General features: G+C 38.9%; 2 protein-coding genes and 1 pseudogene across 5 annotated transcripts; 2 read left to right on the top strand and 1 right to left on the bottom strand.

Moving 5' to 3' along the window:
- The first annotated feature begins 31,180 nt into the window (after positions 1 to 31,180).
- On the top strand, positions 31,181 to 32,019 carry LOC149753131 (cytochrome b561 and DOMON domain-containing protein At4g17280 pseudogene; annotated as a pseudogene).
- A 2,019-nt stretch (positions 32,020 to 34,038) lies between these two features.
- Positions 34,039 to 51,137, bottom strand: LOC120111047 (Acyl-CoA N-acyltransferases (NAT) superfamily protein). 4 transcript variants are annotated; one of them, XM_088701179.2, is made up of 7 exons: positions 50,839 to 51,137; positions 50,677 to 50,748; positions 47,893 to 47,980; positions 38,026 to 38,158; positions 37,894 to 37,932; positions 37,593 to 37,658; positions 34,039 to 34,057 (listed from the first exon to the last, which is right to left on the bottom strand). In XM_088701179.2, the coding sequence occupies exons 1-6, from the start codon at positions 51,059 to 51,061 to the stop codon at positions 37,605 to 37,607; spliced, it is 609 nt and encodes a 202-aa protein (XP_088557305.1). In that variant the 5' UTR covers positions 51,062 to 51,137; the 3' UTR covers positions 34,039 to 34,057; positions 37,593 to 37,604. The 4 variants fall into 4 exon arrangements, with proteins under 4 accessions (XP_088557305.1, XP_038983309.2, XP_089780385.1 ...); XM_039127381.3 differs by lacking the exon at positions 34,039 to 34,057 and adding an exon at positions 36,867 to 37,508; XM_089924259.1 differs by lacking the exon at positions 34,039 to 34,057 and adding an exon at positions 36,867 to 37,371.
- A 2,602-nt stretch (positions 51,138 to 53,739) lies between these two features.
- LOC103699464 (Auxin-responsive family protein) lies at positions 53,740 to 55,445 on the top strand. Its single transcript, XM_008781481.5, has one exon. The coding sequence runs from the start codon at positions 53,746 to 53,748 to the stop codon at positions 55,159 to 55,161; it is 1,416 nt and encodes a 471-aa protein (XP_008779703.3). The 5' UTR covers positions 53,740 to 53,745; the 3' UTR covers positions 55,162 to 55,445.
- The last annotated feature ends 4,822 nt before the right edge of the window (positions 55,446 to 60,267 follow it).

Below are 60,267 nucleotides of genomic sequence, written 5' to 3'. Positions count from 1 at the left end.
ATTTTGTAATCGGCCTTCGGCCTTCTGTTAATGAAAAACACTTTCATCATTATGTGTTTGCCTTTCTTTTTTGTTGCGAACGAGGCTAGAGCCTTAGCTAACTGCCTCGACGACCTCTAACTTCACATCTTAGTTTTCGGGTTGCTTAACGAAGTCGTCCCCTTTTCCCGGGCTATGTCTTAGCCTTCTCGGGTTCCAGTCATTCCGACCAAAAGGAGCTCCGAGTCTTAGGTTTTTTAGAAAATTCCTCTAAGTCCCATAGCTCGGATCTAAGAATCGTGGAAGTCATCACGTTTAGCCTTTAGAAAAATCCCAAGGCATCGAGGTCGGGCCTTAGCCCTTCAAGTAAGACCGGACTAGGTCTATGCCTGCTGCTATTCGGGGATTTTAGTCGGGTTTCCGAACTTAACTCCGAACCCCTCGTAGGGAGCGCGGGCTAATAAGTAAGTCATCGTCGAAGGTTTTCGTAGTTATCGTTCTCGGACTCTGCCGAGATCTCGGTGAGCAAGGCTGGGATTTCCAAAAATTGCCTTGGTATCCATGTTTGGCTGATACACTTGTGGTCGGGACCACTTTCTCAGCTAGATGTCGGAGTTTACGTAGAAGATCCGAGTTGGGCCCTAATTTATGAAGCCTTCGTACAGATTGCGGAGACTTGACGAACGGAGCCTGCATAATGTAGTTAGGGGTCGATCTTAAGCCGACCCATTGGAGAGGCCCGACTTTGGGGCGAGATAAGACTCCAACGTTGGGATTCCGCTCAACAATATGTAGATAAAATTTAACAAGGAGGGCGTCTAGCTGGATGTACCTCTTGCATTCTCCGAGTCACGCTTCGCATGGTGGAGTAGGTTGCCTCCTTTCCTCGTTGACCTCCGGAGTCATTTTGACTTAAAGGGGGGCTCGGGTTTCTCACGGACCCAACAGCGCCCACCGAGGTTGAGAGGATTTGGCGAGGCTTTATTGAATTGTAGCTCTCTGCGAGGTCGAGGGAGTTTCAGACCCCATGGTAGGACCTCGGGCGCCTCAACCTTGGTCGAGGGATCTTGCGTCAGGTCGGCGAGTCCGTGGACGCTTTGCTGACCTGTGGCGCCTCCCGTGGCCGAGGGAGTTTGGGACTCTACGGTCGACCCTCGGGGCATCCCGACCTTAGTCGAGGGATCGTTCGTCAGGTCGGCGGGTCTGGGCACGCTCTACCGACCTGCGACGCTTTCCGAGGTCGAGGGAGTCTGGTTCTCTACGGTCGACCCTCGGGGCATCCCGACCTTAGTCGGGGAATAGCTCGCTTCGGGGATCGGGGATCGTCGACCGCTCCCGGGGGTCCACTTCGTGGCGCCCCGGGTGGAGCCACCCTTTCCACCCCTTACGGCTTCTTTCCGAGGTCGAGGGAGTCTGGTTCTCTACGGTCGACCCTCGGGGCATCCCGACCTTAGTCGAGGGATCGTTCGTCAAGTCGGCGGGTCTGGGCACGCTCTACCGACCTGCGATGCTTCCCGAGGTCGAGGGAGTCTGGTTCTCTACGGTCGACCCTCGGGGCATCCCGACCTTAGTCGGGGAATAGCTCGCTTCGGGGATCGGGGATCGTCGACCGCTCCCGGGGGTCCACTTCGTGGCGCCTCGGGTGGAGCCACCCTTTCCACCCCTTACGGCTTCTTCCCGAGGTCGAGGGAGTCTGGTTCTCTACGGTCGACCCTCGGGGCATCCCGACCTTAGTCGGGGAATAGCTCGCTTCGGGGATCGGGGATCGTCGACCGCTCCCGGGGGTCCACTTCGTGGCGCCCCAGGTGGAGCCACCCTTTCCACCCCTTACGGCTTCTTCCCGAGGTCGAGGGAGTCTGGTTCTCTACGGTCGACCCTCGGGGCATCCCGACCTTAGTCGAGGTAGGAGAACGAGCCGAGCTCGTCTGGTCAGAGAGGACCGTGCTCATAGGGGGAAGTTGATGGAGAACGAGCCGAGCTCGTCTGGTCAGAGAGGACCGTGCTCATAGATGGAAGTTGATGGAGAACGAGCCGAGCTCGTCTGGTCAGAGAGGACCGTGCTCATAGATGGAAGTTGATGGAGAACGAGCCGAGCTCGTCTGGTCAGAGAGGACCGTACTCATATCTTGACGTCTCGAGCATCCCTATAGCCGGGGCATCCCGACGAACCGGGGCATTCTGACCTTAGTCGAGGGAATTTTGCACCAAGTCGATATTTCGTCGTCCTGCGATTCTTCCCGAGGTCGAGGGAGTTTGGGACTCTACGGTCGAGCCTCGAGGCATCCCGATTTTGGCCGGGGAATCTGAGGATCACAGACGACCCAATATTAGAAGAGAATTACAGCCATCAAGATAAGAGAATTGTTTGCGAAAAGGAAGCTGAGTCCATTGTCCTGATTGTCTTGAACCCCTAGGAGTTTTACTGGTAGTACATTCGTAGATTCTCGGAGTTCCAGCTTCGCGGGATCAGGGTCCCCTCTAGGGACTTTAATTTATACGCCCTTGGTCATTGTACCCGGGCGATCTGATACGGCCCCTCCCAATTTGGGGCGAGCTTTCCTTGCTCAGTCGGTTGAGAAGCCTCGGCTCTCCTGAGGACGAGGTCCCCCACTTTGAAGAGCTTGGGCTTGACTCTAGAGTTGTAGTATTGGGCCGTTCGCTGTTGGTATCTCGCCATGCGGACCCGGGCAACCTCTCTTGTCTCTTCGACGAGGTCCAAGTTGCTCCTCAGCTGGGAAGAATTGGTGTCGGGGTCGTAATGCTCCACCCTTGGAGAAGGCAGGCCGATCTCCAACGGGATGACGGCCTCAGTGCCGTATGCTAGGTTGAAGGGGGTCTCTCCCGTGGGCAGTCAGAATGTGGTCCGGTACGCCCAAAGGACATTGTATAAGTCCTCGACCCACTGTCCTTTAGACCGATCAAGCCTAGCCTTGAGCCCCTGCAAAATAGTGCGGTTAGTTATCTCAGTTTCCCCGTTTGTCTGGGGGTGAGCGACTGAGGTGAAACGGTGATCAATGCCGAGCTCAGAGCAAAATTCCCTGAAACGAACATTGTCAAATTGTCGACCATTGTCAGATATAAGGATACGGGGCAGTCCGAATCTGCAGATTATGGACTTCCACACGAAGTCTCGCATTTTTTGCTCGGTGATCCGGGCGACGGGTTCGGCCTCGACCCATTTGGTGAAGTAGTCGATGGAGACGACCAGGAACTTTCTCTGTCCGGTGGCCAGGAAAAAGGGCCCCAGGATGTCGATCCTCCATTGGGCAAACGGCCAGGGGGCGATGATGGAGGTCAGCAGAGCTGAAGGTCGGCGCTGGACATTGGCGTTTCGCTGGCACCGATCGCACTTCCGGACGAAATCCGTTGCATCCTTCTGGAGTGTGGGCCAATAATATCCTTGTCGCAGGACCTTATGGGCTAATGCCCGACCCCCCAGGTGATTTCCGCAGATCCCTTCATGGACCTCTCGGAGGGCATAGTCCGCCTCGGAGGGGCGGAGGCATCTGAGAAGGGGAGAAGTAAATGATCGCCGGTAGAGTCTATTCTCGTATAAGACATACCGGGGGGCCTGGCGCTTGATTCGGCGAGCTTCCGTCTCGTCGTGAGGTAGGGTTCCGTCCTGAAGGTAGCAGACGAGCCCATCGATCCAGCTTGGCTCGGAGTCGATGCACATGGTGGGCTCGGATTCCTCCGTGCTGGGGATCCGAAGATACTCGAGCACTGTTCTCTTGGGAAGCTCGCTTATGCGGGAGGTTGCCAATTTGGATAGTTGGTCTGCCCTGAGGTTTTTCGCTCTGGGGATGTATTGAATATTGAAAGAATTCAGGGCAGATATGAGTTCCCGCACCTTTTGGAGATACTTTTGCATGGATGGCTCTTTAGCTCCAAAATCTCCTTGGACCTGGTTCACCACCAGCTGGGAGTCACTGAAGGCCGTCAGGTCTTCCACTCTTAGTTCTTTCGCCAGCTTGAGCCCGGCAATGAGAGCCTCATACTCGGCCTCATTGTTCGAGGCCGAGAATTCGAGGCGCAAAGCTTGCTCGGCCACCACTCCGTCTGGACTGGTGAGGATAAGTCCGGCCCCGCTACCCCCTGAGGTCGAAGACCCGTCCGAGTGCAGGACCCATGGCTGCCTCGGGGCCTCCTCTACGGATTCGGGTGGCCTCTCGGGGTTGTCCGGAAGGGTGCACTCCACGATGAAGTCGGCGAGTATCTGAGCTTTGATAGCCGGCCTGGGCCGATATTCGAGGTCGAATTCCCCGAGCTCGACCGCCCATTTGGCGATCCTCCCCGCACGATCCGACCTTTGCAAAATCTGCTTCATAGGCTGGTCGGTCAATACAGCTATCGTGTGGGCTTGGAAGTAAGGCCTGAGTCTCCGAGCCGAGATGATGAGAGCGAAGATGGTCTTCTCAAGTTTAGAATACCGGGTCTCAGCATCCCTGAGAACCCGGCTGGTGTAATAGACCGGCTTTTGGAGCTTGTCCTCTTCCCGGACGAGAACTGAGCTCACTGCAGCTGGGGAGACGGCCAAGTATAAGTAAAGAATCTCGCCTTTCTGGGGCTTGGTGAGCAGCGGGGGAGAGGCCAGAAGGCTCCGAAGCTCCTCAAAGGCCTGCTGGCATTCTTCCGTCCACCGGAAGTCTTTCGGCCGTTTGAGGCTCTCGAAGAAGGGGAGGCATCGCTCGGCTGACCGAGAGACGAACCTTCCCAGGGCGGCAACCCGCCCCGCGAGCCGTTGCACCTCCTTAACAGTCTTTGGAGGCGACATCTCTTGCAGTGCCCGAATTTTCTCCGGGTTGGCTTCAATTCCGCGCTGGGTCACTATAAAACCCAGGAACTTGCCCGAGGTGACCCCGAACGCGCACTTCACCGGGTTGAGTTTCATTTGATATATTCTGAGCTTGGCGAATGTCTCGTTGAGATCGGCTATGTGGTGTTCCGCCGCTCGGCTCTTTACCAACATGTCGTCCACATAGACCTCCATGTTCCGGCCGATCTGGTCTTTAAAAATTTGGCTGACCAGTCTCTGATAGGTGGCCCCAGCGTTCTTCAGGCCAAAGGGCATCACCTTGTAGCAGTAGGTGCCCTTGTCGGTGATGAAGGCCGTCTTATCCTCGTCTTCTGGCGCCATTCGGATTTGATTGTACCCTGAAAAGGCGTCCATAAAAGTTAGCAGCTGGTGTCCTGAAGTGGAGTCGATGAGCTGGTCGATGCTCGGGAGGGGGAAGCTGTCTTTCGGGCAGGCCTTGTTCAGGTCGGTATAGTCCACGCACATACGCCACTTCCCGTTAGCCTTCTTTACGAGGACTACGTTGGCGAGCCAGTCCGGGTAGGAGACCTCCCGGATGAAGCCGGCCCCGAGGAGTTTGTCCACCTCCTCAGCCGCAGCTCGTTGTCGTTCCGGGGCGGAGCCTCTTTTCTTCTGCTTTACAGGCCTGCTGGTCGGTCTCATCTGGAGTCGGTGGACCATGACCTCAGGGTCAATTCCTGGCACGTCCGCGGGCGATCAGGCGAAGACGTCAGCGTTGTCCCGCAGGAAGCTGATGAGGCAATCCCTCTCGCGGGCGCCGAGGCCGGAGCCGACCTGCACAGTTAGCTCGGGAAAATTTTCTTGTAGTGGGATTTGAATAAGGAGCTCACCGGGCTCTACTTGCTTCTTCTAGAGGGTGTCCCTCGCATCGAGGGTTTCTATGGGTAGCGAAGGGCCCATCGGGTGGTCCGGCGCCTCGGCTGGTTGCTTTACTGTGTGGGCCGCCATGTAGCATTGCTTGGCGACCAGCTGGTCTCCGCGGACCTCGCCTACTCCTTGGTCGGTGGGGAACCGCATGAGCAAATGGCGAGTTGAAACCACGGCTCGAAGGGCATTTAGCCCTGGGCGCCCAAGGATGGCGTTGTAGACCGAGGGCAGACGGACCACCAGGAGGTCCATCCTCACTGTGCTCTCCCGGGGGGCGAGGCCGACTGTGACAAGGAAGCTAGCCTCACCTTCAACCGGGACTGCATCTCCGGTAAACCCAACTAACGGGGCATTGACTCTCCGGAGATGCCCTTCTGTCAATCCCATTTTTTGATAGGCATGATAATACAAAATGTTGGCTGAGCTTCCATTGTCAACTAGGACACGCTTTACATCAAACCTATTTACAATCATAGAGATGACCACAGCGTCATCATGGGGGGTTTCGACCCCTTCTAAGTCCTCGTCCGAGAACGAGATGACTTCACCAGTACGTGGGCGCTTCGAGGGTGCTCCCAGGGCGGCCGTTCCTGCCGAGGCCTGCCCGATCATGTTGATGGTGCCGGCGATGGGCCTGTTGTCGCCCGGATTTTCGGTTGGTGCGACATTCTCCGCCGGCCTCCTTCCCTCAGGTCGGTTCCTCACGAACCGGTTGAGTACTCCCCGTCGGATGAGCGCTTCTATCTCATCCCGGAGTTGGTAGCAGTCCTCCGTGTCGTGCCCACGATCTCGGTGGAAGCGGCAATACTTCCTGGGATTCCGGGGGAATCCCGTGTCTCGCATAGGAGGCGGGGGTCGGAAGAAGTCCCGACCCTCGATTTCCATCAGGATTTCGGCCCGGGGAGCGTTGACGGGTGTGTAGTTCTCGTACTTTCCCGAGTACGTCCGAGGCCGTGGTGGGGACCTCGGCCGAGGAGGGGTCCTTTGCTGAGATCGCCTCTGCTGTCGGGGCGGACTTCTCAGTCTGGGGAGGTTCTTCTCTCGGCGGGGGGATCGGCTCCTTTGTCGGCCGCGCTCCTCGCGGCGTTTCTTTTGCTTCTTGGAGGCGAGCTCAATTGCCCCCCGCCTGGATGCAACTGCCTCCTCGGCCTTGGCATACTTCCGGGCTCGGGCCAACATTTCAGTGAAGTCGGCCGGGAAGCTCTTCTCGATGGAGAAGAGGAATCGGTAGGAGCGAACCCCAGTCTTCAGAGCCGACATAGCCATCGACTGGTCTAGCTCGCGAACCTCCCATGTGGCGGCGGTGAAGCGGTCCAGGTACTCCTTGAGGGGCTCCCCCTCTTTCTGTTTGATGTCGAGGAGGGAGTCTGACGTCCGTCGCTGGCGCCGGCTGGCAGCGAAGTTGGTGGCGAACTGCCTGCCGAGCTGCTCAAAAGAGGACACCGTATTCGGCTTCAGTCCAGAAAACCAAAGCCGAGCGGTCCCTCGGAGGGTCGCTGGGAAGGCCTTGCAGAGTATGGCCTCCGAGGACCCTTGTAGGGCCATGAGGGCCCGATAGCTCTCCAGGTGGTCGAGAGGGTCGGTCGTCCCGTTGTAGGGTTCCACCTGAGGCATTTTGAACCTCGCGGGAACCGGCCCATCCTCGATCTGGCGGGAGAAGGGGGACTTGGTGGTGAACTCAAAGTCTCCCTCTTATCTTGCCTTCTTGCTGTGGAGCGCCGCAATCTGACGCTCCAGATGCTCAACTTTCCGGTCGAGCTCCTCCGCCCGTGGGATTGTCGCTGTGGTTTGCGCCGGCTCACGGTGATCTGGGGCTGACTCTGCCTCAGAAAGTTGGGGTCTCCGATCGAAACCTTCTCCCGGTAACTCCCTCCGGGGAGAAGCTCGTTCTCCGTTGTTGGCTCTAGAAGAGCCATGCAAGTTTTGGCTTGGAAAAACCGGGCCGTTGGGGAGACACTCCGGCGGGGCCTGAGCCCGTGGGGGGAGCGTAGGTAAGGCTTCCTCGCGCCGCAAACTCTGAACGGCGGCGGCCAGGGCCTGGACTTGCTGTACCAAGGCGTCGAACTGTTCCGGCTGGACCAGAGGAACTGGGTCAGCCGGAGTTGGAGAATTCTGGACAGAGTGTCCAGGGCTTTGCGGGGGACGCCGGGAGATGTTAGAGGCTCCCTTACTTCTCAACTTCATGACTGCTACTCGGGCCCTTCCTCTAGCGCCAACTGTTGCTGGAAATTGGACCCGGGGGCAGTCTTCGGTCGAGGAGAGGGAGCGGCGATGAGTTCTCATGGCGGGGCGGCGGTCCGTCGGCGAGCGGCGTCCTCCGTCTGGGGCGGTCAGAGAGAAGGGGCGGCAGGTCCTCGTGGCGAAGCGGCGATCCGTCAGTTGGCGGCGTCCTCCGTCCGGGTGCCTGCACACGAACCGGTGGCCGGGTTTTCCGGCGCCGGCCCTCCGACGCTCAAGTCAGGGAGGGGGCAAATAGTGTAGAAAGGGAGATAAATAATGTCTGTAGAGTGTATCAATCTTCCCACCCCCTCCTGAGAGGCCAAGGCTCCCTTTTATAGGCGGGGGTCGGTTTACCTGCGATGTAACAGGGCGAGGCCGTAGTACGGCTCGGCATGTTGTTCAGGTCGGCGCATGGTCAGGCGAATCATTGCTCTGATGTCGGCGGTGAGGGCGTCGTATAACCCGAACTAGCACGCTGTCAGACGAATTATTGCATTGGTGTCGGAGGTATGGCCGAGATCGGAGACTTATCATAGTTGACTAGACTCTGCTGGGCTGATTTGCCGTGGAGAGCTGAGAGTCCGTAGATGACAGGAGCCATGCGCATTTATGGTGGAGTAAGCCGGAGATCCGTATTTATTGTGGAGTAAGCCGGAGATCCGCATTTATTGTGGAGTAAGCCGGAGATCCGCATTTATTGTGGAGTAAGCCGGAGATCCGCATTTATTGTGGAGTAAGCCGGAGGGTTACAGCGACCATGCGCAATAAATGCCAGAGGGGCGTTAGGGTATGGTCCTCGGCCAGACCTCTGAGGCGCACGGCCGTAGTAGGTGGCTGACAAGAGTAGACCTCGAACATCGGGGTTTTTCTTAGGTCGGAGGTCTCGAGGTCGGGCGTTCCAAAGTCGGACGCCGACTTCGGCCGTCCGGGGTCGGAAGCATTTATGTCATTTGGGAAAAAATTTTATTCCCCCCAACACCATACATGTTGTTACGTAATCTCTAAAATTATGCTAACATCCTCTCTTAAACTCAAAATAGTACTATAGATGCTAACTTGAGTATGAAAGCTAGATCATGAATATATTCAAAAACTGACGTACTAGATCAAGAGCTAAAGTAGCAGCTCAGAAACTGATATGATAGATAAAGAACTAACATAGCAGCTCAAATACTGATGTGGTGGTAGATCAAGAGCTGACATGGTAGCATAGAGCATGATATGGCAGAACATGAGCTGTTATAATAGCGCAAAAACCGATGTAGCAGATTATGAGTTGACATAGCAACTTAGAAGCCGATATGATAGATTATTGTATCAAGCTGATATAATAATACAAAATTTAATATGGCTGAACACAAGTTGACATAGCAGCTTGAAAACTGACGCAGTACATCAGAAAGCTAATTCAACAAACTAATGTGTTTGGCAATACTGACGTAGCTAACTGACGTGGTAGACTAATGTGTCCACTGATATGGCTGACTAACATAGCAAACTAGTATGTTTGTTGATGTGTCTTACTGACGTGACAAACTGATATATCTGTAGATGTGGCTGATTAGCTTGTCAATGATATGGTAGTAAAAATACACAAAGAAGATGGCAGTTGTAGCAAGAATAGAGCTCAGAGAGAAGACAACTGAAGGTCGACGATCCTCGTAGATGAAGGTACTATAGAAAAGGAGTAAGAGACCTCGAATTAGATGCAACAAATAAACCTAGAGATAAAGAGAAAGAAGTGGAGTGACGGTGAGGAGAGATGACCAAAAATCTGAAGTTGAGAAGAAAAATAGTAGAGCAAATGTGGATCTATTACAAAATAAAGGATCTTCAAATATTAATCTACCGAAAATAAAGGATATGAAGATCTAATAAGAAAATAAGATCTTCGAATGTTGATTCATTAGTAAATAGAGAATTTGAAGAGAAACAAAAAATCTACAAATCCATCGAAAAATAGAGGATCTTCATGTATTAATTTACACAGGAGCATAGATTAACAGATCGACAATGAAGATCTGTAAAGCTTCTAGACATGGCAATGACGGCCACAGCAAAGATGGAAAAGATGATGAGAGCGAATTAGATGATCGGTGGCTATGATATCATGTTAAAATATTTGTAGAAAAAAAGAGAAAAAAATAATTTTATTTCTTTATTCCATCACATTCGGTACATCTCAGGAGTTATATATACTCATGTACAGACTTGATATAAGAAAAATAATATGATTTTTTTATATGAATACCCTCTTAAATATCGAATTTTACATGAATACCCTTCCAAAATTGATATTTGGATGTATACTCTCTGAAAATACTTGTTTTGTTATTCTATTCTTTTTTTATTCTTGTTTTTGCATATGTACCCATATCGTCTAATGCCATTAAAAAATTGACGATTTCAAATTAAAATAACTAAAATACCCTTAATGGATAGACGTGCAAATAGAAACATTTATAAGGGTATACAAGAAAATAGCAACTTTACAGGGATATTCATGCAATTTTTTATATTTAGAAGGATATATATATATATATATATATATATATATATATATATATATATATATATATATATATATATATATAACAATCATAGTAGATAGAAAAAATTTAGATACATTAATTAATGTGATAGCCTTCATAATCCTATATTTATTAGTTAATATCTTCTCTCTAGGCTTTCGGAGAAACTTCATCATGAGCCTTCTCTGCATAAAACACTTTGAAATAGGAATAATTATTCAAAACCTATTCGGCACCATCATCATTTTTTGTTTTCATTTTTGTATAAATTAGTGAAATTTTATGTGGAGCTTAACGTGGAAGGCTGCATTTTCAAGGAATGTGAAAATAATCCTCTTTATATTAAATAACCCCTTCCCCCATTTCTTTAGCTGTCCGAGCTCTTAACACTAAGGAGAATGTACTTAGTTGCCGCATATCCTGTCTTTGGTTTCGAAATAAATCCTTGCAATGTTGCAACGGCAGTTTTGCTCATATAACCATGTTACCATCCTCGTTATTTGCACTCTGATGTAGAGAATCTCAGTACTTTAGGAAGAAACTTATTTAAAATTATATAGGAACCAGCAAACCATTAAAAAATGTACTTCGGGCTCCTCTTGGTAGTTTTGATCAGAGTGGATTTGTGCTGAAAACACAGCTTATTTCAGACAAGTAGAAAGCTCAATTTAGTTGGCACCCATGAGTTATCATTAATCATCGAAATCAGTTTGGATCTAACACTCCAAATAAGGGACTCATATGTTGGATGGGCATTACTGTTCCAACTGGTTCATCAATTTGGTTGGATCCAAGACTACAATTATTGAATATAGCATGAGAGGCCAAGCTTATGAATATCGTCCTGATCATTGTAGAACAAAATATGTTGCTAGAGAAAAAAAAATCCATATTCAACATAATCTCCACTGCTCCAGCAAAATATACGAAATCTGTAATTAGCAAACAAATGAAAAAGAATAAGTATGAGAATTAACTCTATATCAACCAATAAATTATGTTTAGTAATAATACTAAAATTGATCCAAACAACTTGAAAACAAATAAGGTGCAAAAGTTGGATAAGATATATCCAATCATGTACCAATCAAGATTGTAGGTAAACATTATCTTCTCCAATTAAAGTTTCCATTCTTTTAGCTTGCTTGCGGGGTCGTCCTTTGTTTTTTTTTTTTCTCTTGGTGCTATGAACACTATATGTGTGTCTCCTGTAATTGACACTCTCCCTCTTGAACCATTTTTCTTAGGCTTGCAATATTTCAATGATAACCAAGTGATAAAGGACAAACATCATTAAGTTAGAGCAGTGCTATATGTTACCTCCCAAGTTTTTTCGGTGCAGAATAAGAGGATATTGAAGCTTGAGATCCTCCACTACTGGATTTTTGAAGGTTTTTGCATGATACCCAAGATCACCACAACGCTTACATTTGTGCATCTTCTTCGATGTATTCTCATCTGTATCCCTAATTCTCTTCCTTTTAAGCTTTCTGGAGGTCTTAGATTGAGCTTAGGAGGCAGTACCTTGTAATCCAATATCACCTTTTATCCTCGATTGCGAGCCGCATGCGGGATCGGGATCGCAATCGCGAACGCCTGCGGGCAAACATCCGTGGGATATCGATCACGATCCCAATTGCAAGAAAAAAAGATAGGGACAATAAAATAATTTCTTAACACTTTAGAACAACTATTATATTATGGGCATTTGTGTAATAACAAAGTTTTATGAAGGTATACATGCAAATATCAATTTTGGAAGGATATTCATAGAAAATTCAATATTTAAAAGGATATCCATGCAAAATTCAAAATAATATATGTTGATATAGGATCATGCTAATAAAGAAAAATATTACTCGCTAATATAAGTTATTATGTGATTCCTAAAATTACTATAACAATATCATGCTAACAAAAAAAAAAATACTAACTGATACAAGATCATGCTAACAAAGAAAAATATTATGGACCAATATAGGTTGTTACATTATTCCTAAAATTACGCTAATAATGTGCATGTGGCAGAACTTATAACATTGTTCAAGAAATATGGTTTCGCCAAAGTGAAAATAGAAGAAGTAACAGTAGCTTTTGTATAATTATCCATTTGTTGAATCAACCATGATCCTTTGCGGTGCGCAGTCGAACCACATAGTGTTGTACAATTGTGGATTAATTACTGACCATCAAATAATATGCACCATGTATGACACAGCATGTGCTTGTAGATTGTCGTATTTAATGATTATTTGTATCTTGATGGTGGCCATCCATAACTGCACAGCATTTTGCAGAACCGTGCGCGCACTGCAGAGGATGTATGCTCATGACGAATATTAGTCGGCTAGACTGTTACAGTAGTCTTTAGGCTTAGTCATCGTGCGACAAGCCCGTAGTCATTAGATCCTTAGATCGTGGCATATACAGTCGGTTCGCTGAAAGCCAATTAAAGAGAACCTCGTTTTCTTCTTCCATCAGTCGTCAGCCAAATCTGAAACCAATCTTTAGAAGTGCATAAAAGTCTTTAGTTAGCTTTTTTTCCATGGAATCATGCATCAAATTTCCTCAATAACCTTCAAATTTCTCTTTGATGACTATCCCACTCTTCCTTGTGGCCTCTTTGTTGAGGACAAATGGATGAAGTCGTTTTTGGGAAACATCAGCATTGCAGAGAGAGAGCGACGAGCAACAACTGGTGTGGAAGCTCCTCTCTATGCAACAAAAAAGAGTGATACGTGGAACAAAATTATGAACTTGGAAGTCTTCCCTATATCACCATCTCTGACATCAACCACACATTTGCCACTTGAACAAGATATGAATAAATAAATAAAAAATCCTCCACCGAAAGGTTGGGGTGGGCACACCAAGCAATTGAAAGATGGTAATAGTTGAGCTACTAATCATCACTTCGTATCTTAAGTCTTTCTTTAATAAATGAAGGAAGAAAAGAAGTGCATTAATTGCTAAAGAAAACTTCTCGTGAAATGACATAGTTAATAAAATATTAGTGAGATCAAAGCCCTCCATCTTCCACACATATCATGTATGCAAATGACTAGAAATTAAATTAGTAAAATGCTTAGAAATGTTTTATCGCGATGTGAAATAGCATAATCTCATTAGAAGTGGCATGAGTAGTCTTCCATTAGTTACTAAACCATTTTCAAATTGTTCTGTTACGTATACCCCGAAGGAGTAAAATGTTCCTGAAGCTCTATTCTCCTTGTCTCTAGGGCGTCATGCATGCCATAATCCAAGTAATATTACACTAGAAGAATTAACTTCTCAACCATATGCTTGTGAATCTAGTGTGGCCCAACTTTAGTGTTCTTTTCTTTTATAACTGAGAACCAATTAATGGGCTAATACAAGATTTGCGCCCTACCTCCCACAGCCTCAGCCACACCGGGCCAAGCATCTTGTGTGGATGAAGCCTAAACATGGAGCAGAAGCTACTTGTTGCCACAAAAATTTCCTTGTTAAGTAGAGCATACACATTTTCCCAAGGGGTTCAAAGTTGTATCTCTTGTTCAAAAGAATGATTTGCCTTCTTCCGTGAACATCAACCATTGGATCACACAATAACTACTTCAAGATCTGTATAGACGGATATCAACAAAACCTACAATCAATATATAAAAAACTAGAGTTAACAACGTTTCGGGCTAGGATGGGCACAGGCCGACCTTCAATCCCCAAGCCCGAGCTCGGCCTATTTAATACGCAAGCATATTTACCCTAAGAATATCTTGGCAAGTTCTGAATTTTTTTTATTATCCTTTTTGATCTCCAAATCTAATAGACTGCACCAATCTCTTCTTGCCATGTGACAACTCCAAATCTATATATTACTAAAAGAAGAAGAGTTCTCCTGGGTGTTTGTTACACATAAAATTCATCTAGCCCACAACTATTGCTTTGACAACTCCATAATCAACTGAACTCTATATATGGCAAAAAACCAGTAAGTTGCACTAATCTCTTCTTGCTATGTGACAAGAATTGTTCATCTACACTTAATGAGAAAAAAGCATTGGTCTAAATCTATTCGTCTTTATTCAATGGGTAACATACATTGCATTAGTCTAAAATTTTTACAATTGCATGACCCCCATCTTATCATTGGAATGGGACTTGTAGTAACTTCGAATATGAGCAATTTATGTTACTTGCATTTAAACGTGCTGAATTCTAGTGTTCTTTTTAATAAATGTGGACATCAAAAGCTTGTATCTTGCCTAAAAAGCTACCTAGGTATAAATAGTGATCCTTGGGCGCACGCTACATCCATGCTTTTGGAATTGCAGATGCATGAGAGCAACAATTCCCACCAATGATTCTCATATAGCTCCTCAAGCTTCCAAGCTGGGCTAGTCTGACAGATGCTCATCGCTTTGTCTATACGTAATGACAGCAATTGATCCAAGATTTGATTTGAGTCCTTACCAAGTGCACAACATTGCGTTTTAGAAAGCTAGATTGACACATGGATTCGGACATCCACAGCTTGAGCTAGAGAGCAATTTGATTAGGGATGGCAGATGGGGAGTGCGGATCACCTCATCGAGTGTCTGTTTGCTTGTCAGATTTGGGAGTGTGCCTTGGCCCACCCCATCCATCGGCAGGTGTGGTCGTCTATTGAGGACTTTATGGGCTTCATGGAGGACTCTGTGAGGGGTCTCGGGCGTGAAGAGACGGGGACACGGGTTGCTTACCTAGTATACCACTGTTGGCTGAATAGAAATGCCTGGATCTTCGAGGACGTTGGCTCTCACCCGAGGGCAATGATGGACAGAGCTCTATTGCATGTTGCGGAGTTTCTCGGCATTTCGGAGGTTTCGCCTGTTGGGTTAGCTAATAAAATCTAGGGCACTCATTCCGCTACTACAGCATCCAGTTCTATTCTTGTCTCTTGGGTACCCCCACCCTCTAACTTTCTTAGGATGAACTTCAACGGCAATGTGAGCAAGAGAGAGAGCTACAGAGTGTGGGTTTTGTTATCAGAAACCATGACGCAAGATTGGTGGCAGCAGGGGGCGACGGGTCTTCGACACATCCGTGGTATGCGCCGAGCTCTGTGCGGCATGGAAAGGTGTTACCTATGTGTGACGGGTACTGGACACGGACTGCATTCTCTTAGAAGGGGACTCAACTACAGTCATTGAGTGGGTCCGGGGTCGAGGATGCTCGACTGAGGAGCGGCCGCTACTTTACGACATCCGCCGCCTGCTGGGGGAGTGTGGCTCCTACCTGTTTATTGGAAGGCAAACGATGCTGCAGATTGGGTTGCCTCCTTTGCCGCTCATCATTCGGAGGGTTTAATCTAGGTGGATCATGAGTCTGTGCCGGAGCATTTTTGTAGCCTTTTGTTTTCTGATCTTATTGGCCGCATTCATATCCGTCAGGTATGAGCCGCCGTTATAGCAAAAAAAAAAAAATTAGGGATGGCAACTAGATCAGTCGGCCAAGAGACAGATTAAGTCGTGTACAGGATAGATCAAAAATCTGTCAACCTAAACTTGACGTATTTATTGAATGGGTCAAAATTTCAGATCAGAATTTGACCATTTTATTAAACAAATAATCTAACCCAATCTATAATGGATCGTAACAAGCTAAATGGGCCAAATGGTTGAACATTGCTATACGTAATTTTGTTGCATATTGTGTACCTAATATTTAGTTTGCTATTTATTTGTTTTGATATTGCTTATCAAGCATTTTTCAGTTGACATTTTTGTTCTTTCAGCATGATAACGCAAATTTCTGTTTCCAACTCCTATGTATCCAATTCAATAGCTTAAATAATACGATTTTGTTCATGTCATGTGGATGAATCTGAGACATCAACAATGCCATGCCACAATTTTTTTAATTACTTTACCAAATCTTTTTTGCTGTCGATTTAATCCTATTCATGAGGGACTTGGTGCCTATTAGATGGTTCTCCATTCCAAATTTGACCATTTGGGTTTTATGTCACATTGTTCGCTGCATTCTATTTGGTCAGAGCCGTATGCTTGATGTTACTTGCCTCGTGTTCCTAATTTTGAAAAGGAAAAATGCTAGCATTAGAATTCTTAATTTAATTTCTATTGTATAAGAAATGCTTGACACATCTGCCTCTCTTCTTAACATGATAATGTTGGAGCTTAACGGTTATTAAAAAAAGGGTGTGTAATATATTTCGAACCTTTTTTTTTCCAAAAAGGAAAAAAAGGAATATAAATATGCTGAGCAATCTTTTTCTTTTTGATAAAATGGATTTATTAAACCAATAGAGTAAAACCACATCCATGTGAATTAGAAAAGAAATATTAAAAAATCTAAAGAAAATTCCGATGAAGCAGTCCAAAAAATAGTTCTCGGATGATTAGTCATATTTGTTGCTAATAAACTGCACTATTAGCCTCTCTATAGTTATGTATCATCTTATAGAGCAAAAGAGAAGCAGTCATTCTCCAGCAATCGCATAGTAATAGATGAGAAATAATCTCAATAGTTGATAGACCGGAAAGCCATCTAGCCCTATGCTAAGCAAGTCTTAGAGCTCTCCATGCAAGCATCTTCTTTTCTAGATGTAGATGGCCGTTCTTTATTTTTATTTTTTTTTGCCCTTTAAAAGTTGTTGTCCATGCTTGCTCTACCTTGACACTCCACATGTTCTGATCTATGAAATGGTAATTAGCCGTATGCATTTGGGAAAGGTGAGAACAAGTGAAGTCTAAAGTCTTACCATGCATATAATTTCTTGGCTATATTACCTAACCCAAGCTTAATCAACTTATTGTCTAGCTTCATTTTCCCCCGATTTGGGGTTATTTAACTTCCAATGAACCCACGTCTAATAGCAGCTCAACCTGAGTTTTAGTAATATTGGTCATAGAATGAGATATGGAGAATATCATTGAAGTTGACAATGTCTTATGAGCGAGTTTCAAGGCAAACGCTAGAATCTGCCTTTAAAAAGTAATTAGGAAAACTGGCGAAAAGAGTTTCAAGGAGATGGAAAATTATGTCATCAAGGTGTAGATATATTGAAGACGATGATATGCTTCGGTAAGGTCTATGCAAGCAACCAAATTAAATTGTATTAAACATTACCATAGAGCCAAAATAGTTCTATAACTTCTAAAACTTAGATTTTTTAGGTTAATTTTCTCCATAGACATAAAAGCATGAGTACTTTCTAATTACTTAAATTATTAAAAATTTAAAACTCTAGCCAGTAAATTATAAATTTTGCAGCTATAGTGTGGGAAAATAATTTGTTGAAAGTAATGTTTAAATAATACATAAATATTTTACATACAGAGCCCATTTTTTGGAGGGTAAAACATTTATACAAAAATCTATATTTTTTTGAGTAAGTATTTCTCATGCAGCATTTAGATAGAAAAATATTTTTTTATATTTTTTTTATGCATTTGAAAATGACTCCAAAATTTGTTACCAATGTTTTTTTACATTATTGCTTTTCTTGGTAAGTTTCAAAGATCTATCCATATTTTTCATAATACCCTTTATTATTAAATATTATTATATATAATAATATTATTTAATAATATGTATTAATATTTTCTTTCATATCAAATATAAAATAATATAATGTATAATACAAATGTTATATATGTTATATTATTATCTTATTATTATAGAGTTTAAGGTATTTTAGGAATAGAATAAAAGGGATATTTTATGAAAAAATGACTTACCCACCTTATAGGTTGGTAAGATTTTTCTTCAAATTCATGGTAAATGCTACTCATGGAAAAATAACTTATCCATCTAAAAAAGTGATCACTTACCCATCTTTTAGGTGGGTAAAATATTTTCTTCATTTTCTAGGTAAATGCTATTTATGGAAAAATAACTTACCCACTCATAGAAGCATAGGAACATGGGTAAGTTAATGAGGAAGTTCGCCAACATCCCATAATATTTACCCATAGAGAATGGGCACATAGCAATATAAGATACAAATATAACATATGTAATTCGTACGCAAAAGCCTCATTAGTTTCTTTTGTTAAGCTTGAATTAAGTTTGACCGACAGTTTGCCCTAGTTATTCATCAAACAACATTTCAAAGTACTTTCACATATAACCCTTATAAACATTTCAATGTTGAATCCATCACGTCTGAGAGACACCTCCTAAATAAACACGCAACCATATATTTGCTTGATCGTTTACGCTATATGGAAGGGAGACCATATAACCTTCAAGCCTTCTAGATCATTGGTGCAGGAGATTGGTACGATTTCACGAAAAGTTGGCCGAATCACGACATACCATATGGACTCCATTTCAGCATGAGAAATTGACATGGTGATCGATCAGGAACTTGGAGGAGACTCCATGACCCATGCAACCCATGCAACCCACTAGAGAAGCATCATGAGAAGTCCTCGTAGTCGGTGACCTTGGCTAAAGAAGAAGCTCGTAGAGAACAAAGTAAAAAACCATGGAGTCCACGTTCGCTTCCGAGACCGCGCGAGAAGCCAGGGACCGTTTCAAAGCCGGAGCGTTTGGTTTGGAACGTTTGGTTTGACCACGTGGGCCGCCCTCATTTTCTATTCACACTCTAGTATTCGAATAGAGAATCAAAAGCACTCCGGTTGGCCACGTTGCGCTGCCGGACCGACCGGGTTATCTCACGGACAAGACCGCGTCCCTGCAGCCGACTAATCGAAAAAATATTGGTTGGAATTGGTCCACCAGTTTTTTTTTTTTATTATTATTTTTTTATTTTTTTTATTTTTTTTTTTTTTTGGTACACCGGTCCACCAATTCAACATCCAAGATAAAACACCTGCAACTATACATTTATTACTTTGTTTTTCTTTTAAATTTTTATATCTATTTTTGGGTATACTGCCCTATTATTGGACTAATCCAACGCGGAGCTGGACATAATCTAACCACTAATTCATTTATTTAACCTAACTGAAGTGGTAGGGCCCGCATGAGTAGGAACTGGACTGGTTACAACTCGGTTCAGCTCGATCCTCCTCTAATAAGCATGAGTTGACAATGTTAATTTTTTACGATTTCGTCCTTAAGGTATAACAACTCGGTTCAGCTCGATCATCCTCTAATAACAATAATCGCTAGAGAGACTTGATCCGGTCAATTCGTTCAGATACCCGAAAAAAGAAAAGAATAGAAAGAAGAAAAATTTTAAAAATGGAAAAATTATGTCTGTGAAAGATACTCTCAAGAGGAGACAGAGAACTAATGAATAAGAGAGGGAAGGATCGAGATTTTTTTCTTGAAACCTGATGCTAGCTTATTTATAGACTCCGTCCGATGACCGATAAGATGCTTCATTTACGAGGTACGCAATATTTCGAAACATCATATCCTATTCGAAAACCAATGTTTTTTTTCTGAAGAGTCGCAACTCTTCTGAAAGAAGCATCTAAAGAAAAGATAAGTATTTTAAAGTTTTTAAACCCTCTAATGTTTAGAGGATAAGATTGGTTTATTTATTATTTTTTAGAATTTAAATTTTTTTATAAATTTGAAACTCCAATAATCTCTTACAAAAGATTTAAATTTAGAAAAAAATATAAATAAGAATATCTCAGCAATTTATACTGTGCAATGAGTGAGGTGCCTCGTGGATTTGAACCTCACTTAGTGTTGATAGTATATATTTGAAGAACCATAGTGGATTAGACCTTGAACTAAGTTTTTGGACTCATACTTCTACTTATCACACACACAGTACGAATCAATTAGGTTTTTATGTAGTTAGCTCCAATTAAATGCTTGGCGCTTAGTACCTTGATTTTTCATAAAAATTATGTTAGGGTTAGCCCAAACTCATAGTTATGGCCTATACGACAATTCTCACATAGGCAAGTTCGCTAAAGATATTTGTGACCTAATACCATGCAAAATTTCTATCTTGGACTCATTAAGAGTATAACTCAACCTTTCCAATATAATTTTATTACTGGTAAGAGCACTCTTCATAGGTATGGGAGGGGATGTACTCTAAAAAATATATTCTAGCATGATCACTCAATCATCTTCGTTTCTACCATATTGAACATCCTTCATGGGATCTCCAATCATAGAGGTTGGGTATCTACTGTTGGTGAACAAATAGTGGGCTTAAGCTCCATCCCCCATGATGATTCTAGGACTCTACTTTTAGACAAATCCTTGGTTAATTGATCTACTAAGCTTTTCACAGATTTAAAAAATTCTAAAAAAATGACATTACTCTTTTTGAATTGTCTTACAAATTTATGACGAATCTAGATATACTAATTCATCTTTTTGTTAGTACTCTTTTGATTTATCAGTTTTATCACGGCCTTATATCACAGTGGATTGATATAGCCAGAACTGGCTTAGGTGCTAAAGGTAGCTCTGAGATAAGATTTTTAATCCACACAGCCTCAGTATAGGTGATATCTAGAGCAATCATTGCGGCTTCTATGGTGCTCTAAGATATGACAGTTTGTCTGGATGATCTAAGCAATGGCAACATCGCTGAGACGAAAGAGATATCCAGTGATTGATTTAAGATCAAGAGAATCAGTAATCCAATTTGCATCACTGTAACCCTCAACCACCTCAAAGTATCTAATGTAAAAGAGAGATAGATTAAGGGTTCCTTTAAGATATTGGAATACTCTTTCAACAGCTGACCAATGAAATTGATTTGGATTTTGAGTATATCTACTTAGTTTTTCTACAACATAGGCAATATCAGGTTTTGTCCTATTTGCCACATAGAGGAGAGAACCTATGATTTGGAAGTATTTGATTTGATCAACTGGTTCACCTAAATTCTCTTTAAGATAAATACTTGAATCATGAAGAGTAGATATAGATTTTTGATCATAGTAACAAAATTTTTGAATCATTTTCTTGATGGAATGAGCAAGGGAGAGAGCTATCCCTTTAGGGGATCCAATCATCTTCATCCCTGAGATGATATCATCTTCAGCCAAATCTTTTGCATCAAAGTGATTTGAAAGAAATTATTTGATTTTAGATATAATTTTAAGAGAAGTTCCAAAGATTAGAACATAATCAACGTATAAACAAAAGATCACACATCATCGTCAATAATTTTGGAATACACACACTTGTAATGATTCTTAATGGAGAAACCAAAGGAAAGAATGTTTCTATCAAAATTTTTTTTTGTCATTGTTTAGGTGCCTATTTTAGACCATATGGGGACTCAATAAGTTTGCAAACTTTGTTTTCTTGTTACAAATCCTTCAAGTTGTTCCACATAGATCTCTTCATCTACACCTCTATTTAGGAATACAATCTTCACATATATTTAATGAATGATCAACTTATGGTTAGAAGCAATGGCAAGAAGGGTTTTAAGGATAAAAATTCTAGCTATGGGAGAATAGGTATCAAAATAATCTAAATCTTTTTCTAGTTATACCCCTTAGCCACTAATATGGTCTAATACTTTTCTATTTATCCATCAGGTCTAAGCTTCTTATAGAGTACCCACTTTCAACCTAATGGTTTACTACTAGGAGAAAAATCAGTTAGGATCCAAATCTGGTTTTGGATAATTGAATTGAATACAGAAAGAATAGCTTCTTTCTAGAAAGGGGCCATAGGTGAAGATATTGCCTCGGCAAATGTAAAAGCTTCAGCTTTAACTAGAAAAATAAAAAAATCTTCACCAAGATTTTTTTTCTTTCTAGTCCTTACGCCCCTTCTAAGTTTAGAAGGTTCATGATCAAAGTAAAACCTCTTCCTCTTTCTAGGATCACATGAAACATCTGATTCAACAAGGCTAGGGTTAGATGATAGATCAGATTGAATTTGATTAGTTCTTTGGTTTCCAAAAGAATTTTTTTTCAAAATAAGTAGCATCTTTAGCCTCGATGAGAGTGTTGTTTGAGATGTCACTTATTTTGAAATTTATTATGAGAAATTTATTTGTGCTACTATCTAAGGAATACTTTAAAAGTATTGCATCTGTGATTTTAGGGCTAATTTTTATTTTCTTAGGTTTAGGTATACCTACTTTAGCTAGGTACCCCCACACTTTAAGATAATTTAATCTAGGAGATCTACCCTTCCAAAGTTCACAGGATGTCTTATTATTATCCTTAAAAGGTATTCTATATAGAATGTAACAAGCTGCTAAAAGAGCTTCCTCCCCCCATAAGTTCTCGGGTTCTCCTAAACTGATTAACATTGAATTAACCATATCCATTAAGGTAAGATTCTTTTGTTCTGCTACATCATTCGGCGAGGAGTAAGGCAGAGTAACCTCATAAATGATCCCATGTTCTTGACAGAATAGGGTCATTTCATTCGAGATATATTTTCCACCTCGATCAGACCTAAGTCTTTTAAGAATTTTCTCAGTTTGGGTTTCAACTTCAGCCTTATAAATTTTAAACTTGTCTAAGACTTTATTTTTAGATTTGATTAGTTATATGCAACAATACCAGAAGAAATCATCAATGAATATTATAAAGTAATGATTTCCTCCTTGAGTTAGAATTTTGGTAGACTCACACACATCACTATGAATTAGGTCAAGAAGGTTCGAACTTCTATTAATAGATTTGAATGATTTTCAGGTACTTTTGGCTTGAACACATAATTTATATTTGATCTTTTTATCTAGATGGATCTTAGGGATCATATTTAAGTTAGTTATGTGATGGATCCGATCAAAATTAACATGACCCAGCCTGCCATGCCAAATATTAGAGAATTCAAGATTTAGAACAAAAGAATGATCTTTATTAGGATCTTTAGGAATTACACTAAATTTGAATAGGCCATTAGATACAAAGCCTTTTCTAACAAACTCATTATTACAAGTGATTACAAGCTTGTTAGATTCTCATCCAATCTTATAACCTTTAGATACAAGAAGAGATACATTGATGAGATTCCTCCAAACATTAGGGATGAACAACACTTTATGAAGGACTAGAGTTTTTCTAGATGTCATCTTTATGTTCACTCATTATTTGCCTAACGCTTGTGTTGAGGAGTCGTTCCCAAGCATTACACATCCTCTACTTGATTCCCACAAGGTGGAGAACTACGAGCAATTAAAACAAATATGTACATTAGCTCCGGAATCAAGCCACCAATCACAAGAAGAATGGACAAGGAATACCAAAGAGTTTTGACTTTCTGACTTGAAGGAAGATCCAGAACCATCTTCAATCATATTCACTTAAGGTTTAGGTGATTCTTTCTTTCAAGGTTCAGTCATCCTATATTAGCAGTCCATCGCCATATGATTTGACCACCCGCACACGAAGCAGAAGGTCTCCTTCCTTTTTGGCTTATGATCTGGACAGTTATGGCTTCTAGGAGGTTTGGAGAAAGAGACAAGGTTTGAAGGATTTGAGATTTTTCAATTTAAACAATTTTTCACGAGGTTTGAAATAGGTTTGACTTGATTCATCAAATTTATCTTGGATCCAAGATCAAGTTTAGGCTTATTTTTAAGTCGATGCTCTTCTTTGATCTTAATAGAGTTTATAATCTCTGATAGGGTTAAGTCACCTTTGTTATGACTTAACTCATAAGAAAAACTCGACCAAGATGGAGGGAGAGAATCAACCAAGGCTTGGTCTCTATAATTTTCAGAGAATTTGTAACCTATAAGTTCAGCTTTTCTAAAAAGATCTTAAAATTCATGGATTTGGACATTGATAGATTTATACTCTACCATGGCATATTTACAGAACTTGGATACAGCAAACCGATCAATACCGGCATCATCCAATCCATTTTCTGCTTCAAGAGCATCTCAAAGCTCCTTAGCCGATTTGGTAGAAACGTACACATCATATAGAGAATCAACAAGGGCAGTAAGAATATGGCCGCAGTGGAAATCAATTTCTTCAGACTTTTTGGAGTGAGGACTAGAGCATCCTGAATCTTGAGGACCAGGAGACGATTGGGAGGTTGATTCAGGTATTCCATGATAGAGAACAACCCTAATATTGTGAGCCAATATTTTATTTGGCTTTGCAACCTTCTAAAAGAGGAGCCACTAAATTTTTTCAGTTTGATAGAACTATGATCATCAAAAGAAGCCATTTATGAAGTTTTGGTTGCTTATTGGTTCTACAAAAACAAGTTTCAAGGAGTTTAGCCCTATATGTTTGAATAGTTAATTAATAGCTTTCAAAAACATAATTTTAGATTTTGAAATAAATACAATAAGAAACTACAATAATAATTAAATAACTATACTAAGAAGTATAACAAGTAAAGTAATTTTGTAATCTACGCATGTTTTTCAAAGTAGCGACAATAGATATCTTGAAAACAACTAATAATATGCATAGTTTTTTAAGATGCAAAAGTTTTATCTACAGATTTTAAAGATGCAAAAATTCTGTCTAGAAATTAAAGTTTGCACAGAATTTAAAGCTGTAGAAATCTGCATGAATTTTAAAGCTATAGTAATTCTTTACACAGATTTTAAATCAGCACCGTTTTCAAAGATGCAAAAAATTTTGCAAAGATTTAATATGCAAAAAAATTTCTATACTGTTTTTAAAGTTGCAGAAATCTGTTTGAAGAAAACAACCTTTTGAATAAAGTTAAAGCTTTCAAATTTCTATACAATTAGACTAAATCTAATTCTATGCCATCCAATTAAATTTTGACAAACAAATATATATATATATATATAGAAATTTTTAGTACAAACAAGATCATGTTCTTAGATTATTGAAAATATTTTTCCTAAAATTGTTATATCATCATTTCATAAAAGTATTATAAAGAAATAATCTACTAGAATAAAGTCAAAAGATTAAAAAGATCTTGTCTGGAACAAGGCGTGTGATATACACTATTCTAAGAATGTGATTCTTCCTATATGTGCAAGTCTGCACACTATAGGAATAATTGAAATTGCCGACCTTAAATTGCCGATGCCAGATAGAAGCGTCAGCAATTTGGCACCGCACCAAAATTTGCCGACACTTCTAAGTAGCATCGAAAAATTGTGACGTTTTTAGTCAAGCATTGTTGGGAGCCAGACTTAGCCAGACATAGACGATGCTTATAAGCGCCATCTTGTTCTTGGTCTTAGATGATGCTTATAAGCATCGTTGAAAATCAAGAACAAGATGACGCTTATAAGCATCATCGGGATCTATCTATAACCCACCCCATCGATCCCATTCAACCCCTTTCAGCCCTAAATCTCTAAATCCATCAAAATTGCTCCACCTTCGCCTTGCCGCACTGGTCGCCTTCTCCTCCTCCTCTCCAAGGAACTCTTTCCCCTCCGTCCCTCTTCCTCCTCTTTCACCTCCTTAGAGTGCCCTAACAGATATTTATAAGCTAGATTATTATGAAAATTTTAAGATAGTATTATTTTGATATGATTGGATGGATATAAACTCAATTAGAGGTTTGAGGCAAGACATAGATAGCTTAACGCTTGTAAATTTTTCAAGATTGATATATACTGGTGTGTTATTGAAAAATGACCCATTCAATTTTTCATCTCAAGCTCGACAAGTATTTTTTATGCAAGATTCAAAAGATAAAGATTGGTCTGTTATCATTAAGACTAAATCTAAGGACTTGTATGATATGGAAAAAAGGTTGGAAAAAGAGGATGATGAGACTTATACTCAGTGTATGGCTTATAATATTGTGCCAACTGATGAACTAAATGCTACGAGTTTGGTTAGGACAGATGTTGCATGAGAGAGTATTGTTTCTTAATGATAAGAAAAATTTATGATGTATATATTGAAAGAATTCTTGTGTTTTCTTATCATCTTTAGTTAATAAATATTATTTCTTATTAGCAATTCATTTAGTATTAAATTATCATTTAACTGATATTAATTATTTTTGTGCATAATAGGTAACATGCACTGAGGAAAATGATTCAGAGATGTGGAGTTCAAGCAGTCTTAGGTGTGATCATCTTCTGATCAGTCCTTGCAGTCCCAGCAACCCTACGAGCCTAATCACGAGCCCCAGCAGCACGAGTCCTACTGATTACCCAAGTGAGAAGGTTGTTATGGATGACTTGCAGTTCTAGGATAATTTGATTGAAAGTTCATATATTAATTCTTCTTACAAGCTAAATAATTTAATTCATTTTCCTTCAATTTTTTAATGAATATTTTATTATATTTTTGTAGATGGATAGGAGAGAGTGAGGACGAGATGGGGATCCACTCGAGCAAGGAATGCGTGGCAGCTTCATGAGGGTGAGAAGATTATCATCTGATGCAATGAATTGGAGCAGCCCAACAAGAGGGCTGGAAGCCTTTTATCAAGTTTTTTAGGATCGACTGCGCGGAAGGGTTAGTTGTGTCCGCTCAACTATACGAAGTGGAATGATATGCTTTTTTCGTATAACGTATCATGGATGATATATAGCTTGCTAATATACTTTTTTGTTGTAGATGGAAGAGCATGGGAGAGAGCCTGGTGAGGTAGAGTTCTATAAGATAACTCACACCCACCGAGATGACAGCTTTGTTTGGAAGAAGTCAAGAGATATAGTTGTATGTATTCATCTTTGATTTGTGCAATAATATTTTATTAGTTTCATTTTTTAAATATTAATATGCGATTATTTTTTATTGAGAGAAATATAGGATAAGGTTATCACCCTTATTTCAAAGCATGTCGGAGACGGAGAGTCATCATCATCCGGCGGACCAGTTGCGTCGAAAATCAGGTACTCGCGGAATTGATGGGCCCAGAGCATTATGGTCAAGTGAGGGGTTATAGTGTTAGATTTACCCACACTCAGTTATCTGCAATGAGCAGATATACCTAAGATGCTAGATAAAATAGTAGCACTACAGAGGTTTGTAGTCTGAAGACAGTAATGGAGGAAATGAGGCAGAGCTATCATACAGAGATGGAGGAGATGAGGCAGATCCATCATACAAAGATGGAGGTGACTAGGCAGAGCTATCATACAGATATGGAGGAGTTGAGACAGAGCCATCAAATAGAGATACAATCTTTGAGAGCTCTGCTTGACCAGATTGAATATATATTGCATAGGTTTGCCCCTTCTCAAATAAATAACTACATATATTTGAATATTTTTACATAATTATAATGTATTTTTGTATGAGCTTAATAATTTTCATATTCTGAATTTCTAAAGTTTCTATCTTTTTCTTATAGGTTCCTGATACTTCATCTATTCATAGAGATGATGATTATGATAATGCTATCAACCCCTGATAGCTCTTAGACTATTTATTTAGAAGTTTTATATGTATATTTTTTGTATTTTTTGAAGTATATTGTAAATGTAAATTGACAGTACAAATGCAATCATATTTGATAATATGAATATTTTGACTAATCCGTTTGATTATGATATATATTATTATATGACTTTTGTTGTGTATGTGTTTAGTAAATATATATAGCGAGTTTTAAAAAAAATTAAATATTTTTTTTAAAAAATTAACTTTAACAATGCTTTAAAGCGTCGTTAAAAGAAGTATTGCTGACGCTAATAAACATCGGCAATTGTCAACGCTTTACATTGCCGATGCTTTTATGATGCTTTAGAAAGTATCAGTAATAAAATTACATATGCTTATAAGCGTCGGTATATGCATTAAAAATTGTAAGAATCTTTTCTTTTTTCTATTGTGACAGCGATCTCGTCCCCAAGATACAACAACCCAACTCAGTCTGATCCTTCTCTAACGAACACAACACTGGGGAGGCTTGACTCGATTGACTCAATCAGATGCCCAAAAAAAAGAAGGATAGAAAGAGAAAAAAATTTAAGAATGGAAGAACACTGTTTGTAAAAGAACCTCCCAAGAGGAGATAGAGCACTAATGAATGAGAGAGGGAGGCATCAGGACTTTTTTTCTTGTTACGAGATGCTGGATCTAAAGTCTTTTTATAGATTCTATCCGATGATCGATAAGATGCTATGTTTTCGACGTCATGATGTTTCAAAACATCGCATCCCATTCGGAAACTACCATTCTTTTCCAAGAATCGCAACTCATGTGAAAGAAGCGCACGAAGAAAAAGATAAGTATTTGAAAGTATTTAAACCATCAAAAATTAAAGGTATAAGGCTTCTTTATTTATTTATTTTTAAATTTACTTTTTTTTATAAATTTAAATCCCCAACAAAATATTCTATTAGTAATATATCAACTAAGATATCATATAAATATATTTATAATAAAATAAGTATTAATAGAAATCTAACTTAACAAGTAGAATAAGTTATCGGAAGAGTAATTTTGTGGATATATTTTATAAAATTAATCATACAGTTAGTTAAAATCTAAATAGGGCATTCAAGATAAAGGAACTATCTCCATGACATGCTAAATTATATGCTTTTATTTGTATCATAATATTCACAATTGCACTGTATCCATATAATATATCAATATCTAAATAGCTATTTTACATCTGGAGGAACTTTTAGAAAATTTATGATATATGCATGTAATATATGATTCAAAGTCTTAGGTTTCAAAAGGGTTACCGGTTTGAACACTCCTAGCAATACAAACAAAAATGTAAGTTAATATTATCACACAACGAAGTGAATGATAGCATTTTGTCAAATTTGTATCCAATTTTTGCAGCATCCTAATATAAAGCATAAAGTTAGGCGGTGGGGAAGCATAGATAGCATCTACCATGTCTTGTTTTGTATATCTACCTGCCATTTAAGACATACAAAGTTGGCCTCTTACGCCGGTCTATCCCAACCCATTTCATGCCTCGTAAATTAATTTCTTGTTTTGTTGGATTTGTTGTTGGACTTTGGCATCCATGGCCCGGCATCATCGAGGTAGGTTTAGAGAGAAAGAGAGATACTAAGGGAGAGAAAAATTGAACACTGGAGATAGAAAGCAAAAATGTCGGTGCAAACTCCAGGCTTTTCTCACCTTATTGTCTCATCTCTTGGAAAGTCAAGGCTACTTGGAGGGAGATGTGTACCAGAGCTCCACTGGTGCTTCCAACGATCAGACAGGCCATCGGTGATGGACAGTCCATTGATGTTCTTGAGGATAGTTGGGTGACAGAGATGCTGAATTTTTCGAGTAACGACCATGGTGGACACGATCAAGTTAGCTGGACTCAGGGTCTGTGATCTACTTGTTCCTGATGAGGGTAGATGGAGGGAGGGGCTGGTCTGGGAGGCTTTCGGAGAGCTTTTGGCGGAGTTGATCTTGGCCATTCTTGTTCCGTCCCGAAGGAAGCCTGACAGACTAGTACGGGTGCCGACAGGGCGATCTAGGGTGCATCCAGGGACCTTCTTGCGCTGTTCCAGAGGGAGCTAGCTTAGCAGATCGATGGAGGTTGATTTGGAGGATGCGGATTCATCCGTGGGTGGCACTGTTCGTATGTAAAGTGGCATGGGGCTGCCTACCAACCAGAAGAATATTAGTAGGATGAGTCGTACGAACCACTCTATTCTGTGAGGTGTGCCCAGACTCTAAGGAGACCATTACCCATGTCATCCTCATGTGCCCCAGGGTAGTACAGATTTGGGAGTGCTCCTCTACTCCTCTCCCGTAGGCATTGGAGTCAGCAGAGGACCTACTACACTATTTGAGAGACCCCATGAGGAGACCGAGCTCTGTTGAGGAGGGGATCAGGAGGGCATACCTGGCCTATCACATTTGGTTGACAAAAATGCTCAGGTGTTTGAGGGCAATAGGTCAGCGCCCAGGATGGTGGTAGACAGGGCCTTTCGTCTTGCTGCAGAGATCACCACGGTTACCGCGTCAAGATCCTCTGGAATGGCCAAGGACATCTGGGATACTTATTACGCTGTCACAGTGCCTTGATTTGTCCTCTTTTCTTGGGTATCCCCGCCCCTTGGTTACCTCAAAGTTAATTTTGATGGCAGCATGTTGGCGGATGGAGTGCATGGAGAAGTAGAATTTGTGATTAGAGACCATCATGACATACTGGTTGTGGCGGGGGGTCGGCGCACCCTCGGCCTGACCGCTATTGAGGTGGAGCTTCGGGTAGCCTACGAGGACATCTCCTATGCGAGCAGAGTACTTGGAGCCGATAGGGTATACCTCGGGGTGATTCTTCTACGGTGATTGATTGGATACAAGAAGTGGACCGTTACGGGGATAGCTACCCGTTGATTGGGGAGACTCACAGACTGGTGAGGGAGATAGAGTCCTTCCAAGTAGCACATGTGTTTCAAGAGGCAAACAGAGTTGCAGATTGGGTTGCCTCCTTCATTACTCGATACTCCAGAGATTTTATCTGAACTAGGGCTGATGATATTTATTTTTTCTTGTACCATTTTTTTATTTAGACTTGACTGGCTGTATCTATGTGAGATCTATATGAAATGCCAATTTTACTATTAAAAAAAAAAGTCAGGCATCTCAGCTCAGCCAAGAAGACTAATTTATGAGAGAGTGTGAGAGAGAGAGAGAGAGAGAGAGAGAGAGAGAGAGAGAGGCTTCCACAAGCCCAACGAAAAAACAACCCCCAACTCCACACGCCCAACGAAAAAACAACCCCCAACTCCCCCACGTTTCCTCTTTCCCATATAACGTTCACCATCCCCTCCCCTGCTTCATCTCTCCCCATAGCAATCTCTGCGTGCAGCTCCTATTTTCTTGGCTTCCTTCTCTCCTCTGCTTATTAATTGGATCCCCTGATCGCAACCTCTGGTGTTTAGTATTCCCCTGTAAGGGAAAACCTTTTCTACAATTCCCTGTCCTCATCCCCCCGTTCTCTGATCCATAATTCACACTCCAGTAGTCTAAATCTGCTATTTTGATCCCCAAAATCCAATCAAAATCGGTTTTTTATCAGTATCTCTCAGATTCCGGTAGCAGGGCAACCAGGGACCAAAAAGAGCAATCTTTGGGCTCAGTTTCTATCGGCTGGGCTTATAATTCCAGTCCAAATGGCCATTACCATAAGGCCGGCCATCCTACTCCTCCCTCTCCTCCTCTCCCTCTTCCTCCGTTCCTCCGCCCAGAACTGCCTCAACGAGACCTTCTCCAACAACAAACTCTACGACCGCTGCAGCTCCCTCGTTCTTCTCAGCGCCACCCTCCACTGGACCTACCACCCTTCCAACGGCACGGCCGATATCGCCTACCGGGCGCCGCAGAACTCCTCGGGCTTCGTCGCCTGGGCCATCAACCCCTCCAGCTCCGGCATGATAGGCGCCAACGCTCTCCTCGCCTTCCACAACTCCAGCGGCGCAGTCACCGTGATCTCCTATGTCTTCAACAGCTACAGTCCTTCGGTGCGCGACAGCAAGCTCAGCTTCACCGTCTACAGCCGGGAGGCTGAGTATTCCAACGGTGCGTACACCATCTATGCGACGGTGGCCCTCGCGGGTAACAAGACGACGTTGAACACCGTGTGGCAGGCCGGGCAGGTCACCGGAGGGGTGCCCGTCGGCCACGCAACGACCGGCGACAACATTAAATCCAAAGGAAGCACCAATTTCCTCTCCGGGTAGTCGTCGAACCGTGGGGGAGGGAATTCAATATCTAAATAACTATTTTACATCTGGAGGAACTTTTAGAAGATTTATGTTATATGCACGTAATATATGATTCCAAGTTATTTTAGGATCTTTTTGGGATTGTTTTATTTATAGGGGTCTATTTGTTATTTTGTGACTCTATATATATATAGGTCTACTCTCATGTTTAGGGTTTAATGAACGATGAATAAAAATTAGCCTCCTTCTCTTCTTCTCCTTCCTCCTCTTCTTCCTCTTCTCTCCTTCCTCCTCCTCCTCCTTTCTCTTCTCCTTTCCCCTCTTCTTCTCTCCTTCCTCTCTATCTCTCCTTCCCTACCTCCGTCCTGCATCAAAAGTGTTACTGGTTTGAATACTCCTGGCAATACAAACAGAAATCTAAGTAATTATTATCATACAATGAAGTGAAAGATAGCATTTTGTCTAATTTGCATCCAATTTTCGCAGCATACTAATATAAAGCATAAAGTTAGGAGGTGTGGAAGCATACATAGCATCAAGCATGTCTTGTTTTGTATATCTAACTTCAATTTACGGAAAGCAACACGGAGACAAACGAAATTGGCCTCTTATGCCGATCCATCACGACACATTTCATGCATCGTAAATTAATTTCATATTTTATTGGGTTTGTTCTACGCTCCTTAGTTTAAAATATTGTTTTCCGAGTCCTCGTTTCTCCGTTTCAACAAGTAGCTGTTGGACCGTGGTATCCATGATCCGATGATGGAAGCCCTCAAATGATGGATGGTGAGTGATGTGTTGATGGTGTGTTGGGTGACTAGAATTCACCAAAGTGTTGGATGAATGACCACGGTAGGATGGCTGCTTGGGACTTGATGGTGTGATAGATGGATGGGATTAATGGACCACCTCGGGGCAGCACCAAAAATCAAAGGATGGTAGTGGGATTCAAAAATCTCCATGGGTTGACAAGGTACAAGGTAGACTTCTCAAATAATCCTGTATGCTGAGAGGTAAAAACAAAAATTCTAAGAACTACCATCCCAATTGAGAAATAGCAGAGGGAATACACTTCAATGATGACAAGGCACCTGAATTTTATAAGGTTTTTTCCACTTTTCTGCTGCCTCTGTGATCATTGCTGCAAGTTGTGATTGGAAATCCCTTTGTTAAGTTATGGACGATTGACTTCTGAGAAACATTTGGGTTATTACCTGGGACAAAGCAAACTGGCTGCCTTTTAAGTTTGAGTTGATTTTGTTAAAAAAAAAAAGTTGGTGTTTCTATTTGGAACTTTCTTCTTGGTTTTTAACAATTGAACATTGTTTCGGTTGCGGGGAATGCCCTGGTCCTTTGCCATGATGGTGTCCACATTCATGCTGTTAGTCCAAAATTTTAGAAGTACTCCAAATTATTTCAAGGATTTGTTTAAACCCACATAGCCACCATCCTTTCTAAGGTGCAGGGTTATTATCCCCTTTTCACAGGATATCCTCTCCAACGGTCAAAAATGGGCATGGAGTAGAACCATTGGAAAAGTGACTCATAGATGGGATAATTCTATTCGACCTGCGGGACAAGTCTCATTTCATCAAAACATCCTTGTGAATTGGAAAAAAACAACCAAATTCCGCATGCGCAAATGTTTCTTTTTTTGGGCAAAGCTTCCTAACTTCAATGTGCCCTTGCCCACTTAAATACAAATCATCAGTTCATTAGTGAGGACTGTGGACTCATTAGCAAAGGATGAATGTGTATACTGTAAATGTGCGCTATTGTTGGGGCATTCCGTTCCATGTATATGAGAGGAAGCATGAAAGAATGGGATTCCGATCTGACTTTAATTTTTTTTTAAATTTATGTGACTTTGATAAGCACCTACATTTAGCAAGGGCATTTTTTCTTGTTTCAAGATTAGATCTGATCATAGGTCTGGTTCGGGCATAGAAATGTCAAATTTAAAATAGGCCTGGCTCAAACCTCGACTAAAAATGAATATAAGCTAGGCTTGAGGCCTGGCCTATGATTTGAAAAACCATTTTGTAAAAAAATAAAGAGTAGAGGGTTGTATTTGTTAACAGTGGGAATTTACTGCAGCATTGTAAAGTGCATGGTCGCAGCTTCAGCATCCTGGAGCATTTGGCTAGAGGTGAAAATTCAGGACTTCAAATCCTAGAAAGAGTTTGGATAATTAAAAAAACAATTATTAAATAATAAAATCAAAAATATAAGTTATTATAAAAAAAATTTGTATGATTATTTATTTAATTATAAATATAAGAGAGAAGAATAATAAAGAACAGGAAAACACGAACCTTTAGGAATAATATTGGCCTCATCAATTTGCAAAGTCTGCGGGCACGAAGACAAACAATGTGGCCGGTGATTATAAGATCTGTGCTACATACTTGTTATAATATTTGTATTTACTATACACTAATTATGATTCACGTGCCCATGCATGTGCACTACTAAAATATTTATTCATGAATAAAAGATTGTATATTTTTAAAAACAACACTTGGATTTCTAAGGTTATTAATGATTTTTAGGAAGTAGTCATAATTTTGCTATTAAACACCAAGCCAAACCCTTCTTTTTTGTTCCAATCTCACTTCACCTTCTCTCTCCCGCGCTGCTCAAACCTCAGATTGATGGGTTGGGGTTGTATCTTTGAAGCCAAAGAACGATTCAACAAAGAATGATTCCCCTTCTTTTGCAAGTACGATAACTGCTTTGAGATTTGAGCAGATGGATTGAAGAAAGAAGTTGGAGTGCTTTGAGTTTTGTGCAGGGAGATATCCAACGATTAACATCACGAATGAAAATCAATAATTCTTTCGTGCAAAAGATACAACTCGAACCCAAGAATGACACTAAGGCTGGGACCTATCAGGGTGGGATGCTCAAATCATGAAGGAGATTGTGGATCAAATAAACAAGTTGGACTCATCAAAGGTCTAAAATAGTTCATCATTCTAATCAAGATATGTCATACTAGCCCAAATTGAATAGTACAGAATATACCATACCAATACCCGATACGAATGATGTACCGAAATTCCATACTGTACCATATCAACACTATGCTAGTATGGTACCGCTATGTGGTCCGGTACCGAGACGATGAACCTGAATTCTAATAGTTCCAATCAATGCCCAGCATTTTTTGACAAGAGCAAATAGCATGTTCCAATAGAGTTAGATGGTTAGCATGCTTGAAAACTATTTTCTATCAACCATACTAAGCTTCTATGGAAACTAACCTCCACATTGCTGAACCCCATGGTGCTTAAGGTGGGACACTTCAAGATTAGGGCCATATTTGGATCCTGAATAGCTAACGCGGGAGCGTAGGGAGTATATATGTGCTTTTGACTCTAGGTAATCGCCCTTATTCAATTAGGGTACGAGTTAGATTATTTACATTGTGAAAATCACGTAAGCCATGCTAGTGTGGCACTTTAAGATTAAAATCTTAATAGACTAGATGGAACAAAAAGGTATTTAATCTTATTTCCTACCACAGTGAACTTCTTGAACACTAAGGGAGCCCCCTCAGCAGGATCCTCACCAACTCCAACTTCTCGATTGCCATCTCAAACTTCACCTTCATCACTTTCCTATTCAATCATGTATGTCTTTACCCCCTCCAATAAATATATCTACTTAGGGGTGGTGATTGGGTCGAATCAAGTTGGATTTATAACAAGTTAAATTGGGTTCAGACCGAAAAATACTTCTCAAACCATATCACACCCATTTATAATCGAATTTAAAAAAGTAAATATATAACCAACATATTTATAATATATGAACTCACAACCACCCACCAACATATTTAAATTCACTCATTAGTCAGATATACAGCTAAAAAATAAAGCAAACTATAGTGATGGAAGGTCACGAGCAACAAACACTAATTAATGATAAACTAGCTAAAATCCGTTATCATATCCTGAAACCTTGTAGCCTATCCTTACATTACTATTTACGACCCTTCTTTCTTTCAAAAGAAGAATTGAACTACATGAAAAAAAGGGAGAACTATTAATCATCCGAGGTTCAGGAGTTGATTGGTTTCCCGACTCGATTACCTCGAGTGATTCATCGAGTCTAGGGCTAGACTGAAACCCATCCATTCGTAATCAAGTTGATTTCGAGTTTACATAGAATAGACCCTATTACCCAAAAAAAAATCCAAACTCATTTATTCAAGGCGTTCATGCGGCTTGGTAGGCCCAGATCAAATTTTGCCACCCATATCACCACTGACTTGGTTTGCCAACCTATACCAAGGGGTCGCCATTGCTTGACCCCTCATCATGGCAAATTTAACTCCTTTTCTATTACCATCCAAAATCTAGTAAACCTAGTTGTTAGAGGGGGTAAATGTGGGGGCATGGCGAGACAGGATAGTGGAGGTGGGGAAGGCAACGTTTGGGACGTCCATGATGAAGTCAAGGTCAGCTAGGATTGCACTAATGTCTGTATGGTGTTTGAGAGGTTTGCTATGGAAGGAAATAGGGTTGAAAACCTTGGTCTGGATAGGTAATGACCTTAATCATGACAAGAATATCTCATGAGACAACTGCAAACAGTCTACTAATCTCCACCATGCTCAGATGCACTCATTGGATGCCTGTCATTGTTACCTGACCTTATGGATTTAATGTTTGCCTCATGGCCATCCAAGTTGCAACCCGTGTCTTTCCCACCCATCTACCTGAATAGCATTCATACTTAAATTGGATTCCATATACGAATCTTAAGACTTAAAAGTGGAATTTGACAAAGCAAGTTCATAAATGTTATCATATGTATGAATCAAAGGAACAAACTCGAGTATGTATGGCAGCACATCATGTATAGTCCTATTAAATGAACTCGAGAGTAATATGGGTCTCCACGAAAATGACTATCATGTCTTTGTATAGTTGAAATGGCAATCTTCTATGCATCTCAACACCTTTGCCTACCCTTTTATCACATAAGTATATGAATTATAGAAATAGAAATGACTCATATATTTATGAATTAACATTACAAGTAAAAGGAGACCAAGAAATTTCATACAATTTCAATACACTGAAACACGAATCATTTTATGTATTGGTAAGTATGGGACTCATGTTGTTCTGCCCATCATTTTCGATAATATGTTTGTCCACGTGGATGAATGCTCTTTAAACGCTATTGCTGCATCCCACTCCGCATGAGATGGTGCGAGTTATGAGCTGCTAGACTATTCGATGCCCATCCATCTCTAGCCACTTGAAAATGACTATGAAGGTACCTTAGGTTGAAATGATATGGAGAGAATAACACCATAAAACATGTATAACAAAATTATCACAATTCACATTCATCACCTGACTTGAGGGGCTTAAAGAATCCTGGCATAATCCTTGTGGTTCGTAACAAACATAATTCATCACTCAAGTGGCAAAAATCCTGTTAGCATCACTAAAGCCTATCTGGTACAGCTGCATCAAGTTCATATTGGAAGAGTGATACTTTGCGGCAAGATGTCAGTGGCATACACACCATGCGTTAAGGATACATGTTAATATTCATCTACTAACATTTGAATCAAGCTCATGTTCACCATCAAGGTGGATTTCTGAATAAAGCATATATTTTGAATTTTTATTATATGATCAACAGTTAAAATTGGTTAGAGGAAGCAATCGGAGGATCAGTTTACCAGTTTACTTGTTTAAGTTAGAAGGCATTTAAAGAATTGCTCCGTCACAGGCAACTCCAGAGTCACCTGTCAAAAAAAATGAGAAGCAAAAACGAGTACATTATTAACAGGTACAAGGATCAGGAATGCTGCAACTTTCTGAACAGCAGCCAATCCTAGAGATGTCAATACATCCAGCAAGTTCTACTAATGTATTGAAATCAGGAATTCCTTCTGACCCAGGATCTGGGTCTATAATTGTCACCAAAAAGATAGTGATTTTGTTTAATAAGTGGCGTTAAAACATATTCCAGATGCTTACCTCTTTGAAGACTTCACTGTAAGAAGCATCAGCAAAGCCCTGCATTCACCCATGGCCATGAGAAATTTAAAACAATTAAAATAAGATGTGATATATATAAATTTGGTTAAAAGGACAGAGTGGAGGGGAAACCAATTTCCGGAAGAGATTAAGTGATGCTGTGTTTGAATCTCCAATTTTTGCGCGGAACTTTTGAATTCCATAATTCTCAACTGCAAATGCCATCATCAACAAGACTGATTCTTCTCCAAGCCCCTTGCCACGGCTAGTAAAGCAAGTGCAAAAGGATAAGAAACCTGACCAAAACTAAGCAAACTAGTAGCCTAAAATCATTGTGGCATATTTGAAGAATACAAAAGGAAAGAGAAAGTAAAAGAAAAATAAATAACTTTCCCAACATATATGCTCACACATACATAAATTATTATTATACTCTTTTGTTTATAATCATGAATTAGTTTCATCCATGCTTCATTGTTCCTTATAGAAATGTTAAATAGCATGCCAGAGGTGATTGAAAGAGCACCAAGTATTAACCTGCGATGAACTAAACCAAATTCAAGTCTGATTTGGGTGATGGATAAAACCAATCATGAGAAAACTATAATTGGTTTCCATTGTACAATTTTATAAAATAGTATGGCAGTTCTGCTTTCTCTGATTGTCAGATCCAACTAATAAATTATATAATATTCAACTGTGTTTTTGAGGTTATCTTGGACAAAGATGCCTCTCGAAATTATCTAGACCTAAAAATATTATAGCAAGGTATATGATCTAAAATGCATAATACAGCAGACTGGGTGAAATGTATTTCTTTCTAAAGGTTAGTTGATCAAAGCACATTAATGAAGATTTAAGAGATCAAAATGTCATACAAAAAGAAAAAGACTAGCTGTTCTATGACTCTAAAATTCTATCAAGGATGGAATTCCAAGCACTTAGATGGTCAAGCTATGGTGAATAAGTAGGAACAAAGGAAAAACAGAAGTGGAAGATATAGGAACTATATGTGCAAAAAAATGTAAGAGGGCATTGCTTACTCTATATTTACGTAATATGTATTTACAAATATCATTTTCTCCTTACATGGATCTAAGACCATATATGCAGCCAAAAACAAAATCAATTATTAGGAACCGAGCAAATTAAATTTGGACACCAACAATTTATAGTTAATTTTAATTTGGTTATATGGATGTAAAATATATAAGAGAAAAGATAAAATAGTATCTGGTGTGATCCACAAAAAATTAAAGATAAGGTTGGAATGGTTCAGCTTGGGTGTTGTGAGCAGACAAAAAAATTCAGCTTTGCATCTGCATGAGATATTTGGAAGAGACTAAAAATTCAGCATCCAACACAGGATACCAGTAAGAACTGGACATTGCGTAGAATTTAAACCAGATTAGAACCTCAGTGTGTTCTATTTCTAATTATAATAAGAACATTTCTTGGTCATGTATATTTGCTCTATCAATTGTTTATCACTTTTATTAGGGCCTTTTCTAAGCTGAGTTCTTGCCACCAGCATTTAAGATGCAGAACAGAAGATTCAGCATCCAAAAGTAGATCAACAATGTTGAATGTGATCATATTTTCCCTACCTCAGCATATATAAACTCATTCACAGCACAAAAACCTGGTAAATCCAGCAACCTGAGTGCGAACTGCTTCCAGCAAACTTGGATCCCAAATATAATGGGTGCCTGATTTTGGTTTCAGGGAGAAGATTTTAAATTTGCAGTCAAATCTTCAAATCATTGATAAAATCTACATTATAGGTTCTATCCTTCATCATCAGGTAAAAAATGGCCACTTCTAGCACTATTCACCACATCGTTTAGTCCTTTAGCTCGCTTTTATAGCATTGTCTTATCTATCTCAGTTCACATAAGTACATTGAGGTTCATTTGAGTTTACAGAATTTTGAGTAACCTCTTAGCCTGTCACAGTATTCAAATTTAACTTTTAGACAGTGCACTTTCCAATGTCCTGTTTCTTATTCTAAATATTTCGTGTGATCGAACTCTTTTTGACTTAGTGGAGCTTCGTTTATGGTTTTGTAGCAATTGTCTTCACTATTTTATTAGCCTACACCCCTTTGAATCATAATAGGCTCTATTCTGGCTCTCTCTCTCCATGTCTCTAACTCAGCTTCTAAAAGAACTCCATATCTCTTACGTTTCATCAAATTCTATTCATAATTAGTGACCTGCATCTCGTTTTATCTCTTATGGTCCTTGCCTACTTTCCTGCCTTCAAGCTTGGTATTCATTTACTACTTCAAGCATCTACACCCCTTTTCCCCTTCCCCACCAATGTAAGTATTGTATTGCTGTTACTTATCCCTTCACGACATCTTTTGTATTCTAGTTATGCCTCCTTAGCTCTAGTGTTTGACTTGGCCTTATGGCCAATGTTAGCATCATGTGGTGTTGTGATGTTTTGATGATAATGCAGCTTCTTGATTCATGCTACTAGGATTGGCCATCTATCTCTAATATGGGTGGCAATGGATCAAGATGGGACCCCTATGGAGTTAAATTAGGGTTGGGCCAAAAAATCCTCGCCATATACATGACCCATTTATAATTAGGTTGAAAAATATAAACCCATAGCCAACACATTTGATTTTATATTAACCTATACCCAAACCACCAATCCAATTAGTGCTTTTGCTTGTCAATTATATACCTTAGTAATTGACAACAAAAAACAGCCGAAAAGGGATCTAGGGTGGGCATCCAAACAAAGTGAGAAAACATTGTGAAGGAATTAAAGTGGAGAAGAAAACATTACAGTACCTAAACACTCCATTCCTTCCACTTCTCTTTTCGATATATTTTTTTATTCTCTTAACCATTATTTATGCAGCCTTCCTGATCATTCAAACCAATCCTTGATTATGACAGTATATTACATAATTACTACCGCTCTACAAGTTTGGGGATGGATTTTAAGGATCTTTTGAACCCATGGTGACCCATCAGTTCGAAGGACCAAACCCATACCTGACCCATTTAGAATTGGGATGGTCTTGGCTAGCTCATACCAACTAAAATTGTAAAATGCCCTCAACCAGACCCATTATTTTGGATTGGTTCAGTCCATTGGTGGGTCTGGGTAGAAAAAGTGCCACCACACTATTTCTTCATGCACATTTTAAGGATTTGTGTGTCAATATTGATAGTTCAAAATCAAATCCCTAACTGCTGTTAAGCATAACATTTGAGATATATGACTCTTTTGCTTACTTATTAGTCATCAAATAACAAAGTGTAATGGACTACTTTGACGATTTGGCCTAACTTGATTATCTTAAGGGCCTCTTTGGATATTAAGTTACAGACTAAATTTGTTTATTTTGAACAGATACAGAATACATAGTTGCTATCCATAGTTCGAAAGTGGAATGCATTCAACATAACTACTCAACAGGATAAGAGGTCCACAAAAAATTTCTACCAATTATTATGATATTACGATCAGATTGGGTACCAAAAAAAGAAATGGATCAGGACGAAATCTGCTCTTTATGAATGAGATAAAGACATAATAATCAAGAGCTGTATAGAATTTCCTCTCTATTCACAACTAACGTATTTCACCTCAGAGGTTGTTTATGTTACTCGTGATCACAACTTATCACACAAGACCTCCCATTGGGCCCAAAGAGTAATGAGTTTCTTCCCTTTCTCTTCTCTTTTTCTCCATTCTCCTCCCATTTCTTCCCTCCACCTTCAACAATGCCATTGCCAGCTTGAAATTTTATCTCGGCCTCTCCACCTCAACTCGGCTCTCCTCTCCACCCCCTTCCCTTCTTTTTTCTCTTGGAGACACCATACATAATCCTACCCTTGCCTCCATCATCCAATTCCTCAATACAAATCCTCCTTTCACCTCCAAATGATCTCCTCCAATCCCTAGATTTGAACCCCATCATCCAAAACCTAGTTCCTCCATTCTTCCTTCCACTGCCACCACGTGGTGGAGTTTCCCACCCTTCAAGATTTCATTTGTTCAATGGATGTCAATACCAGCAAATGGCCTTTCTTCAAGACAAAATGGATATGTAGATAATCCTTAGGGTATATGGTCAAAAAGGCAAAGCTAAGGAAAGTTGTTGACGATAAGAAGGTAAGGTACTCCATTCTCTTGGAATATTAGTATGATGGGGAGACGAACATCATCATCACCATCTTCAAGATTTTCAGCGACACCTCTGCTTATGCTTACAGTAGGCTCTTACCGTTGTCTCTCTCTTATCTCATCTTTCTCTTCAAAAAAATTGATTTTTTTCAGGCAGGTTTGATTTGTTTTCCTCTATGACCCAAGTCTGCAAAACAAACCTAGTTACTGGTTCAACATGTGAAAGCAAGGGTTGACATCTGATTCCAGCACCCTATATCACCTGATGCACACCCTACTACAATAAGATAGTAGAATAAGCGCTAGAACACACCAGTAATGGGTGAACCAAGGCCATATTGCACATGTTACATTGCACATCAAGACATATCAACCTTGTACTCCTTTGTACGCTTCTTCTATTTGTTTTGCTCATTTATACAAGGTGTATTGAGGCATCTTGCTCCCATATTGAGAATCATTCGATACTGACTGGCCATTAATATGGTAGCAATCCTCAAGATTTGAGTCCTTATGTGGAAGTAAGCACTTTGATCAACATAGATATCGAAAACACAAATGGAAGTTTAAGGCAAATTATTATACCTACATTGTTGACAATGTTTGTATGCTCTAAAGTAGAAACAATTACATGATTCTACTGTTAAGCCTGGCATACCTTATTGCCTCTTTCCCTATTATCTTAGGCTTTTGGGGTAATTTGATGACTCAGCATGGTATTAGAGCCAGGTTTGATCAGATTGATCCTCCACACCCTAATCCTTTGATTCCCAAATTATCTCGGTGATCTGTATGAAGTAGAAATGCTGTTGTGCTGAAAGGAAGACATATTTTGCATCATATGTGGGATTCAATTGTTCCCTTGAAGTCTCTATGAGTTTTGTCTAACATTCTTTCTCGCATGAAGCAAGTGATGTCATTGAAAGAGGGTTGCATGGATGATGGATGTTGACAGCAACTAGCTGGTTTGTTCTTGAGAACAAAAACACATATGAGGATGTCTGTTTGGACAGTAGCATGATTGGAAAAGCCTTTCTTTCAGTTCAGATAAGCAGAACAGTGGTTTGCTGCATTTGAAGTGCAGAATTCTGTAGATAAATTGCTGGTTTTGTCTCATAAATCTTGCTTTGTTTGTAACCTGCTCTGAAATAGTTTTTTTATTATTCACATACTCCTTCAGGACCATCTATTATTTCTGGTTGAAATACTGTACTTGGGAGATGGAAATGATACAAAATTGGAATCTCCATGGAAGATATTCTTGGAGAGCAGATGACACTTGGAAGTTATGAAGAACAAAAACTTTCTTCAGTAGGCGAAAGCAATCGAATTGTTTTTGAAAGCAAACAAGATGCATCAGTGTCTTACGAAAAATCCTTCGAACAATGAAAAAAGTGGAGTGGAAAAAAGAAAATAGTCAAGTTATGACATTGTTATGGAATAGCATGGAGCCACATATAATTAGCAATCTCATGTTTTATATACAGCTAAGAAGATTTGGAAGACTGCAAGGGAGATGTATTCATTCAGAAAAGAATATCTCATGTATATGAGATTTATGAGCAGATTTTCAAGATGCAACAAGGAAAACAAGTCATTAAGTGAGTACTGTTGTCAACTGAGAGAATTTTGGGATGAACTGAACATTTATGAGCCCATTGGAACCTTCAATGCAAATTGCTACATTTGAGGTCACTGCTGCTAGGCATCTAGTCTTATAGAAGAGACATTTGATTGAAGGAATGCTATTGAGAAGCAGGACACTTGCAACAATTGTCCAATTTCACACAAATGATCATATAAATAGAAATAACTTACCATCTCATTTTTTACCATTTTTATGCATTGTAAACAAAATAGTAATATGTATATAATTTGTAATTTTTAGGGGAGACTTGATCTAAGTTCTGGTTATCACATTCTCTGAATATATTCCCTATGCATGAAGGCTTCAACTATCCAATCAAAATTGTGAAAAAATGTGTAGTTCAGTTACCTGGGGCATATGCTAATCGCAAAACATGCGAAAATAAATTATTTATTGAAACTTAATTCTGTTATCTTTACATGAGACATAAATCAGATTGTTAACTGAACTATGCTATTCATTATGGAATTATCAAGCCCTATATGCCTTGTTTTCTGAGAAAAATACAGAAAGTGCAGCTCTTTTTTTGGTTCATGATGGGCATTCTAATTCACTTAGGATTCTAAGTTTTTGTTTTTATGTATCTATTTATGTCTATCTGTTTATTTATATCTTTCCTTACCAGTAGGACTGGTTCCATGAGCGCATAGAAACAGCTGAAGCAGATTTCGTTTGTTGTTATGAAAGGAAATCAGGAATGACTTCCCCAATCCTGCGAAATATATTCCATGGAATCATCAAGAATGATTGATTTCGGTTCTTGTGCAAGATAAGTCCAGGTAATCTCTAGGAATGAAGAAAGCCGGGCAGCAAATAATATAATATATCATTATAACTAACAATATTACTATTATTAATATTATTTTTTAAGGTTGTAATATCAATAGTATGTTACTAATACCCATAATGTTATTATTCACAATATAGATATTACTAATAGGAATATAGAAATTTTAATCTTATTTTAAAATATTAATGTTCTATTATATAACATTATATATCTATACTACTAATATTAATATAATATTATATTATAATAATATTCAAACTAATATTAAATTTGCTATAGTGATAATAAAATAATGAAATTAACCTATGTCATGTGTTATGATATTATAACAATATTATTAACAATATACTGCAAAATATAATATGCTATTAATATGATATATAGTATAAAATATATATTTATATTATTATTAATCTAATAAGAGTGGCTCGTTTGCGGTAGATTATTTGTTGGAGTTATGAAATCGCGTTATAGCGCGATTTAGCTGGTCTTCCATGATAATATTATATAGTTAGTATTATCCATATCAATATAATATTTGTACATAATTAATATTAATACCAATATTGATAGTATAAAAATAATTAAAAAATAATGCAAATATAAACAGTCTCATATATAACAAAATCATAAATATAATACTATAAAAATTATAACCCTATATTATAATAAAATAATAATTATAATATATTATTCCTGTAGCAATATAATTGAATACAATAATATTATTACTAATAATAAGTCATAAAATGTCATATTTTATTAAATATAATATACAATATAAAATATTGATATTGATAACATAAAAATAACATAATATCAATAATAAATAAGATGAATATAATATATATAATATTACATATCTTAACATATACTTAAAAATAGTATATAAGAAACAATATTAATATGATACAATATATAATATAATAATATCTAATATATAATAAATTGCTGCAATATATTTTCAATAAACAATTCATAATAATAATATAATACATAAAAGTAAGGTTCGTTGTCTCGGTACCGGATCTCATACTAGTGCCACACTAGCATAGTGCCAGTACGGTACGATACAATATGGAGTTTTTTTGGCACACCGACACTCGGTACAGCACCCGTACCGGATATCGGTACCAAACCAGTACAGTATGGTACGCTCTGCATTGTCCGATTCGAGTCGGTACAACATAACATGCATAAAAGTCTCCTTTTATTGTAACTCAGACACATATCCAAGTTTAGGAAAACCAATACCTAAGCCCCCCAAGGTATCATTTTACCCTTTTAAAGGAATCCAATATCCTTTGGCCTTTACCATTCCCATGACCAAAATAAGCTGCCAAATATTGGAGTGGACTATATGGGAAATAGATACCTATTGCCACCCCCCAATTCTTGCAAACCAAACATGGCCCTGGAGTGGGTGAGGAATCATTAAAGTTGTGCTCTATGCACTAGTAAAGATACATCCAATGTTCCTTGGTTCTATCAAGGATATCTATACATTAGTTTGTTCTCCTTCTGAAATGGACAAGATGAAGCCAATTCAAAGCAACGTTTTGTGAGGTAGATAGAAATGCTTCAGATGATACCATATCCTGATTATCACATGTTGCTTAGTTTGTTGATTGTTGGATGAGATTGTATTTTATCATTTTGCAAGCAACAAGTGGACCATCTTACATTATTTGTTCTATTTTTAGTAAACTAGTAAATGTGTTCTATTGTATTTTGTAAACTTTTTCACATAGCTTGAGTACACAAAGTTATATTTATTAGTATTATATTTTTTTTTAATTTTTGTGTCATAGCAGCATATTGTACATGTAGGCTTTATATGTTTGTTATTGAAAGGCGCATGCAAGAATGCGTATCATAGCATGTGTTATTTCATTTTATCGAAATATTTTTCCAATGGCTTCAAGAGGTATCACCAATGCAATATAGCAAGTGGGTTGACTAGATCTTAAGCTTAGTTTGTAGCTTATAAATGTAGTCTTGGATATCCCCCCTCCCCCACAACCAAAGGGCAAAAAAAAATTGAGAGAAGAAGATGATATCCTATTGAGCATATGGAAGCAGATCCAAACATTGTTTAAGTTATTCTCTTAAATTATGCTATCCTTTGCTTTAATTGACCAACCAACAGATAATGTTTTCAGAGGATATGGTGTAATAATCTATTGATACTATATCTATCCTAAATATCTAATTAAAAATACACTACTTTGTATATTTAATCAAAGTATCCAAACAGTTCCAGTTATGCATTCTTAGGTAGTCAGTAATCACATGACTGAGTTTTCGACCAATCTCTCTATCCATTTGGTTTATTTCAGTTTAAACAAATATTGTAATATAGGATTTAGAAGAATAACAAACAAACAAACATGTATCATTTGAAATGAGATTGTATTCAACTTTTAATAGCGATAAAAGATGTCTTTCAAGGAAGAGTTTTAAGTATTAAGAAGCGGGTGCCCAACTAAGATCACAATTCTAAAGTGAGCATGGCACCCTAGGAAAAATATTGATCACTACATATCAGAATAATGTTAGGGGTCTGGTTGTACTGATTCTTATGGAGTCCACACCCTCCTTTTAAGCTCTATTACATCATCTTTCAGACAAAAGGATCAATACTTACAAATAATTTCAAACAACTACACAACATGGATGTTGCTAATTTGTATGACTTTAGCAATCATAGTGATGAATCAGGGACTAACTTGGAATATTATAGCTCTGAATACAGAGCCTTTTATGTCTCTAGAAAGTTGGGGAACCTATTAACCTTTTGCATGCTTTCACAGGAAAGCAACTACCTGACAGTAACTTTGTCAAAGATTTTGAAGTAGCTTAATGGCCACAACAAGAGAGATATTACCCCTCAAGGTGCACTAGTTGGGTATTTCTGAATTTCATTCTCTGAATTTTGTTGAAAGAGTGGAAAAGAAAAAAAGCTATCCAAGTGGCACAAAAATCTGGATCTACGCAGATTCATCTATGCATGTCTTGAGTGCATCTCATCTACATAATCCAGTCTCCACAAATTCTAATAAGAACCAGATTTTTTATGCACTAGAAATTAAAAGTTAATCCATATTTATCATAATATCCAAGATCCAGTACACCATTACGCTTATTTTCTCTTAAGCTTAATATACCATTCAATATTTAAACTGTCGCATTTCCACTGGATCTACTGAATCAGTCAAATTGAAAATATCCAATGTTTCTGAAATTGATGGACCAACTAATTACACATCATGCGGGACAAGTTAAGACAGCAGATGTTACAGATAAGGCCATGCCAGCAATGCTTAAATAGAAAATGTCGGATAAATTAACGGTACGTGTTAGTGTGTTAGTGAAATTGGACAAGAGATTATGTTTAGGACATCATTACCTTTTTGTTTCAGCTATCATGATCTCAATTTCTGCTGTTTGTAGGTCATCTGGATCATTCATGTATATATTCACATCACCAACCATGGCTGTAGAAATGAATTTTTGATCAACGAAAAATAGATAAAATAAAACTCTGAACTAGCAACAAGAAGTTTGTACCTTAAGTTTTAAACAAGACTAATTTGTATAAGACATTAAAAACTAATCATGTCATTCTTGTATTGAAATTTTAAATTGCCCTATTTTGAGTAGCACATGGGTTTTGGGTTCACAAAGATCACCAACCAAATAGTCAGTAAAAATATGCCTGATCCCATCTACATGAGATCTGTTTAGTGCATCTTGCTTATGTAAATGTGAGCTTCTCCTATTATCCTGTAGCAAAAATATCTTTAAATTCTATTTCACTAATCTCTTAGTCTTCTTAGGCCTATCATCCATTTTTGACACTTGAAGGAAACTCCAAGATACAAGATCATCAACCACGGATCATTTTTCTCAGTGGAATTATCTCAAGCACTTCTCCCTCACACTATCCTCCATCAGTGTGTCATTGAGTTCCCATGGGGTGATTTATTTATTTCCATCTTAATTGTTACTTTTCTTATAGATTGGCTTCTAGACCTTCAAAGCTACCATTCGCATCTTATGCTCATAAACCCTCTTCCAAACATTCTGATCCATATACAAAATTTGATTCATACATAATACTTATATCACCTAGCAACCAGACATAAAAACATGCCAAGTCCCATCTTCATGAGGTTCATGCAATGAATCATCCTTATTTACCCACAGACATCCAAGGTCAGTTTCCCTGACATAATAACGATATTATAATGTCCTCAAATTGTTTCTCACAACTTCTACCAAAGCCTTCTTAGGTCAATCATCCATTTCTGACACTTAAACTAAATTTTGCAATCTGTCCCCCACCCCCATCCAAAAAGAAGGGGTTTGCAGAGGTGGGAGGTGTCATCGTCTTTGGTCTATCTCTCTTCATTTCAGCATAACACAAAGCATACCATATTCTACCTCTTGGGACCTCGGAGATTAAAGAGTTACATCATCTCAACCTAGAGATCTCCTATCACCGCTTTAGGAACCATATTTGTTGATTAATTTACAGACTCAGAGGATGTGTAAAAGAGAACATGTCTTCTTGTCAAAAGTTTGCCTTGACCTTTCCAAGAAACCAAGCCATGAACTGAGATTACAATAAAGAACCAAGCAGAATCAATTAAATTCTTTCCACCACTTTAGAAACAACTGACCCAACTCATGACAAGATCAAGAAAATGGCAGGCAAATTCATGTGACTTTATCTAGGTAATTTGATTAGGATCCCTCATGCTTTCTCTTTTAAGCCTAGCCTTCACTTTCAAGTCATGTCACTTAGTGGCAATAAAAGTATCAGGCCTCACCAATTCAACCTGATAGAGGACATCTATTTAAACAATTCATCAAAATGATAGTCTAAAACCTATGAAATTGTCTAGTAAAATAGTAAAGTGATGGGATAAAAAGTCTAGATCCTCTTTGACATCAATTTATTAGAAACAAGAAAAATAAAAAGGGTAAGTGTTGCGCTATGGATACATGGTCAATGATGTGTATAGGAAGACACCTTACACTAGCAAAACAACCTAATAAACAACTATTCTTGAAATAATAAGCCAATAACAAAGCCAATTCCTATATGTTCTAGTTACAAATTAACTGATTAAATCTCATCTTGCTTGAATCGATCAAAGTGGGGAAACAGAAAGAAGTTATAGGCTTTCTATCCACCTGCCACACAGCTTGTAAAAAAAAGATGGAGAAATTAATTTTGAGATAAAATTTTACCAACCCTTAGCTGAAAATTAACCTTCAAAATGGATCATCCCTCATCATTTACCACCTCAAGCTTATCCGGATCAATCTAATGAAAAACATAGCATTTTATATCCTGCTCAACACAAAATTTTATAGAATTCAAGCATGTCACCCCCATTAGCCAGATATTCTATCCAAATTGACATGAGCTGAACTCACAACTTAATGAGAATATTTTGCAATGCTGTCACCTATGTTATGGTGCCTAAAATTTGATTTTTTGCTTCTTGTTAAAGCAGCTCTTAACTTAAAATTCTATGGTTGTGTCGCACAGTCTGTCATCCGACCTTATCATCTCCAGTAATACTGACCATTCATTTTTAGGTGGAAAGTTGTGTTTAAAGCAACCATTAATGGTTTGCTATCATCAAAGTTCTAAAGATGATAACATTTCAAATATTTGAGATAACCAACAAAAGATTTCATCATGTACACAAAAAAATCCCATTCCCTAGCTCCATACTCCAGACTAAATCAACAAAATAAACAAACAAAAAAGGCATCAGATATTTAGTAATGCATTTCACCAACTATAAAAACAAGGTTTTAAGTATGTCGACAATTGATTTCAACATGGATAAAAGCAAATCAAATATTTCAAATCCAACCATCCCAAGCAATTTCTCTATTTCACCAAGTGCAACACCAAAAAGACCACTCAAACAGAAAGACCAAAAAATGTATTTACCATAAAAATAAACCCAAATAACAACACAAACTTCAATCTAACTGTTCGAAGAAAGTTCCCAAGTCATTAGAGGTCAACTCCTTCAACAAATAACATAAATTTCTCCAAAATTAACTCCACAAAACCAACAATAACAAACACAAAATCAAAGCAAACAAAATCAACGACATAAAATCCACCAACCAAAAAAAGAAAAAGTGAATTAAAAGTTCCAACCTTCAACGTGGGGATCTCCATGGACGAAGCTACCCTCGATCAACTCCTTGTCCAGCACTATAAATGTATGCTCTGCAGCACACCCAGCCCTCAATCTCGTCGCATTCAAAAACTTAGCAACGAAGACAAACCCGAGAGAGAGAGAGAGAGAGAGAGGATTACTGTTGGGGTCTTGGGTCCAGGAGAGGTGCATCTGGTACTCCTGATCGAGGGTGAGGGGCTCGGAGCCGGTGGCGAGGAGGAGGGACGGGTCCTGCATCCATTCGTGGTATCGAGGCACGTGCTCCTCCATGTATGGCACCAGGACCACCTTCTTGCCCTCCAAGCTCGTCTCTAGGCTTTTTCTTTGCCCTCTCCCCTCCCGAGCCGTCTCCCCGAGCTCCATGGCAATCCGAGCGTTCACCGATGGTGATCGTATCTCGGCAGAACAAAACGAGTCAACCGATTGCCGATGCTGGGTTTGGGGAAGTTAAAATGAGCCACGTCAGGGCGGAGTGCCGGTCCAGCTTCTTGGTTTGGACTACGGTTTGCGGATCCGACGCCGCCGAAGAATTGCTCTTAGCACTTCAAAACGGCTCGGGTCCGACCCGGACAGGCTTAATTCCCTGTTTGTTGGCAAATGAGAGTTTTTGCACGATTATTCTCAAAATTAATATTTAAATATATATCTTCGTAAAACACTGATTTTACTATTCTATTTTTTTTTTTAATCTTTATTTTTGTATATGTACCTATACTATCTAACATCATTAAAAAATTAATGGTTTCAAATTAAAATGACTAGAATATCTTTAATGGATAGATTTGCAGAACCAAATATTTATAAGACAATCACGGTGGGGGACAAAAAAATAGTTTCAAAACTTTATTTTATTTTGAATTAAAATAAATATGATTTTTATTAACGGTCTTAGAAAAATCATTATATTAGGGGCATTTGTGCAAAAATAGTGTTTTATAAAGGTACATAAATAAATATAAATTTCAAAAGGATATTCACGTAAATTTGAATTTTTAAAAGAGTATTCGTGCAAAAAATTCTTTTCAGATTCACATCGTGACTTTGGACTCGAATAAAAGACCATTCATTGATCATGTCAGGTCAAGCCGGGTTAAGTGCTTGCAAAAAATTTTAGATGTAGTAGGTCCTTTAAATCTGGTTGTTATCTTATGAACGGACCCAACCTGAAATGTTTGAGTTCGGATTGGGAGTAGGACAAGTTGGATTTGCAATTTAAGTAAAGAATCCAATTATTTTTTAAATAAAATATAACAATTGATAATTAAATATAAAATTATTTTAAAAATTAAATAAAACTAAAAAGAGATAATTCAACCTACGATAATGAGATATATACTGGTATACTTCAAAGTGTTGTGAATAACAATTTGCCAAAACAAACAATAAAATATGGACATTCAAATAAAATTAGATGAAAATAGATGTGAAATATGGTTGTTATATAGTTAAAATGAAGAAATTAGTTTAAATAAAAATTTATTCAATGAATCAGGAAAGATTTTTAGAGTGAAATATAAATAAATTTATATAATTCGGGTTTCTAAATCGAGCCAGTTTGGGTTGAGTTTGGCTCATTTTTTTGTTGACCCAAATAAGTCCCGATGATATGCAGGCTGGGCTCAATCAAGTCAAGTTGAGAAATACATGAACCCCGGGATGCAAATTTTTCCTTTCTTCTAAAGTTATAGCAGGAGGAAACAAGATAGAAATGGAGGGTAGGACGGTGCAAATTCAAATTAGTGGTACTCCAAGACCAAGCTACCAAGAGTCTGAATGGTCATCCATATATCGCAGGATGTTCCCATGTATTACAGAAGCATTATATAATATATAGCGTGGGCCCAAATGCATCAAGAACTATCCTGCGAGGCATGGACAACCATGATCATGAGCCAAACTATCAAGTTCAGCCACCAAACTTGAAAGAATATGAACTCTGCTGCCAACCATATATACTAGTTGACAACCTTTAAATAAGATAGAATCTTAGTTGGGGCTAATTGTTTGAATGCTGGACCAAATTGGGGTGTGATTTACCTAGGGTTGTAATTTTTGCGTCTTTGCTTTGTTGCTTTTTTAGCTGAGAAATGCACTTGGTTTATGTTAAAGATAGCAGCCAAGTGTGAGATACGTACACTGGACCATCATTGACATATAATTGACTAATGTTGCTTTTTAAGCTGGTGAGCACTCTGCGTGCCAAAGCTTGCATTGGAGAGAACTAGAGGTCATGGGATGTAGTCAAAATGAAAAAGGTTAGGAGGTTTCTTGCTTTAAGTGTTTGCCTAGTGAGTATCATGAATCGATTTGATGTATTTTGACAACAAGCTAGTAATTTGCTAGAGCATAGGCACAACATTGTGCATGCTAATTATCATATCATTAAGCAAATTCAAGTTTCAAGTCCAAATAATATTCTAGATGCATATGGACTGATGTTGCACAATTTAAGTTTGATGTTGAAGTTGTTTCGACAAATTCTTTTCTTGCATATATTTCCATAATCCGATACATATTGGCCTGTAAATCATTGGCAAACTAGTCTAAAATTAACCAAACAGCTAAATTTTAGATTCAAATACCAATAAGATTATTGGGCTCAAACTGCAACAAGCTTCATAGGCTAGATCTTTCTTTGGCCCATCTCAACTTGATTTTTTTTTTTTTTTTCTGAGAACACTATATATGAAGATTATCAATATAATATTCAGTCATAATCTTCTATTAAATTCATATGTTTAACATTAAGCTAAAGTTTTTATTAAACTACTCGAAAAACTATTCCAATTTATTTTTATTAAATGATGCTTCTTGTTGCTATCATGCTTATTGCTCTGTGCATGGCCTTTCGTGGGCCCCCCTATCACAAACGGACAAACCCCACAAATCCATGGCTGAGGTCCCGCACCCAACCTTGCCTTCAAAGCCAAGCACAAGAAGCAACAGCAATCATTCCCCCACCCCCATCATCCCCTGCATTAACACTCTTTCGATGACAATCCGAAAATTCCAAACATTCAATTGCACCCACCAAACCAAACCCCACTATGCGCACTCTCCCTTCGCTTAGCCTCAAAGCTAATTCCCCTACAAGACATGCTTCATTCCACACTCCCTTTCTCACCCTACTCCACCAACGCAAGAACATTGTACAAATCTATTCCACAGTAACCATTCTCCCTCCCTCCCTCCCTCCCTCTCTTTCAAGAACAACAGCAGCAACAACCACTACCACCATGCTCCCTTCTCTACTCCTCCCAGTACTCCTCCTCTTCCTCTCCGTTCCACTAACCCCTGCCGCCGCCGCCGCCGCCGCCGCCGCCGGCCGGTGCACCACCTCCACCCCGATCAAAACCTATCAAAAATGCATGAACCTCCCCACGCAAGGCGCCTCCCTTGCATGGACTTACCACCCCCACAACGCCACCCTCGACCTCGCCTTCTCCGGCACCTTCATCTCCCCCTCCGGCTGGGTCGCGTGGGGCCTCAACCCCGACTCCCCCGCCATGACCGGCACCCGCGCCCTCGTTGCCTTCTCCGACCCCACCTCCGGCGGCCTCCTCCTTCTCCCCTTCATCCTCGACCCCGGCGTCAAGCTCCAGCGCTCCCCCCTCGTCTCCCGCCCCCTCGACGTCCCCCTCCTCTCCTCCTCCGCCATGCTCCGCAGCGACAGCTCCGTCCGAGACGGCGCCGGCCTCCACATCTTCGCCACCCTCCGGCTCTCCCCCAACCGCACCCGCATCAACCACGTGTGGAACCACGGCCTCTACGTGCAGGGTTACTCCCCGACCATCCACCCGACGGCGCCGTCCGACCTCGCGTCGCGAGCCACCATCGACGTCGTCTCGACGGCCACGGAAGTGGGCCCGGCGGTGCCGAGCTGGTTCCGGTCGACGCATGCAGTGCTGAATGCGGCGTCATGGGGGTTTCTATTGCCGGTCGGGGTGACGGTGGCGCGGTACCTGAGGCAGTGCACGTCGGTGCGGCCGACGTGGTTCTACGGCCATGCGGCGGTGCAGATCGTCGGATTCTTGTTTGGGACCGCTGGGTTCTCGATGGGGATTATAATGGGGAGGGCGTCGCCGGGGGTGACATATACGCTGCACCGCGGGCTCGGGGTGGCGGCGTTTGTCACCGGGGGGCTGCAGGCGGCGGCGCTGCTGTTCCGGCCAAAGACCACGAATAGGTTCAGGAAGTACTGGAAGTCCTACCACCACTTTGTGGGGTATGGATGTGTCGTTTTAGGGGTGGTGAATGTTTTCCAGGGCTTTGAGGTGATGGAGCTCGGCGGGTCGTATTGGAAGCTGGGATACTGCTTGGTTTTGTCGACGCTGGTAGGGGTGTGCGTGGCGTTGGAGGCGAACGCGTGGGTGGTGTTTTGTAGGAGGGCGGAGGAGGAGAAGGTCAGGAGGGAAGGGAGAGTGGAGGGGCATCAGGTGGTGAAGGGGAGTATAAGCATTTAGGTGACAGATTTTGCTGAGAAACGTTGAAGCATTTTTGATCTCCTTTGGGCTTTCTTATTTGTGTTTTGGATTTGTACTGATATAATTAGTTCTGCTCACAAGTTTGTTTAAGTGAGCTTGACAAACTATTTCATATGCCATAATGAATGCCTTCAGTTTCTTACAAATTTTCAGATCATTTTGGAGGTTTTCCATGAATGAATAAATCTTGAGAAAATCATATTATTTGTATTGTAACATGTATGGCAAAAACATGTGAATACATATTTATCCATTAATCTTCATAATTTTATCTAGGAGATCCATCTGGCCATTTACAATATATAGTTAGAATAGAAAAGCATGCTCACTTGTCCAACTTTGGCATGTGAGGACAAGATCACGAATACCTAAACAAAAAATATCTTCTATTTCTCTAAAGCATGTGCTCTACGTACCATGCATTTAAAAAAATTAATGTGAAGTCTGAAATTGGTATTATGAAAAAATTACTAGTAAAATAGAACTAACATAATCACTATATTGATTATATATGTAAAAATTGGGTTGAACAAGAGAGACATTAATAAGGATAACAATAGCAGAGGGAGAGGATGCTATCTCAAATTTCAGATTAAATATTGAAATCATTTGCTAATTAAGCGACTCAATTATATGAACTTAGAATATAAAAGAGAGATAAATAAGGAAAAAGCTATTTGGAAGTTAAAATTCATCAAAAAATAAAATATTTTGAAATCCAACTATATTAAATATTCCTTATATTTTGAAATCCTGTTTGATAATTCAGATAAGGACATTTAATTATCAAGTCAAGATATTAGAAACATGGAAGAAAAAACTAGATCTTTTGAGGAAATATTGTATTAAAAATAGATTGGGTAGTCCTTCTTACAAGAATTGCTAATAAATACAGATTAAGTTCATTAAACACCTAAGTTAAGTTTTAAAATATGCATAAAAGCATAAAAATATATTTCTACAGCTAGAGAAAAAGGAAATAAGAAGGAAAAATATACTCTGTACCTTAGTATTGAAAAAACCTGAGAACTCGGTCTCAATACAAAGCACTTACAAGAATACTATAAAAAGATATGAAAAGAATTTCAAGTAGTAGATCATCCTTGAATTACAAAAAAAAATATTGAGAATAATTTATAATATTAACCATCTTACTCGGACTAGTCAAAGCCATAAAAAAGATCAATAAGTTTACAATATTTTATTATAAAATGGCCTCTAGAAAAAAAAAGTGATGATAATTTCTTCTCTATTGTTGTCTCGAAAAATCATATGAAGTTCCAGCTAAAGCAAACTACTATCTTAACTATAGAGAAACTGCATTTTTCTCAAAGAAAATATCATCAAGATAAATAAAAAATAAGATATACATTAAACATTGTAATTAAAATAGTATCCCCATAAATCTAAAACTAGCAAAATAAAACCAATCATTTGAGCTAAAAAAGGTCATTGGTTTCAAATTTTCTAGTTTTTTAGTGGTGTTTTACAAAAGTACAAATTAATGATGAATAATAAAAGAACTAAGAAAAAGATATTATAGTCATGAAGAATAATATAAGATCAAACTACATGCACCAAGTGTAAAAAGATTACATGAAAAGATTAAAATTATATGTTAGCAAGATGTTCAGCACTCCAAATTTATTAATTCTATGAATCAATAGATTTCAAGAGCCATAACCTAAAATAAATTCCACCACAACCACATAATAGATATATGAAAATAATTCATAAGTATGGTGTTAAAAGTTAAAGTTGACCCTAGTATTTAATTTTAGAGAATAAAATAAATACTTGTTACTAAGAAGTATAATAATCCCATCGTACTCCGTTTAAGCTTAAACTGTTGCAATTCATTAGAGATACTATGGAACATGTAAAGATAAGGCCAATAAATGCAGATTTGATGCCACATTTCAAGGATGATACATATATTGTGCGATAGTTCAATTTTCTTAACTTTAAATTCTATAAACTATAATAGATTTTGAAGTTCTACAAAGAAAAAACTAAATAAGATTATAAACTAGATAGTGTAAATATTTCCTTTTCTTTTCTGACTTTTAATTGATAAGGCAAACATCACTAGTTGTTCTAAGAAGCATTTAGAAAAAAGATAATAAGATCGCTCACTAATTACCAAAAATATGAGTAGTTTTGAAAAAAAGAAAAGAAATGGAGAAAAAGGAGATATTTATTCTTCTATAGAAAAAATAATGAGACATTATTTTTGTACTTTTGATCCTATTTACACTACATCCAAGTGAGGTGTGGGCCAAATAAATGTGGTGTAGATCAAAAGGAGCAAGAGTTATCAGCTTATAACGAAGTTTTAGTATAACGGAGTCCAAGAATGGTAGTTTTATTCTTCTTATCACAATCTAGAATATAGAAGTGAGATAGTTTCACCTATCTTACTATTACATACCGCTACCTATAACATGGGAATAGTAGTACAACTACTCAAAATGTAGTAGTGGAGGGAATATAACTACCATGCATGACATTAGTGATCTACTTAGTGCAAATCGGTAAGAATAAGTATCAATAATTAAATAGTGACACCAACCCGGCATTTAATGGGAGCCACTTATAATATCAAATTAAAATATTGAGCAGGATCCTTTTGCTGATCATGAAATCAGGTTATTTTTAATTTATTCTTGCTTTTATCTTTAAATTTTTTAGTTTTAGTTTCGTAGTAGGACACTAACTAGTAGAAGTAGCAGTAGAGTACTTCGATCGTAACTCCAGCTACACCATATCTTTTTCTCTACTGAATGAGCGGTGTGACAGAAGCGAAAGTCCTTAAAGGTTAAGGTACTAAAATCTAGTAACACATCCACACATTCTTATGTACCATTTTTAAAAGGGCACGTGTGTATCTTTTGATCCTCCCTTGTGGAGAGAAAAGATTGCAAACACTCTCTTTTTTTTACTCCCTATGTGATAGTAGCATAGCTATCACCATATCGCTACCAAAAAATATTAATGAAGCAATTACAAGTAAAGTAGCTACTATGCTAAGGCCACTAATGGATTGACACATTTTATCTTTGGTTTCATTGGTAGAACAGGTTGAGAGACTTGTTTATATTGTGGAAAGCATTTATACTACAAGAATTTACACATTTAGTCATAAAAAATATTTGTTGCAAAGAACCACTATGCTAAGGACACTAATGGATTGGTGCATTTTATCTTTGATTTCAATGGTGGAACATGTTGAAAGACATGTTTATGTTGTGAGAAATACTTAACTACAAGAATTTACATGTTTAACCACAAAAAAATTATTTCTAAAAATAATTTTTTTTGCCAGGTTTGTAGCCGCTGCTTTGTCGCTAAAAGTTATCAATGACGAAAATAGTGATTCATTACAAAATATCCAACATTTTGTGATGAAACGAACATTGTCACAAACACATACATAATTCACGACAAAATAATTTGTCGCTGAATGTGAGTAAAATGAAGTTGCCTAAATATCTATCTTATTGTGAAAAGTCAAATCTAAAGATTGGGGGCATTATTTTTTCTATAGAAGTTATTTTTTTCATGACAAAAGTATTTTCATCATAAAATATTTTGGTGATGAAATTTTTTTATCATAAACAGATGGTTGTTAGTGACAATACTATTTCATCACTTAAAATCAAATATTAGAGATAAAATATTTTCATATATTATCCAACCAAATCCATTTCTATATCCATTAAGATTGGGATAGAAATTTTTTTCTAAATTCGATCGAATTCAAATATGGATCTGGATATATGCTTACAATTTAAAATACTTAATTTGTTACCTACGACACAACTACCATGACAACTTTAGCTTGTAATCAAAAGTTACAGTTTATTATACTTATTGAAAACCTATTCACATTATAAAATTTAATCATTTCAAATATATTATAGTATTTCATATTTTAATAATTAATGATTTTCATAAAAAATCAATCATTTTCTTTTAATAAAATTAAAATTTAAATAACTTTATTTTATTCTTTATAATATTTTTAAAATATTTTATTTAAAATATTTAAAATAATTTCAAAATATTTATAGGATCATCTATGTTTTTTTCTAAAGTTCTTTAAAAATAGATAAGTCAAAATCTTTTTATTGCAAACTATAGTTATACAATTATATATAGATGGAAACTTCCATTTCATCATTAAATGGTCAATATTCTGCAACAAAATTCTATATATTACTAATAAATATATATTTAACAATGTATACTATCATTACTAAATTATTTAAATAATTTACAATAAAAACTCCTTCATCATAAAAGTTATACAATACGTATAGGTGATAAAATCTAATTTATCATTAAATAGTTAGTATTCTATGACAAAAATATATATGTCACCAATAAATGCATGTTTAACTATGAAATATTATCATTGCTAATAGCTAATTTGATAATTAGTAATGAAATTAATTTTCATCATAAATTTATACATTGAAGAATGCATGATAAAATACTAATTTGTCACCAAATAGCCTACATTATGAGACAAAATTTATTATCCTCTTCAAAAAATAAAGATCGATCTGTTATGAAACATAATTTTGTTGCCAAATATAAAAAATATTTTTTGTTTTTTTTTGCAAAAATATCATAAATTATTGTAATAAAATTACCACCAAAAGGCTATAGTCGAAGTATTTGTTGCCATAAATTTGTTGACAAAAATTAGCAACAAAATATAATTTTATTTTGTAGTCTTATGGTACTTGTTAGTGGCAAATTATAATTTGTGGCAAAATATTTTATCGTTGCTTATTCATTTTCTTATAGTGACTATAAGCCATATCACATTTTGGTATATATTGTTTCGGCGTACTATTATAGAATCAGTCTATTCCATTTTTCTAGTAGATGAATTTGTTCATTGATTATTACATAGTGGAATCATCAGTATTTTCGAGAAATCTAACTATCAAGTTTTGCCTTTTTTTTTGATACAACGGCGACTCACACTACTTGAGCATGAGTGCATCCAATGAAGTCAGAAAGGAGTATATGATAGAGTGGGAAGGAATAGACTCATAATTCTTCCAGAGAATT

This window comes from Phoenix dactylifera, chromosome 7 (assembly GCF_051530095.1).
Source record: "Phoenix dactylifera cultivar Ajwa chromosome 7, Ajwa_hap1_PhDact_Kaust_v1.1, whole genome shotgun sequence".
Lineage (NCBI taxonomy): Eukaryota > Viridiplantae > Streptophyta > Magnoliopsida > Arecales > Arecaceae > Phoenix > Phoenix dactylifera.
The sequence above is the reverse complement of the archived record's forward strand: the minus strand, read 5'-3'. Positions and strand labels throughout refer to the sequence as shown.

Coding starts and splice junctions, on each gene's coding strand:
- LOC120111047 (XM_088701179.2), bottom strand. CDS start 51,061: ATGGAGCTCGGGGAGACGGCTCGGGAGGGGAGAGGGCAAAGAAAAAGC. Junction 38,159..47,892: donor ATGATAGCTGAAACAAAAAG/GTAATGATGTCC, acceptor TTGCTTTACTAG/CCGTGGCAAGGGGCTTGGAG. Junction 37,933..38,025: donor TTAATCTCTTCCGGAAATTG/GTTTCCCCTCCA, acceptor GGGTGAATGCAG/GGCTTTGCTGATGCTTCTTA.
- LOC103699464 (XM_008781481.5), top strand. CDS start 53,746: ATGCGCACTCTCCCTTCGCTTAGCCTCAAAGCTAATTCCCCTACAAGA.